The sequence below is a fragment of the Coptis chinensis genome, chromosome 1, assembly GCF_015680905.1.
Source record: "Coptis chinensis isolate HL-2020 chromosome 1, ASM1568090v1, whole genome shotgun sequence".
NCBI lineage: Eukaryota > Viridiplantae > Streptophyta > Magnoliopsida > Ranunculales > Ranunculaceae > Coptis > Coptis chinensis.
In genome coordinates, this window is record NC_141456.1 from 17619373 (window position 1) to 17691461 (window position 72089).

General features: G+C 37.8%; 3 protein-coding genes and 2 long non-coding RNA genes across 46 annotated transcripts; 2 read left to right on the forward strand and 3 right to left on the reverse strand.

Annotated features, from left to right (window-relative positions):
- The first annotated feature begins 7170 nt into the window (after positions 1-7170).
- On the forward strand, positions 7171-7815 carry LOC147522618 (uncharacterized). Its single transcript, XM_086568135.1, has one exon. The coding sequence runs from the start codon at positions 7171-7173 to the stop codon at positions 7813-7815; it is 645 nt and encodes a 214-aa protein (XP_086424261.1).
- A 14964-nt stretch (positions 7816-22779) lies between these two features.
- Positions 22780-27290, reverse strand: LOC147522619 (uncharacterized). 2 transcript variants are annotated; one of them, XR_015195477.1, is made up of 3 exons: positions 27028-27290; positions 26564-26632; positions 22780-24896 (listed from the first exon to the last, which is right to left on the reverse strand). It is a non-coding gene; the product is annotated as an uncharacterized LOC147522619 (long non-coding RNA). The 2 variants fall into 2 exon arrangements; XR_015195478.1 differs by lacking the exon at positions 22780-24896 and adding an exon at positions 25210-25651.
- Positions 27291-36666: 9376 nt separating this feature from the next.
- On the reverse strand, positions 36667-49791 carry LOC147522620 (uncharacterized). Of its 25 annotated transcripts, none has more exons than XM_086594418.1 (13): positions 49701-49791; positions 48385-48504; positions 47647-47692; positions 47387-47462; positions 47119-47305; positions 46966-47017; positions 46783-46862; positions 40453-40556; positions 38694-38892; positions 38375-38427; positions 38020-38153; positions 37846-37949; positions 36667-37173 (listed from the first exon to the last, which is right to left on the reverse strand). In XM_086594418.1, the coding sequence occupies exons 4-8, from the start codon at positions 47426-47428 to the stop codon at positions 40492-40494; spliced, it is 426 nt and encodes a 141-aa protein (XP_086450544.1). In that variant the 5' UTR covers positions 47429-47462; positions 47647-47692; positions 48385-48504; positions 49701-49791; the 3' UTR covers positions 36667-37173; positions 37846-37949; positions 38020-38153; positions 38375-38427; positions 38694-38892; positions 40453-40491. The 25 variants fall into 25 exon arrangements, 22 of the variants coding, with proteins under 22 accessions (XP_086450544.1, XP_086450540.1, XP_086450513.1 ...); XM_086594414.1 differs by having other exon boundaries at positions 36667-37764; XM_086594387.1 differs by having other exon boundaries at positions 36667-37949.
- On the forward strand, positions 44689-46187 carry LOC147522621 (uncharacterized). The gene is made up of 2 exons (XR_015213405.1): positions 44689-46070; positions 46104-46187. It is a non-coding gene; the product is annotated as an uncharacterized LOC147522621 (long non-coding RNA).
- A 106-nt stretch (positions 49792-49897) lies between the features above and the next one.
- Positions 49898-60404, reverse strand: LOC147522622 (putative 3,4-dihydroxy-2-butanone kinase). Of its 17 annotated transcripts, none has more exons than XM_086594490.1 (15): positions 60210-60404; positions 60036-60142; positions 59713-59776; positions 58903-59027; positions 58258-58315; positions 57935-58037; positions 57160-57211; positions 56088-56153; positions 55171-55235; positions 54356-54535; positions 54015-54062; positions 53789-53869; positions 51180-53681; positions 50994-51061; positions 49898-50016 (listed from the first exon to the last, which is right to left on the reverse strand). In XM_086594490.1, exons 8-10 carry the CDS (start codon positions 56149-56151, stop codon positions 54383-54385), a joined length of 282 nt encoding a protein of 93 aa, XP_086450616.1. In that variant the 5' UTR covers positions 56152-56153; positions 57160-57211; positions 57935-58037; positions 58258-58315; positions 58903-59027; positions 59713-59776; positions 60036-60142; positions 60210-60404; the 3' UTR covers positions 49898-50016; positions 50994-51061; positions 51180-53681; positions 53789-53869; positions 54015-54062; positions 54356-54382. The 17 variants fall into 17 exon arrangements, 16 of the variants coding, with proteins under 16 accessions (XP_086450616.1, XP_086450635.1, XP_086450608.1 ...); XM_086594509.1 differs by having other exon boundaries at positions 51180-53447; positions 53627-53681; positions 53789-54062; XM_086594482.1 differs by having other exon boundaries at positions 51180-53869.
- Between the last annotated feature and the right edge of the window lie 11685 nt (positions 60405-72089).

Here is a 72089-nt window from a genome sequence, read left to right on the forward strand (position 1 = left end):
AGGATCGTAGCTATTTCACAATTTATATTTAGAAAACGCAGTTTCGACTTTCAAGCAGTGTTTAGAAAACTGGATCGGACTGGTGGTTGAACCGGGGTCCGACAAGAACCGTAAATTTTCGGTTCGGTTCAATTAAAATTTGAGTTTATGGTTGGACTCTCGGTCTAAGTTTAAACCGTGGTTGAACCGGCAAACCGGTTCAGCTCTAAACCGGATCACCCTTATATTTTTTTTTTTTTTTTTTTTTTTTTTTTTTTGAAAAATTGATAATGTGGGAGTTGAACCTAACACCTAAACAAGATAATCCAAACTCCAAACTAACATACTACTATGTATTTCTTGTATAATAAATTTATTTTGATATATAATACTAATTAATATTGAATTAAAACATGTATTTATTCATTTTATTATTGTAATTATTAAAAAATTTGCTATATAAACATCAATCGGTCCGACCGAGTCGAACCATGATTGAACTTGGTTGAACCATTTTAACAAAAAATCGGTTCGATCACCGGTTTGGTTTTCAAAACATTGCTTTCAAGTACAGAATGGTAATAACAAAAAACAAGGTAATTAGCTAATTGCAACCAGTAAACAGTCATTTTAAGTTTTTAACCACGATCACCCTAGTTAGTATAACTTTAACTTCATTTAGGCTCTTCTTCTGACCTTCTTTCCCTAGCTCCCACTTAGCTAATTTATTGTTTTTTAAATTTCTAGAGAGAGTTTGGCCTGCACCGACACTTCATTGGTGCAATCATCAACTTCCTGCACAAAAACAACTAACTCCGATCTCCACCTTAATTTATCACCTAGTAAACCAACTTTTTGGGGACGGTTTATAATTTTAATCTACCACCCAATCCCCTAGGTCCGACTACTTTTTTTCTTTTGATAGTGTCTAGGTCCGACTACTTGATAAACGACTTCTATTGATTTTGTCTAGATCCCATCTGAGTCTATGAATTAAAAATAATTTGTGTCATTGATTATGAAACAACACTACCATGGCTTATGAGAATGTGTGTTATATTTTAAAATTAGACAAACAAAAAAATTATGTTAGGGCCCAATTCGGAATCTATCATTTTCTATTTTCTATAAAACTTATAAATTTATAATACAGTCCAATGGAGAATGGCTTTTCCTCAAAGGCATATTTGACTTTATCGATCCACGGCATTACAGGGTTATATTCTTAGGAAGCACTTCATCATCTTCCGTTCATATAAATTAAAACGATTTGCGCCACGCCCTAGGTTTTATCTTATTTGCTTATTGAATGAGTTCGTGCTGATTTTTCCAATTATATACAGATAATCAAATAGTTAATATGAGGTTTGATTAGTGATGAACACAGCTTGATAAACTAATGGAAAGAGACGGCAATATTGGCATGTACGTATTTTGATCCAATAAATCGACATGTTTGTCAAACACACCAGTTAAAACCGACAGACATATCAAATCATCAATAAGATATATACATACTAATAAATTCGCAAAAAAGGGCTTAAGCTGAAAATTGTATCAAATCATCAATAAGATATATACATACTAATAAATTCGCAAAAAAGGGCTTAAGCTGAAAATTGTTCTTAGTGAATGATGGGAACTTAAGCCTAAAATACCCAAGGGACCGAAGCAAGAGTTACAATAACTACTGTCGAAGTCAATATATACTCTTTTGTGTGTAATTTGTTATAATGCCACCCTCCCCATATCATTGTTAATTTGTGACATTTCCTAACCTAATTTTTAAAAGCACCGAACTCCCTAAAAGACTGGCACATACAAAAATCACGAAGGATTTTGCTGAGCAAGATCCACATATACAATCTAACCTTTGGTTTGTAGGATTCCTTTTCTTATGAGAAATGCTAGATTAGGTTACCAAATGTGCTTTTGCTATACCCCATGTGCAATTGGGCAAAACACCTACTATTTTGAGATCAAGCAGATGTGATGACTTATTAGAGGGCCACTGCACATGGTAATGGTACCTAATTTTAAGTAATGCCCAAGGGAACATAACCCCTTTGTTTTAAGGTGGGCAAACTGGCAATGCAACTAGTACTATCAGGACCAATGCAAGTACAAGCATCATGTTGTGCCCCAAGACGAGTGAGACCACCAATATCAATGTAATGGAAGCAATAAATCAACAACGAGTGTGGTAAAATCAGTGTTCATCATTCCGAACAGAATGTCGGAATTCTGCAAGATATTTCGGTTTTTCAAAGAAATGGAAAAAACAACGTATGGTTGAAATATTGATGATTCCGAAATGAGCTGAAATTAAAATATGACTTAGGTCGAAATATTGTGAATTTCAATTTTCTAGATTTTCAGAATTCCAATAATTCTAAACTATGGGTAGAAGATTAGAAGTATGTAACCAACAATAGTGGTGTATGAAATTGACAAACAACTAAATTTCTAACCAAAAATAGTAAATAAGATTAAACTACTTACCAATGCAATATCAACAAGAAGTAGATAAGAAAAAACCAAAATTTTTATGTGGTTCCACCAACAAAATAAGCTAGAATCAATTACCAATGGAGAGAATAAATTACAAACACTCACTAATACCCAATAGTCCTAATGAAACTCGCAAATTCACTCTCACCAATTTTCTACTATTTTGGCTCTTCTCTCTTGCGTACCAATTTCCAAGTCCACAATGAATTTCCTAAAAGAATTAGAAAACTATTTCCAAAACAGTATTAGTAATGGCTAGGGTTGGCAATGGGTTTGGATATATGCAAATCCAAAACCGATCCGTTTTTCAATAATACATACCCAGAACCAGACCCGACCTGAACGGATATTTGAGTTAGAGAACCAGAACCGAATCGAAAACTTTTTTTTGATTCCAGATCCGATCCGTTCCGAACCAATTAAGCTCAATTTTAATCCGGTGAACCGAATTTTTTATAATTGGATCCTAATTTTTGTTATATAAATATTAAATAATTTTTTTTTGCTAAACACAAACACAAAGTACACAAATCCAAAAGTCATAATGAATGATTTGAAATCCAAATTTGTAAGGGAGGATTTTCCTTTAGATAGAAACCATCTTTTTATTATGTAAAAAACATATCCTAATATTACATATGTATTTTACATATCTTATTTTGGAACTTTAAATATTGCAATGTTACGGTAATAGAAATATATGGTGGAGGAAAACTAGGAAGAATAAGAATAAAAATTTTAATCGGATCAGGCTCATAACGATTCGGTACATACTTAATTCAGAACCAATCTAAGTCTGGTTCTGATTTTTAAGACCCAGAACCGATTCAATATGCTAACTATCTGTTCTAGACCGTTTTTATTGATTCGGACCGGATCGGGTATCGGTTTTTACCCGACCCATTGCCAGCCCTAGTAATGGCTAATGTTCCAATTTAGATTGAAAACACCCAAATCCAAAACGGTGTGGGGGACCTTTCCAAATAGGCGTTTTCCTATTTGTGCACCTTATGCACCGCCTACTTACAGATCAACACATCAAAGTTCAATTATACATTTCTATAATTTTGTGTCTTAACGACTGAGCATATATGATATCTGACAGTTTTTAGAGAAAATAATTGAGTTTTAGTTGAGATTTAACTGTGGACAGCGTGGGTCATGAACTTGATCTAAACGTGTCTTGAAAGCAAAGTTTAAATATAGTTCTCATTACCATTAGTATGTAACAAATTGTCTAGACTCTAGAACAATTAGATCAATTTGTCTTAAACCAAGGGAACATGAAAATCCAAGGCGTAGGCTGGGGTTGCAAATAAGGTTTGTTAATCCCGCTATACTGCATTTCCGTGGACAAAAACAATTACACTAAATACTCAATACATATGTTCAGCCTATTATTATTAGGCTCTAGCTACTCCGAGGATATTCTCATAGGGATGAGGGTCCCGTAACATTGGATGTTTGATCTAATGGTCTGAAAATCAAAAAAAAAAAAAAAAAAAGGTTATTTAGCTTTTGGCCCCACTTTATATATAGATATTAGCGTTTGGCTCTCTTAAGTTGCTAAATTCATTTTTGGCTCCAGTTCTGTTAGTTGAATCAGTCAACTTTAACTCCACCGTATGTTTTCGAACTCACATTTTCGTAATGGCACAAATACCCCTCACACGTGACACGTACTGATTTGATTGAAAACAAATCAAATTTACACGTGTCGAAATCGTGTGGTTTCCATCCAACGGTTACTAATAATGAGCCGTTGGGCTTTAAATGTTGCTCCCAACGGCTAATGGTTGTTAATCTATAAATACTGGTTTCCATCTTGAGTTTTTTTGTTCATTTCTTACTCCAAAGCAAAGATAGAATGGGTGGCAGTCAAGTTGTTATCGTTGGTGCACCAAAGGTTTGTACTTTCTTCGAGTATTATCCCAAGTAGTATCCCACTGTCCATTAATGGAGGAGGGGCCAAAAGCTTGAAAGTTTTCCACAAAGAGGGGCCAAAAACAAAGGTTTATTTAATTTAATTTAATTTTTGTTTTTGTTTGTTTTGAAGGTTTGTCAATTGTGTTTTGAAGTTGGGCATTATGCTCCTACATGTAAGTATTTTGGGATGCATTGCCCTCGTGCTTGTTGTTGTGGCTTTATGAAAGTGGTTGTCGTGTTAACAATGTGGAATTTTATGAAAGTGGTTTTTAGGTTGTGCAGTGGATCTACTTTAACAATGGTTGAGAACAAAGGAATTCTAGAATACAAGTATTTGAAGTGCTCGTTTGAGCAATGTAGTGTTGTAATAAAAGCGATGGATCTATTTTTGAATATCGAAAGGTTGAGAACAAAGTTTGTAATATGTGCAAAGAAGATCTTGTATTATTTTTTCATGAATAAAATTGTGAACTTATATATCAAAATTTTAAATGTTATGCAAGGGATGTCATCTACCTAATGGTTTATTGCCAATAATATTATTGAAAATTGTGTTAATAAGGGATCAACTTTTGCCGTAAGGAAGATGTAATGAGTAATGAATGCAAGGGGATGTCAGTTATCTATTAGATCAAGTAAAGAAGATGTAATGCTTTGCTATATAATGTAAGTGTGAGGGATTGTTACATAAAACTGAACATCATCCATTACATAAAACTGAACATCATCCATTACATAGGCTGAGTACGCAAATCCAGAGCAAATATACATAGATTCAAAGTGCACAAATATAAAGACTGAAGTAACCAAGTAGACTGCGAATACATAGACTGCCCAAATACATAGATAACAGGTACACCATCAAAAGCTAGCATCCATTAAAGCTAGTCATTACATAACCTAATTAACCAACCAAAAGCTAGCATCCATTAAAGAGCCTAACCATCCAAAAGCTAGTTGTAGTAGCATGATGTGGAAAAGATGACGGGGTCAGTGGTGCAGGGGATAAGGTGCAGAATACTGAAGAGAGAAGGAGAACACGGGATTGTAACTGCGGAACCCTAGACCGCAGGTGTCCCAGGTACGGAGGGGAGTCGAACCGTAAGATACATGGACATATGGACGACCCAGAAAAGAGGGGGTCGATATAAAAGGAACAGTGTGAGTGCGAGAGAGGGGGAGGAAAAAAAGGAGAAAAAGAAGGGGTGAATTGTATCGTGCTCATACATTTGGCGCCGTCTTGTGGGGAACGACAAGAACAAGAGAGTAATGGCACCAAAGCTAAAAGAGTAGGTAGACCTAAAAAGGTGGCGGTGGAGAATGTAACGCCGGATCTAGCGCCGGATGGTGTGATTGACGGGGAAGGAGATCGAAGAGAGGAGCGGGAAACTGAAGAAACGGGGCTGATGAGAGAGGAGATCGCGAGGCTAAGGGAGGAGAATGAAGAACTGAGAAGGGAGAGAGAAAGGGCAGAGGATGAGACCGAGGAAGAAGGGAATGAGGGATCTGACGGAGAGAGAGCTGAGGAAGATATGGCGGGACCAGATCTGGTGGAAAATCCGGTAGCAGGGTTGACTATGGAGCAAGTCCATGAGATGATAGACAACGATAGGGAAGCGAACCGACGACAAGAGAAAAATCAAGGAGGAGTGGCCAGTCAGGTGGTGGCGGGGTTGAACCGCAACCCGTTGGCAGACAAAATATGGGCATCAGAGGTTCCGAAGTGGTTCGCTCAACCTAGATTCAAAAGGTATGACGGTAAGGGAGATCCGGCGGACCACATCCATCATTTTCGGCAATGGATGCCTCTGTGGCAGGAGGCGCGGTATGATGGTCTGCGATGCATGATGTTCCCGGTGAGTCTGAAGGGAGGAGCGTCGGATTGGTATTACAGGTTACCCGTGGGGAGCATAACCAATTTCCAGGAGTTGGAGTTGGAGCAAGCATTCATAGATCACTTCATACACTAGAAGAAGCGGGTGGTAGATATCGCGGCACTATTCAATGTGAGACAACGATCCTCGGAGTCAGTTAGAGAGTTTTTATGTCGATTCAAGGCAGAGACATTGAAAGTTGAAAACCTGGATGAACGGATCGCGGTGATAGCATTTGAGAGAGGGTTGCGCTCGGGAACAGGGGTACATCAATCTGTGGCGAAGAATGAGATCGCGACTTTGCATGAACTTTATCCGAGGGTGGAGAAATACATAAGGTACGAAGATACAATGCAGAAGGATTCCAGAAAGTCGGGAAAAATAGTATTGTCATTGGAAAAGGGGAGTGAGTCTAGGAGAACGGAATCCGCCGGGAAGGAAAGAGTGGGATACCGCGGAGATCGCACATGGGAGGGTGTCCGAAGAGAGTATCGGGAGAGAAAACCATACAGAGAGATAGAGCAGACACCCCTGAACAAACCTTTGAGCGAGATCTTACCCTTAATCAAGAATCTACCGGGGTACGAGGGACTGCGGAGCACATCAATAGAGATACCTGAGAAACCGTTTTGCGATTATCATCAGATGTGGAATCACGAGACTAATGACTGCTACGCATTGAAATGGTTGGTTCAGAGGATGGTGGAAAGAGGGGGTGATGAGAGAGTTTGTAAGAAGAGAGCAGAACGAGGGACACATGCTGCCTCCGGGAAGGATATTGGGAACTATCAATGTGATAAACAACGGTGAAGTCCTAAGTCACAATGCTCATAGAGACAAGATAAGGCGGACGGCGAGCATCCAACAAATCAGTGAGAGGATGGATAGACCGCGACAGAATTCAGGGGCGACACCAGAGAAGGACAGGATAGTGTTCAGCAGCGCAGATCTACGAGCAGTGGACTCGCCGCATGAAGACGCCCTGGTGATTACAGTAGCTATGGGGAACTACATGGTAAAGAGAGTGCTCATCGATTGTGGAAGTGTGGTGGACCTTCTATTCAGAGGGGCGTTGGAAGAGATGGGAGTAGATCCTAAGCAGCTGCGGCCTTCACAGACCAATCTATATGGATTCAATGGAAGTATGACTGAACCCATGGGAGAACTTTTGTTGCCAGTAACAACGGGTCCGGTGACCGTTTTCACGCGATTCATGGTGATAGATTCGATTTCGCAGTACAATGCAATCTTAGGGAGACGATGGATCCATGAGATAAAGGTGGTACCATCCACATACTATCAAGTGATACGGTTTCCAACACCTGTCGGCGTATATGAGGTTTATGGTGACCAAGTGACGGCCAAGAATAGTCGCAGGGGCACCGTGAAGCGATTGATCCGCGGACCGGAGGGAGAAGCTTTGACCCCAGAAAAAGGTGAGCATAGTAATTACAGTGCGCCTCGGTGGAGGGGGAGTTGGAGGCATCAGAGGGACCGAAAACGATTGATGAAATCGAGATGGTAAATATTGGGGAAGGAAAAGAGGAGAAGTTCACAGCGGTAGGATCCAGTTTGCCAAAAGAATGGAAAGATAAGTTGATACAATTTTTATATGAGAATAAAAATGTTTTCGCTTGGACAATAGAGGATGTCACCGGTTAGATCCTGAGTTTGCGTGTCACCGGTTACACATGAAGGAAAATGCCAAACCCGTGAGACAGAAGTTGCGTTGCATCAGACCTAAATATGCGGAGGGAATTCGCGAGGAAGTGGCGAGGTTGAAAAGAGCTGGGATAATCCGAGAAGTGGAGTTCACTGACTGGTTGTCTAACATAGTGGTGGTACCGAAAAAGAATGACAAGGTCCGCATGTGCGTCGATTTCACGGATGTAAATCTGGAATGTCCGAAGGATAGTTACCTGATGCCGCGAGTAGACGAGCTGGTAGATAGGATGGCAGGATTCAAAGTATTTTCCTTTATGGATGCATCGATGGGATATAATCAGGTAGCGATGTATAAACCGAATAAGGAGAAGACGGCCTTTGTGGTGGAGGGGGGGTACCTATTACTATACGAGAATGCCGTTTGGGTTGAAGAATGCGGGAGCTACCTTCCAACGGCTAGGGGAGAGAATGTTCGAAGGCAAGATCCGAAAGGGAATGGAGATTTACATAGATGACATGGTAGAGAAGAGTATGTCGGAAAAAGAACATATAGAAGGGTTGAGAGAGACGTTTGGGATATTGAGAAGATACAATTTGAAGTTGAACCCGGAAAAGTGCACATTCGGGGTGACAACGGGAAAATTCCTAGGATATATCGTTACCCAGCGGGGAATTGAAGCTAATCTCGAGCAGATAAGATCTTTGGTAGAGATGCCGTCACCGTGGAATGTTAAGGAAGTACAACGTCTAGCCGGAAGGGTCGCAACTTTGAATAGATTCATCTCCAAGTCATCCGAGAAGTGTCATCCGTTGTATAGATTGTTAAGGAATACAACTGATTTTGTATGGACCACGGAGTGCGAGGAGGCATTCCAAGAGTTGAAAGTATATCTGGGCAAAGCGCCTCTGTTGTCGTATCCAGAGCAGGGGGAAAAGTTGTATCTATATCTGGGGGCCACAGAGTATGCTGTTAGTTCCGTATTAGTCCGCTTAGTGGACAAGGTGGAGAAGCCAGTATATTTTCAGAGCAAGACTTTGTTGGATGCAGAAACCCGATACAGTAGGATTGAGAGGTATGCCTTGGCATTAATTTTCTCCACCTTGAAGCTGAGACCTTACTTTGAGGCACACGTAGTGGTGGTGGTGACGAATCTGCCACTAAAGCAGGCTTTGAGGACAGAAAAGTCCGGCCGAATGTTGAAATGGGCAGTGATGTTGAGTTCATATGAGATACAGTATCAGGTAAGGACCACCGAAAAGGCACAGGCGGTAGCGGAATTTCTGGCAGAGTTTCCCGTGGAGGATCCTACTTAGGGAGAAGAGATGGTCATGGAACTAGAGAGAGAGGTAGAGCCAGACTTTTTAGACCCATGGGATAAGAGAAATGGATGGAGAGTGTTTGCCGATGGGTCAGCGACGAGCACATGCAGCGGCATAGGGGTTGTGCTGGTTATGCCCGATAATGACAGAATAGAGCAAACTATGAAATTGGGGTTCGTGGCATCTAGTAACGAGGCGGAATATGAAGCAGTAATAGCAGGATTGAGAATGGCCGAGGACTTGGGTGTGAGGGAGCTGACAGTGTACTCCGATTCAAATTTAGTCGTGTGCCAAGTGAATGGAGGATTTGCCGCGCGATGTCCCCGAATGGCAAAATATTTGGAGGTGTTGCGTAAACGGTCTTCCTATTTCACGAGATTCTTTCATTTGGGCCGAGGTGAAAATAGGCATGCCAACGCCTTGGCTTATGTTGCCGCAGCAATCCCAGGTTCAGAAGAAAGGACGATTCAGGTGAGAAGGTTGGCAAAACCAAGCACGGAGGGCACGACGGATATATGCTAGGTCGCAGAGGAACAGGGGAGTTGGATGGATCCTATTATCCACTTTTTGGCGGGAAACGAGCTGTCCGACACAAAGGAGAAGAGAAGGTGGCAACAGACGTCCCAAAGATATGTTCTACTCGCGGGGGAATTGTACTGGAAAAACTTTAACGGGCCGCTGCTAAAATGTTTGAGTCCGCGGCTAGCAAACCGAGGTGCCGGGTCGAATTACACGGCGGGATTGGCGGGAGCCATTCTGCAGCAGAAGAACTACAGCTCACCGATTTCGACACAAAGGGTATTTCTGGCCCCACATGAAGAGGGATGCAGTGGAGTTTGCCAAAAGATGCGACAAGTGTCAGAGGTTCGCGCAATTAATATTCGCCCCAGCAGAACCTTTGCACAACGTTTTCACTCCCTGGCCTTTTGCTATGTGGGCAATGGATATAGTGGGGCCGTTGCCCATGGCTAGCGGGAAGTGAAGATTCATGCTCGCAGCCACCGACTATTTCACAAAATGGATTGAGGCCATACCTTTGCAACAGGTGAAGGAGACACAAGTGATAAAGTTCTTATGAGAGAACGTCATCTGCCGGTTTGGATTACCATATGCCATCATAGTGGACAACGGGACTCAGTTCACCGAAGCAAAAGTGGCTGCCTTCTTGCAAGCGTACGGGGTGAAACAGAGTTTCTCGGCCCCTTAGAACCAGGAGGGTAACAGACAAGCGGAGTCATCCAACAAGACTCTTATGAACAATTTGAAGAAGAAGTTGGAAGACAAAAAGGGAGCTTGGGCAGAGGAGCTGAATCATGCACTCTGGGCCTATCGGACTACACCTCGGTCCTCCACTCAGGCCCATACTCCATGGCTTACGGTGTGGAGGCCGTGATACCTTTAGAGATGGTTGCACCAACAACGCGGACAAAGGCAGTGGAGAAGGGTTCAAATTGGAGAATATTAGCAGCGGATATGAATCTGGCGGAAGAGAAAAGGGATACAGCCTGCATAAAGTTGGAAGAGTACCACAGAAGGTTACAGAGACAATATAACAAGAGGGTCAAGCCGCGACACTTTCAGATAGGCGAGCAGGTCCTACGCCGAGTGACCTCTAGCACCAAGAGAGAGAATGAAGGGAAATTAGGGCCGAACTGGGAAGGGCCATATACTGTGGTAGATGTAAGAGGAGCGGGAACCTACAAATTGCGGACCAAGGAAGGCAAGTTGGTAGAGAAACCATGGAATGTTAGAATGCTCAAAAAATTTCACACTTGAATGTAACGAAAAATCAGAGAAAAGATATGTAGCTGTGTGCAAATATATAATACAACGACGCTTTTGAAATGAAATTGTTCACTGAGATGAGTTCAGAGTCATGTAGGAGGCAAAGCAAGGGGCCCCAAATGGCTTCCCGTGTCTATAACACCGTGAAGTGATACAAAGCACACATGGGGCATTGAGCCCAAGAGTATAGAGAGAGATAGAGTGGGGGAGGAGCCCATACCGACATCTGAAGTCTCGAATAGAGAGTGGGGCAAGATGGGGACGAGCCCGCTACCGACATACTCACATTATTGAGCAGAGGACAAGGGGGGTTGTCCTCATCCGCAGAGTGGGATGAGCCCTTCGTGGACGAGAGAGTTGAACTACACGTGGGGCATTGAAACCAGGAGCAGCAAAAGCCAGCGGAGGGGATGAGCCCTTCGCCGATACAAGCCCGGAGAGGAGCCGGTGGTGAGTGGAGACGTCCCAAGTGAATTAGTTGGTCATGGAATAGAGGTATGAATGCACGTGGATCGTGGAGACAAACCTCTTCTGGCTAAGTAGCTAAGCAGAAGGAGGTCGGCCTGGGAGGAATACTAACTATCTATGTCAATACCCCAAGATCGCAGGAGGGACATATATAGACAATGGAAGATGGGGGATGTATGTACAGTACAGATAAATCAAACATCGGAATCCATAGCTAAAGAGACAACCCACATGAAAAGAAAAACAAGCATTCTTTGAAACAAAACGAATATCAAGTGTTTACAAAACAAAAGGAAAGGTAAACTTGGTAAGAGTTCAATAGTTCAGATATGGCATGGTGCATAGAAAGAAGCTAAAACTATTCATTTGGGGGGTTGTCCTGAGTCCGGATGTCAGAGTTTGTGTCCATGGCCGGGGGTTCGGAGTCATTAGTAACGGCTGCTAGAATGGACGGGTCCTCTTGGCTGGGGGGATCGGGGATGACATCAGTGGGTTGTCCGCCTTCCAGTGTAACATAAGTTCTGTCAAACTCTATGGTGTGGAGCCTTTCGGGGAGGAGTCTCCCTTCTCGAGTGAGTCGTAAGTGCTCTTCTTGAAGTTTACGTACTACTCGCTTGTTGGCTAATAGTTTAAAGTGTTCGCGCAAAGCTGCCATGTCGGCCTGGTGCTGTTGCTGCAAGGCCGTGGAGTCAGCCTGATGTGTTTGCTTAAGGGCATCCATGGATTCTTGGTGTTGGCGAGCAAAAGCGTCCAAGTCGCGCTGGTGTTGTTGAAGAAGTTCTTCCCTCTGTCGTTCTAGGCGTTCATCGGCTTTGTCCATGTCACGCTGGTGGGTCAACTCTGCGAATCCAAGCTTATCTTGGGCCCGGGTCTTCGCAAGGTTGGCGGCCTCCAGATCGGATTGAAGCCCTGCACAGGCGCTTCTTAAGCCTTTAGGCCCACAGAGTTCTTTCTCAAGGGATACTACTTTGTTCTTGGCGTCGAGGAGTCCGCGAACCATATAAGAAATGTCCAAGCTTACCTAGAATCATAAGGCGAGAGATTAAAAAAAAAAAAATACGTATTTTTTCCCAATTGGTATACAATGACATGCGATGTTGATCGAACGAACCCCGATCAGAGTACATGATGTCTTTCGGAAGATGAGCATTGTAAAAAAGTGAGGAGGCGACGTCCGCATTATCCAGGGCAAAGTCGGCGGTGGTCAGCCTGCGGTCGCGTACCTTGAACACGGGACGGAATTCTTCCACAAGGGGCAAATCTAAAGCAGGAGCCTTAGGTGGACAAGGTTCTTTGCCAGGATGGCAAGTGTGCGAGGAAGGGACTGCGGATTGGAGGGGTTGGGAAGGAATGGGCTCATGATCTTCAGAGACAGAGTTCTGCTGGGTAACTTGGTCGGATTCAGTAGAGGAAGAAGTCCGTGGTCTCTTGGTGGGCGGAGCTTGGGCAGATACATTGGTCTCAGGGACAGGGATCTCCATGACATCATCATCCCCGTCGGAGTCGCTGTCAAACAACTTCTATTTGCGGATATCCATATTTTCAGTGGGGAAAGGGGAGAGGTGTATTGATCATCCCAAGTGGATATGGAGCGGAAGGAGGGAATGTCTTCAGGATCATTGTAAGGGCGGGGTTCACAAGATTTGCGTGAGGAATGTCGGGAATGATGACGGTGCGGGCCTGGGTTTTGAGATCTTTTTCTGGGAGGGGGTGAGGCTCGCGGTTTCCTTTCTTTGGGAGGAGGGGGACGATAAAATGGAGCAGAGAAGCCGTGGAAAGTTTGTAGAGCAGGGACTTGCAATAGGGGAGTAGAGGTGGTAGGGTTGATACCTAAGAATTCGGCTTGACCAGCACCAAGATCGCGAAGTTTCTGGAAGATAGGATAGGAGATGCCAGAGTAAATTTGAGATTTAGAATCCTGGCGCCAACCTACAAAATGGGGAAATGCGTCGGTTAGTGGATAACGGTACGGATGTACGAAGAGATAAGAATAGTAAAGATACTCACCACAGGCTATGAAGGCGAGATGGTTAAGTGTCAGTTCTGGAGGCATGTCCGCGGAAAGAAACTGCCCCGATACGTATAAAGGGTAGTGGTGCCACACCTTGTCGGAGGTAGTGACGCGGAGTAGGAGGGGGGACTTCTGAGGGCGCACATAGAAGGACTTGTACCCCACATCGACGTCCTTGGTGCTCTTCTTGAGAAAGTAATGGGAAATGATATCGCGACTGGTGATCTGAGGGTCACCAGCTTTGTTGTACGAGTTCGCGGCAAACATTATCCGCTAGAAGTTCCCAATGCCTTGACATGGGGGGATATTAAAGTGATTACATACTTTGACGTCCAGGCGGGTGAGGGGAAGCCGTAGACCGACAACTATTTGACCCACAGTGATCACGAGACACCCCGGTCTGTGGGGAACCAGGTGGGGGTAATGGGTGGTTGATGGCACATGCTCTAGACCAATACAGGCATGGATGCCATAAGCAACCCTAATTGAGTCTAAATCAGGGCGGCGGCATCGGGACGGTGGAGGTAAAGGGGGACCTTGACGTCCTAAAGTGGATGGTACCGCCACAGACGATGTAGGGAGTGGAGACGATTCCCCAAAGGACGGAGATGAGCCCAATTCATCGGATTCACTGGTCGACATCAGAAAGGAAGAGGAACAGACGCAAGATATGAACCAACCCAAACAACCAGTTCAAACAAAAAGAGAAGAAGGCCAGAAAACGTCATCGGGGAACAAAGCAAAGATGATAGATGATAGGAAAGTGGGGAAGAGGGTGCCGAAGTGGGGTAGAATCGCCAGGAAGAGTCCGGGTCGGAAAGCAAGAATAAAGGCAGAGCAAGAAAGGTAGAAGAAAGAAAGAGAAAAAGGAGGCAAGAAAGAGTTTAAGAAGGGGTAAAAGGAAATGAGAAAGAGGGAGAAGGGGTGGCAATTTAAAAGGACACGAGGGGTAAACACGAGGGCGGCTGGAACATGCGTGATGATGATAGTTTACCTCGCACACAAATCGATGAAAAAGAGATAAGGGCGAGGAACAGAAAGGACAAACGGTGAAGGTTCTCGACCCCGGATCCTTTAACAGGACCGTGGAGTCGAGAAGGGGCATTTGTAGTAGCATGATGTGGAAAAGATGACGGGGTCAGCGGTGCAGGGGATAAGGTGCAGAATAGTGAAGAGAGAAGGAGAGCACGGGATTGTAACCGCGGAACCCTAGACCGCAGGTGTCCCAGGTACGGAGGGGAGTCGGACCGTAAGATACATGGACAGATGGAAGATCCAGAAAAGAGGGGGTCGATATAAAAGGAACAGTGTGAGTGCGAGAGAGGAGGAGGAAAAAAAGGGGAAAAAGAAGGGGTGAGTTGTGTCGTGCTCATACACTAGTCATTCATTACATAACCTAATTAACCAACCAAAAGCTAGCCTCCATAAAGACCCACCAAAAGACAAAATATTTTTGTTGATTTTTGTTGCAAAAACACCTACCACCGCTTCCCCAAAAAAACACCTACCACCGCTTCCCTCAGAAAACAGAGAAGAAAAACAAAAAATAATTTAGAACCAAATCACTGAAAACAGGTAGCATGTAGGGTACCCTAGCATGTATGTACAAAAAATGATTTAGAACCAAAATCACTGACAAAATCACTTCTTCCACTTTTTCCTTGTCGATAGCTTAAACTCTGCTCCAAACTCTGCTGGACACATTAGAGCTTGTACAACCATCTTTGGTTGTGCTTGACTCCCCCCGCAGGTTCTGCTTGTTTTAAACTGCATTCTCCAATACCCTTCTTATTTTTACCAACTTTTGGTTTAGAGATGGTAAAATACTCATCCACATACCCCTCCAACTCCCCCTAACTCCTCCAACTCCTCCAAACACTCCCTCTCCCAATCTTGAAGAACTTCTACAGGCAGTCCAACAACCACCCTTTGCTTTTCTTAATTGTCCAACAACTCCATGATATAAGCCTGTACTTCTTCATATGAGACATCATGACCATGCTCATCTACATATGCTCTGGCAGCCAAAACTACATCTCTAAGATAATTGTTATATCCAAATCTAACTACACTCATGAGATGAGGTGGATATTCATAACCCTTATCCTTATTCTTCCCCTTTTCCTTATTTTTTCCCTTACCTTTCCCCATTTGATATGAGATGTGTGAGAGAGATATTCTAAGTGTGATGTGTGTGTGTTGTTTTTATAGGAAAAAGGTATGGGAACTACCTTTTATGGAAACTAACACCTTCATTCATGACATTTAAGACATTAAATAGTTGGTCAAAAGTAAAACAGTAACAGTTATGCATTAATAGCTAATAGCACAACTGAAAACACATGCAAAATATATATTGAATAATGAAGGGTTAATACCTTCAATGTGACTACTTACTACTGTGTTTCATTTAATGGAGGGGGTGGTGTTGCTTGGCTTGAGCTTGCTGGTGTGTCTTCTCCAAACCAATAAGCCATTCCCCTACCAGTACCCCTACCCCTTCTACCAGCTCTACCCCCTCTACCAGCCCTTGGTACATGTTCCACTTGCACATTTGTCTGAGAATTTACTTGCACATTTTCCTGAGAGTGCACATTTGTCTGAGAGTTCACTTGCACATTTTCCTGATGGGTTTCCTGATATTGCACATTTTCCTGATGGGTTTCCTGATAGTGCACATTTTCTTGAGAGTTCAATTGCACATTTTCTTTTGACATTCCCTTAGTTCCACCTTGTTCTCTCATTGGACATGTCCTCTTGTTATGGCCTGGTACATGACATAACTTGCAGACCCTCTTCTTGGATGGTCTCTCCTCATATGCATCCCTAATTCTTTGTTTTCTAGGCCTTCCTGATTTTCTCTCAAGTGGTGGAGGTAGTACCTCATCACCAATTTCAACCTATTAAATGACATTCATGACAATCACTATTAGCAAAGTACAATGAAGGAAAATGAATTTCAAACATAAATAAGTGCAACATTCACCTTGTCCCAGTCTTCCTCATTATCAAAAGGATATATAAAACCAACATAAGTGGCTTTAAATGATTGGACATTATATAATGGACTACAGTACCTAAATAGAAACAAAAAATGAAATAAACATGTAAATTTGTTGTCAATAAAGGTTAAAATGTAAGCATAGTAGACCATTTTTACTTACTGTGCCCAGCTAGAACCCTGTGTTCTCTTTTTCCTAATAACATATATTGCATGAACACATGGTATTCCAATCATTTGCCATACTACACATGTACATTCCAAACCTGTCATATCTACCACAACCTTTTTTTCAGTCTTGACATTAATGACACAGAATGAGTTGTGTTCAACTCCTTCAACAAATCCTTGTATTTTGTATTTGTTGTACTTGTTTTCTAGCTTATTTATGACTCCCATAACAGCTGGCACCAAATCACCATCAACTAGTTCCTGTGAAGTAATCCTCCTTTCATGGATCAACTTCATTACAGCAAGACTATATTGATCAACAAACTACACTAGGGGATTATCTCTAATTTTAAGTATCCAAGAATTAAATGATTCACTGAAATTATTGGTGATAGCATCACATTTTGTTGAGAGATCAAAATGTGACCTAGCCCAAGTGTGTTTTGCTTCCCCCTCTAACCACTCTTTAGCTTCCTCATCCACATCCAGTAACTATTCCATATATCTATCATGATGGAATTCTTTAAATGCTTCTGCTGCCCTCCAGCTCAAGTCCCTTAGTAACTCACCCTTAAAATTCACCTTAAAGTTTTTGTACATGTGTCTAAAGCAATACCTAAAAAAGAATAGAACCAAAAAAGAATTAAAATACATGTAAATAAGAAAGTGAATACATTATGCAAAGAATTACTTAAGAATTAAAATACATTAGCAACACAGTGTATTACCTGTGCTTAGCTTATGGAAACACAGCATCCACAGCTTCTATGAGACCTTTTTGTCTATCAAAGATAAAGGTAAGTGGCTCCTTGTGTATGATCAAGTAAGACCTCAGCTGACTCAAAATCTTCTTCCATGTATCTCCATTCTCACCCCTACAAATATAGATAGCAATTGGGAAGAGCCCATTTTATGCATTTAAGGCCATTGCACTTAGACAACATCCACCATATTTCCCTTTCAGAAATGAGCCATCTAACTCAATAATAGGTCTACAACCATTGACAAACCCATCCAATGATGCTTTGTAAGCAAACAAGAACCCAACAAATTCCCCTGTTTCACCATGTCTGTACCATTTGACCAGACTTCCCACATTCTTTATCTCTATCTGTTTTTTCAACTCAGATACTATAAGATAACTAGCCTCATAATTCCCATTTATTTTCTCAAACATCTTGACCTTAGCCTTCCAAGTAGTGTAATAAGATAACTCAACTCCAAATCTCCTCCAAACTTCCTTGTGAACATCTAAATGTTTCATGTTTGGGTGATCTCTAAGGAAATCCTCAAGAACTTGTGCAACCCAAGGAGCTTTGGCTTGTTTCACATGATTCTTTCCATTAGCCTCACAAGTATATGTCCCCACAAATTTCCTTAACTTCACAGTATGGTGATCCCTTGTGATACTACATGCTACCTTCCAGGTGCATGGTTTAACTATTTCTTTATCTGCATGGTCTTCACCAATACAATAAATTATGTATCTTTTTGTGTCATTTTGTTTTTGCTTGAAACTGAATATGTCTTGTATTGCCAAACTCTTCAAATAACTCCTACATTCAGGCATTGACTTCCATTGCATGCCTGGTTCTAGCTTCAGTTTGTTATCTTCTTTTATATCTTCATCCTCCACACTTGGGATTGGTTCACCCTGATACAAGTTACTTGTCCCCAACCCAAGACTATCAATCACATCATCTGCTCCTTCTTCAAGATTAGTTGCCTCATTCACCAAATTACATACAACTTCATCTTCTTCAACATCTTGAGGTGTGAAATCATCATCATCATCATATTTAGTTGACTAATTACTAACATACCCACATCTCATGTCCACACATGGACCACCAGTTTGAAGTTTCTCAAAGTATTTTCCATCCTCTTCATCTTCACTATCATCATTCTGTACTTCCCCATTGTTTTCTTCTTGGGCACTTGCTTCTTCTACTGCATCAACAAATGCCTCACCAGTTTCAAACAACTCAGCAAAGTCATTGACAACATCTTCTGCAGTTTGTTGTATCCCTTCATCAACTTGGATCCCCTCATATGCATCTTCATCTTCACATGGAGACAGCTGTATAACTGGAGAAGCTAGGTTTATTGGAGACAGTTGTGAGGAAAATCTAGGTGACCTTCTTACCTCAAAGTTAAGAATAAACTTGGGCTTTGTAGGTGTGCTTGGGATTTGTGTTGAGACCAACTTGGACTTAGAAACAATACTGGGCTTCTTATATGGTTTGGCATTGGGCTTACTATGGAGCTTAGGTTTAAGGACTTTAGTAGGTTGCATCATATCTAGAGTGACCATGGTGACAAACAAATGAAACTTTTGATCCTTTTCTGCCTTAATGGTATCCCACATTTTCAGCACTCCAACATCATTGTAAATGGTAGTCAAGAACCCTCTACAAATGCAATTAACACCATTTATGGGAACATCATCCCCCACAGATCTGTGAATATCTTCAATGAACCCCATATAACTCAATTCATCCCCATCTAACCTAAGATGAAACTAAGACCCACCATGATAATCTAGATATTTCATTCTACCAGGCACTATTTGCATCCAAAACCATCATAGTGTATCATAAACTCTCTCTGACCTCTTAAAGATGACGCCATATCACTGAAAATACATGTTTACAATAATTCCCATAATTCAATTAGGGTATTACATACATTTAATACATACACTAAACATACACACGAGAGGCATATAAACACATAGAACATGCACATAAACAAACAGAACATGCATACAAACACACAGAACATGTATATATAAGAATTAACAATGAAAAGACACTTCACAATATTCAATTTGCACTTTAGATTCTTAACTTGACAAAATCCCCAATTTTTTGCAATTAATTGTCCCAATTTAGGTTCAATTTGCACACTATAAACAAAATTGGACAAAAGGCCTATTTATTTTACATGTAATTGGGCCTAATTGGTGTTCAATTTGCATATTAGAACCCTAATTTGACCAAAGCCCTAATTGTTAACATGTAATTGGGGCAAATTGGTGTTTAGAACCCTAATTTGACAGAAGCCCCAATTTGTATGGTGTAATTTCGTTAAGTTTTTATGTTCAATTTGCATATTAAAACCCCAATTGGACAAAATCCCCAATTTTGAATAAGTAATTGGGGTTAATTACAGTTTAATTATAAATCGTGAACCCTAATTTAAAAAATCCCCAATTTCAATAAGCAATAATTATTTAGTAATTTCTAGGGTTTGGTCCCCACTTTAAAATTACCATTTGGTAATTTCTAGGGTTTGGTCCCCACATTCCTTATTATATTGTTAATCACCCATCGCTTTTCATGCAACCAACAAAGTACATACATACATACTTTTCTGCAAGCTAAATAATCCTTCTAATGAAGTAAAGCCTGAGCTAAGAAACAACAATCAAACCAACTGATCATGACCAAAAATTAGAGTACGTGATGATGGGGAGCATAAATTAGGGTATATGATGATGGGGAGTTGAAATTAGGGTATTCGATGATGGGGAGTATTCCTATCCTTTGTAATTTGATGATTAGAGAGATGAGGGAGAGATGAGAGATCTTGTTTTGTTTTCTCGTGATATAAGACAAATTGTAATGTTGTTGATCGAAATTGTACAAGAGATAATTTCGAAATTGTAATGGAATTTCGAATCGAAATAAAACAAATGAATATTTAGATTCATAGCCACGTGCAAGTCACGAGTCGCTTAGAGGGGTAAAATTGCCATTTTGAAGAATACATACGCGTAGGGCCGGCTCAACCCCATAGCAAAATAGGGTATTTGCTTAGGGCCCCTTGCCCTAAGGGGCCCCAATATAATTCAGCCCAATCTTTTCTTTTCAGCTACAATCGTTTTTCCGCCCTTATTTAAGGGTTAGATAACGATATTGGAATCTATGAAATAACGTTAGATAACCATTTGTTTCCCTCTCCTTCTCCAACGTTTCTCTCGCGTTTTCGACCAAAAAATTCCTCGCATCCATTGACATTTTGCGTTCTCGACCAAAAATTTCTGATCCATTGGCATTTGAACTTTGCCTAGGGCCCCTGATTGTCTTGAGCAGCCCCTGTACATACGGTGGAGTTAAAGTTGACTGATTCAACTAACAGAACTGGGGCCAAAAATGAATTTAGCAACTTAGAAGAGCCAAACGCTAATATCCATATATAAAATGGGGCCAAAAGTTAAATAACCCAAAAGAAAGGAGAGAAGATAAGAGAATGTTGTATTTCCAAACTGTTGGATCACACATCCAACAGTCACAGAACTCATCGGGGTAGACAACCTCTATTATTATTGCTAATATTATTCAGTGCCCTATTATTTTAGTATTTTGCCTAGGATATGGTTCGCCGTTTATTTTTTGCTTCTACGGGTGTAACTTTAAAATGTATTTGATTCGACAGTACAAGGGAATTTTCCCACTCTTTGGTTAAGTTTATAGGGAAGACTGGAAGAGCAAACAATAAGAGTCTTCTCCACCCTCCAGAACAATATATATCTTGATGGAAGACATTATATGCATGCTCTGGGCATTGAAAAACTTTGTATGTGGTGTCCTCGTTGATCAGATCTCTCATCCTAGCCGGATAGTGTCTGACTTAGGACACCACTCACCCAAATCACAGTTGGGCTTCATTAAGGTGTGGTGTTTTAACTGAAAAGTCATAAGTGCCAGTTGAGCCGTTGAGAGCCCACTATTTTAGTTGGAGCGTAGCTTATTTGCTATTTATTCAAAAAAAAAAAAAATCTTCTTCTTCCACACAGGCAAACCTAACAGTCTAACACTTAATTCGGTAATTCTTCATTTCGTAGCGAATTATCAAAATATCAAAAGATATATAATGTCGAAACCTCTTAAAGTGTCGTGGGATGTCGTAGAATTAGTTGTTCACCCATCAAAAGCGTAACTGCCAAAATGTCAGTAAACATATGAAATATAAAAGACAATATGCCAAACAAATCAAGGATTCTTAATTATTGATTCTAGACAGTTTTCCTAGTCAACAAATATAATTATGCCCCCTTAATCGGGTTTACATCATGCAGTGATTTAATATGTTTCAGTGCTTGCTCGCACATAAGCAAAGAATACAGATCTTATCATGTAAGAATCCCTCCTGTTCATGTCAATTCAATTAACTAATGAAACGATCATGATAATTTTTTTTTTTATATTTATTCTTAATTTCCATATCTTTGAAGATTTGGAATGAGTAGAAAGTGATTAAACTAAACACACGAACCACATTCTTAAACCACACCATACATAATCACAGGAAGATAGAGTATGGATGCAACAAGTCCATAACTAACAGATTACGTGGTTTCCAGAGTCATGGGTTCTAAATTAAAGTGCAAAGGTGCACCTAGCTACTTAGAAGTCAATACATTAGTACTCTAACTATAAGCTTTTAAAGATTTAATGTGATGGTGCACAAGGAGACAAATGAGAAGAAATAAAATCCGGCCACTTATTTTTTTTTATTGGTTTTTGTTTTTGGTTTATTTTTTAAGGTGGGCTCAAGGATTTCAATCCAACCAGTTGGGCAATGCACTTTATGCTGTTATGGGCCATCATCATCTCTCTTCCCTTACCATGATGGGCCAGACTCTTACTATTATGCTTTTTGAAAATCTTCTTCTTTTGTTTCTTCTTTTGGTTTCCGAGTTGTTAATAAGGAAAACCAAAAAGGCTAAAAGCTAGCCTAAAGCCTAACCCTTGGTAGTTCAAGTTTTTTCAGGGCAGCTTTATCTCAAAGGTGACATGAAATGAAAGGGATCCAAGTGTTAATCTCCAGTTGGTTTGTTTCTTCAGTGACAACTGGATTTCTTAGGAGGGATTGAAACAAATCTTCCGGAAAATTAAAGGTATAAAAGTTAGTTTCAACCAAAGATGTAGAGAATATAAATATAATAGATTGGGACTTATTGTAATGATGTGAGGGCACATGGGTAGGATATGAATTTTACCTTTAGGGTTTCTCTAATCTAATGTAGCCTATATAAAGCATGTTACAGTTAGGCTCTGTTTGGTAGCACGAATAGTAGACCCTATTCATGGGTTAGGGCACATTATCCATGTTTTTCTGTTTGGTCCATCTGTGGCAAAACTACAAAAAGGTGGATATTGGTATCCATGTGGGAACATGAGATTACGATCTACTTGTTTAGTTAGAAGACTCAAAGACAAAATAATAAAACAAATATCGACGAAAAAAGAAAAAAGAAACAAAAATTTGTTTTCGTTCACAAAAATTACTCTCCTCTTCTCCCAATCTCCCATGATGAGTATCAAGCTTCACTTCGATCTCCATCCCACTACCAAGTAAGCTCTCCTCCCCAACACCTCAACTTCATCTTTTTTTTCCAATCAAAGACAAAATAAAATCAAAATCAAAATGAAGATGCCTCCACCCCAAGTAGTCTGCTCTCCTCTTCAAGCACTTTTCTAATCTATTGGAATCAATCAAAATCATTTTGGGATAATGTAATATTGGGGCTTTTGTGTTTATGGGTTTGAAGAAGCTCTATAAATAAGTTTTATGATGTATTGAGAGAATATTTGAGAAGAGAATGGAGATGTTTACTTTTGTGAGATGATTGATTGTTGAAACATGGGCACAATTTTGAACCTGTATTAAGTTTCCCTCAAAATTTTGGTTTTAATTTTTATTTTATTTTATTGATAACAGAAGTGAGACCAAACAGCTTCCCCACTAATTTTGTGTTGTTTATACATCTAATGAATTAGTTTTCATAAGCGAGGTTATCTACTACATATTTTTCTTATGCCAAACAAAGCCATACTATTATTTATGAAGTTACTAGGGTATGCCCGTGCTTGCGGAGCTACCCTCGAGGACGCGCCTACTCCCCCACCACAACCATTTTTGTTTAAAATGAGCCCATGTGCCTATGCCCGTGAGGTCTCGGCGCGCCGGGTGAGTCGAGAGAGACTTTTTAATTCACCCTAGAAAAAAATTTTAACTCACCTTTCATGATTTTTTAGTGGCTATGGTTAGGAGTGTGCCTACCACGTCTCACCTTATGATGTGGAATTTGTCCCCCCACTCCTTTATGTTTTATTAGATAATAAAGATAGACTAGATATAACCTGCTACGACACCGTTGGTTATTAGGTACTTATTATATTGAAATGGAGGATCTTATTATGCTTTAAAGGAATGTAAATATTGTGATCCAATGTCCAAAAGAAAGTTTTGGAGGTGCATGACTCTCAATTTAGAATCATATTCAATCAATTAAGTATAGGAATCGGTCATAACTTGTACGAAAAAAAAATTCATTTATGTTGTCGTACATACCTAGCTAGGTACTTAGGTAGTCAAGACCAAAATGATATGGCTCCCTAGAAGATCGAAATAACACCAAAAGATCCTTAATAAGAATGGGGTAGTAGGAATTTATATAATATTTTTGGCGGACAACATTTACTACTAATGGTTAGTTAGGTTCAAATTGTGAATTTATTTGAAATATATACCCCTTATAAATCATAAATTAAAAAGATGGGGTTTTTTTTTTCTCCCACAGTGAGTATTTATAACCAATCATAAGATAAATCAAATCAGAAAACAAAATGGAATATAAAAGTAAGTTAGATTATGTGAAGAGATAAAAGCAACTCAAGGACATCCTAATTTTCCAATGGGTCGTATTGGTGATGATATTCACTATCACTTTCAGCATTATTTGTCTTCTCAGTTGTAAGATGCTCTTTCAGAAGATTATTTTCTTCAATGTGTTTATGATAATTTTCCCGAATAGCTTCATGTTCTTCAAGTAGTTTATCAAAAGCATATTCTATTCTTTGGTATGTACCACACACAATATTTTTTTCTTATCCTCGTAGTTGAAGTCGACTATTTCACATATGTAGTCTTATTGTAAAAAACTAATTGCTTTCTTTGCAGTATCTTGTTTCGACATCTTTTTGTCTTACGAACATTTTCCCAAAAATATTTTATTCTTTTTTATTATGGAGATATCAAGTTCTACCCATGCCTCATATAGATCGTTAGTTTGGGTGTATACATACGAACCGGTTCGCGTGTTAAAATGCTTTAGCATATGATGCAGTAAGGCTTTGAAAGAAATGGTGTAAACTGACAATGGTGATTCCATCATCTACAAGACACGTAGATTGTATTAAAAGAGATAAGAAGAGTTTGATTTTTTTATTGACACAACACTGGAAAAGCAAGTGAAGAATGACATAGGAGATAAAAGGAGTTAATATATATAGCATAAGATAATCGAGCATTGTATACTGCTCAATATAAGGGAGATTTATAACACCTAAAAATGCAACCTTGGTATCTAAGGGACCTAGCTTCCTAATATGTTGCGTGCATTATGCTGAAGCTCTAGAGAAATTTCTTGGTTTTTGGATTTTGGAGAAATTTTTTTTTTTTTTGGATGGTTTTTTTTGGATTTTTTTTTTTGGTTTTTTTTTTTTTTTTTTTTTTTTTTTTTTTTTTTTTTTTTTTTAAATTGGTCTAATTAGACTGAAGTATGGTATGTTTACAATCTCTATACAAAACCTGCCACGCCTAGATTGGCATTTGATGGCCCATCTACATTCATTGATTTTGATTATCCTATGTTCTGTTGGTTCCCATTTAATGCATGTCTGCGATGCCATGTCTATCTAGCATCCCAACTTCCTTAACATCATAGCATCAACTATGTTGTTACCATACAACCCTTCAAGAACCAGAAAGATGCACCATTCTTATTGTGTTATGGCCCTCGCACTACTCGAGTGCCTCTTTAGTGGCATTAAGTTACTCTTGAAGCCAAAAGATCTCCAGAAAACCCATTCCCATATCTTATGCGCATTCTTGCATTCTCATAGTAAATGATCAAGTGACTCATCATTCCTGCAACCATATTAATTAGCATTTAGACGTTATTCTAAATCCTCTATTTTCATGCCAAGATCAGTTGATGCACATGGTTTGGACAACTTCGTGCAACCAACCACCTTGGGATGATATCCATTACCACCCACCTTTGCATGTCAAGAGCATAGCCTTTCACGTTTTTGAAGGTGATATGATACTGGCTTGAATTGGTCAGCAAGTAATGAATGCAAGTACTTACTCTTTCACGTCTCAAACTAAAATGTAAAATACTATAAAAAAAAATTTAATAAGCAAGACTTAATAGGTTTCCAAATAATAAATGAAAACGTGAAACTACAAATGGAAATTTCCTTGATACACCCCACCTTGCATATCGAAACACAAAAAGCTCAAATGAAACTCAATAATTCGAATAGGAAACAACTCGACTACGTCCATTCCAGATTGCATACCAACATTGGGATTGCATTCTTATATGTGAAGTTGGGCACCCTATACCTTTTAAGTGTTAGTCCATAGTAGCTAGGGTTGTCAATCAAAACCAATTAGTCATACTGACTACAACTACAATCATATTAGATAAACAATAATAAATTGAAGCGACGGGTAGAAATGACTACCGTCCAAATTTATTCTAGCCATTTGTTTGGTAAGTTTTAGACTCTTATATTCACCAATTCTCATAAATAATTGGAGTACATAACAGTGAATCATTTCAATAATTCCACAAATTGCATCCATATGCATTATAAGTATCAACATTTTATTTCAAGAGGTTTCTTATTGCGAAATGCGAAGTACGATAACATAATAGTCATTGATTAATTAACATAGTAAAAAGATATAATAATAATAGTAAGAATATGAGTAAAAGGACATTAGAATATATGCTAAAAAAGTGTGATAAGATGAGAAGAACTAATGTACCTATATTTCCATATCCAAAATGAACATTGACAGAAGCCAAGCAGAGTACACATCCATTGAAATTGAAACCTAGAGAATGAAATTGGGAAATATTATTAGATTAGACACTCACTTCATTCCAGATAAATTCAAGTGTTTCAGAGAACAATAATTTGTAATAATACACGCATGACGTCATATATAACCAGTGAATGAAAATTTCCCTTGTTGATTTTTCTTTGATGAGGTAAAATATAATTACTTTTTAGATTCTCAAACTTGAAGTTGAACTTGAGTCTAGACTAACAAATAAATTAAATAAAGGAAATAATACACACATGACATCATAAATAACTTGTCAATGGAAATTGCCCTTGTTGATTTTTCTTTGATGATAGGTAAAATATAATTACTTGTTAGATTCTCAAACTTGAATTTGAACTTGAGTCCAGACTAACAAAAAAAGGAAATGAGAATAAATGTACCTCACGGCTTGATCTTATCATGCATCTTGGTTGAACTAAGTTGTCTTTGATTTACATGCCCTCTTTCATTTGCATTTATATTGGGTTCATTTTAGTGAAAAAAATTTAAGTAGTTGCAGTGTATTTATCAAAAACAAAGGAATAAATTGGTAACGATAAGGAAGTATGCTTAAAACCTTTGAGTGAAATAAATAACTGCTAAAAATCCCAATAGAAAATGGAAAGTTGTACTGAAACATAAATAAATTGGTTAAAGAAATGCAATAATAAGAAATCAGATTGCACTCAAAGTAGCAACCCTTTAAAAATCATTAGATGCGTTTGAGAACTTGACAAACAATTCTATAAACAATTAAAGCAACAAAAGTGTTGTGTTTAGAAAAATAGCTCCCACCAACTTAATAAAATGTGGCATTCTAATATAAATTTGGGAAACTACACTCAGAAATCTAATTAAAGACGTTTTCATGGAAGTGGTTCATCACTATTAACAAAAGCAAGAAAGAACCCAAGGAATGGATAATCAGATCAACTGTTGTCAGCAAGTGTTGTCAATTTGAAAACTATTAAGTTCTTGCAAAATAATATTTTTAAACTTGAAAAAAAAAAATGAATAAAGAGAGGAATAAAGCACAAAATAAGAAAATTATAGGAGAAATTGATGAAGGAATAAAGCACAAAATCTATTTCAAGGTATAGAGAACAAAGTTCATTTGTATAAAAAGGAACATGAAAGAAAATTGATTTTAGGTATGAGCTTGTACCAACGGAGTGAAAGAAATTCCAATACCTAAAACCGCCCAACTTTTTCTTCTTTGTTGAGAATTAAGGGGAGGGGGAGAGAGATCGAGAACGAATGGAGAACCAAAAAGTCTTCATTGTTTTTCAAAAAATAAGCTGAGAGAGAACGAAGGGAGAGAGAACCAAAGGGTTTTTGCCATCCAAAGTTTTTTCACAAATAATTAAGACTCATAATCAATTTAATCGCATTGTAACAAAAAATCCACAAAGGTTAGTATAAAAAACTTCATTTCTAAACGAAACCTATTTCTAAAATGATTCAATGTACAAAGGAATGGAAAGCATAAACAAAAAATAAAATTCTATAAAAAGCAATTGATGGTATGAAATGTAGAAAATCTATATAGACTACTACATAAAATTCATTTTTAAATGCTCATTTGCTTGCTAATACCTGCAATATGACCATCTGGAAAACATATATATTAGTAATGTCAAAAAAATCTTCAGAGTTAAATACTTGCTAATTAATTTATCAATGTTCAAATTGTTCTCCGTATAAACAATAACACTTAGTATTTACTACATGCATATTCCTTAACTTTCTAATACGTACACATTTGGATGCGAATACCAACACTTTGAAGGGAGCTCTAACAAAGAAGTGCAACTCTCAAGCAAGCTAAGCCAAATGATGACATAACACATTTGAAATATATGATTGAATGCAACAACAATAGAATGCTAAACTGACAAGAAAAAAAAAAGGTTGTTACTATATTTAATAACTAATAAGCAATTAGATACCTACGTGACGTCGTGACATCAATTAAAAAGTGGCATTAAAGAATTAAAATTGGTTACTTACATGACACGAAATACTTAAAAAAAATGGCCCACTCTGCAATTTGTTCTCTACTTCTTTGTCGATCAAATAGATGTGTTACAAAGATGGAGTTTCAATAAACCAAGCAAAAAAGCTCACTTCCCTGCTAAATTAAACCAATAAACATTTGAGTTCAACAAAATCAGCATTTGGATTGTATCACCTAGAATAGTTCTTTTGTCATTTTTCGTCCTATCAGGGTCTCCAATATGCACGTTAGTCTAGCATACGTAAGCTCCTCATAGTTTCATAAGCACATGACTATCAAAAGCAAGTAACACAGAAGATAAATAAGGACATTTAGTGCATTCCCCAACTCAAGAAACTGCTAATTTAGTCGGTCCCTTCTCAACTTCTCATGGTTTGCCTTATGAATTTATTTATGTCATTTGACTGGAAAAACAAAGCTATTACGAACTGAGCTAATATCCAAAATAATAGAGGATGTTAAACACACTTTAACAGAGAATGTTAAATGAGAAATTACCTAATACAGTCTACATCCAATTTCACAATTTTCCCATGTATATAAGAACATTGTATCTTAAAAGCTCTAATTGCTTGAACAAAAGTCCATGAGAACAAATGATTTTGTAGCCAATTGAATGCAAATATCAAACTATATATGCAAACACTGATTTAGAGAAACACTAATTTGTTAGGTGAAAGATCTAGTCCAAAGCAATATGATTACTGAAGCATTTTAAAAACACTCAATTAGAAAAAAAGAAAAAAGAAAAAAGAAAAAGAAAACTATGAATTTCAACTCAACAACTTTGTAGTTTTGTGATACCCAAATTTCATCCAAATGAAAAGGTCAATAGTTTTATTGAATCAAAACATAAACCATTTAAAATTTGGGGAAAAAACAACCGAAACAAAAGAAGAAAGGCTGATAAAACTTTACCTTGATGTGCATGAGTTGGCTTTTGTGAAGAAGACAACACCTTGGTCATTTAATAGAATCATAGCGTGCGAGAGAGTATACATAGAGATTAGAGTTTGAGATTTGAGAGGGAGAAGGAACGAAAGAAAACCAAAAGGCTTTCGCCCATTAAATCCCAATTAAATTCTAACCCACCTCTATATATAAGCGGCATCCGACACTCAATTTATACCCCCTAAGAGTTTCTTGATTAATTAAATTTGATTTAAACTTCAAAAGAGCCAAATAGGAAAGAAGACCAATTGCAGATTTAATTGTGTTAAGCACATCACGTAATCCCATTTATGGAGGACACTTATTCTCTTGAGAAGAAGAAGTTGAGGGGTTGAGAACAACTGCATTTAATAACATAACTCATAAGTTATTGTTAAATTCTATGTTAGTGGTGATGCTAGGAGAGTTGTGACATTGATATATTAGAGAAACTAAGAAGAAGAACAGAGAAGACTAGAGATTGATTAGGGTTAGAGAGTTCTTGTATTTGAGATAGTGTTCTCTACCCAGAGTTACATACTTATACTAAAACTAAAACATGATAATAGAATTACTAGATATGGATGTCCACACTTATAGAAACATGGAACTTTCCATATTGAACATATTCTAATATTGACATATTCTAACACTCCCCTTTAAGCTATAATTACACAAACTATGCAAATTACAGCTTGGATTACAAAAAACAAAAGATAAGAATACTGCTCCCCCTTTCACATAGAACTGTCTTTAGTTGAAGAATTTGAACAACTGTTGAGACGTTCTGGAGGTGAAACTGTCGGTGTAGGCAATGACCTAACCTGAATACTGAAGGTGTACTACAGCCACAAACTGAAATCATAACACCGGTTTAGTAGCGCTGCTTGGCTACTACTCACTCCATTCGTTGTTATGGCTGTCATAATGGTATTTTGAATTCAATAACACTGATTTGATGTGCGCTTCTTGGATGCTACTATCAATATCACTGTTAATGTTAACAAAATACTATTATGGGTACTCCTGAATACTGAATACTGGTGCAGTTATAACTTGATTGCTATCTGAATCCTGATGAGTGCAGTTTAGGATTGACTACTACTTGAAACATACTTGCAGTTTAGGCTTGACTGCTATCTGAATACTGAAGACTGCAGTTTAGGCTTGATCGCAACCAACGAATCTTGAAGATCTAGCTTTGCGGTTTGGCGCACTTCGTGAAACATACTTGCGGTTTAGGCTTGATCAAGCACTGAATACTAAAGACTGCAGTTTAGGCTTGACTGCTACCTGAAACATACTTGCACTTTAGGCTTGACTACTACCTGAATACTAAAGACTGAATAGTGGATATGGCTTGTCATAAAGAGTTCGTCAAGGCATGTCGGAATATGGAGACATGAGTACTCTTTCTCATATGTCTCTGTACGCACAAAGATGTGTACCTAGGTCTATGCAATTGATTTTAGAGTCGCCACTAACTTTATTAAGGAAAAGTTGAGTAAAACCTATGTGAAGGACTAGCCCTCAAAACTAGATGATTATTGGGTTCGGGAGTCAAGGTACGATGTGGGAAGGTGTTAGACACCCACACTCGCCTGGTAAAAACTAAAAACTAGCCTTACTTCTATTGAGGTGTAATGTATTAAGATAGGTGAATGAAGAAAGCTTGAAATTTTATTACCAAATTGGATGATCTTCACTAAATTATTTAAAAGCAAATGACTATATGCTATAGTAAAACTAAAAAAACAAATAATCCTAATATGCAATACTAATTAAAATAAAAGAGAAAAGAAAGATGTCACCTTGTTTGGAATGTTGCCTCATACTTGATTGTAGATTGATTGATTGATAATAAACTTGATCTTGAAATGACAACTGTGATTTTTGGATTGAAACAGGTGATTTGAGGAAAAAACAACTTTTGGTGAAAAGAAGTTTCTACTCAAGATCGACGAAAAGAAAAGAAGGCTAAAATGAAGAACTAGAAAGAAAAAAATGAAGAACACTGAAGAAAAGAAGGCTATTAGCTCTGAATAACTAGGTCCAGATTATTAACTCCGAATTCCTAGCTCCAGATGATTTTTTGTGGGTGAATGAGACCTATATTTATAAATTTTGGGATGTATTTCAATATGGTAATGAGTTTGATCCAATGGCTGAGTGTTAATGAAGAAAAATCCAATGGCTTGATATCTTTTTGGTTGCACCTCCTAAATCTGGCCCTTGATTCCAGAGGTGGGATAAGGGGTGCGATATTGGCCCTTGGTTTTTGGATCTTTTAGATGGATTAGGGCAAACAAACAAACCCTAGACGTCCTCAATGTGCCCACAATCTAGAGTTTCCAAACTTGGCTCCAAAATGGCATATTCTCTAAAATATTCTTGATTTTAGGGATCAAATCAAATCAAACAATAAAGGAAAGTTCTATAGGGTTTTGGAGGCTTGAGAAATGGGCTAGAAACCCTAATGAAAAGGTCCAACTCGAGCTGGATCCACAGCCCACGAGCACGGGTCCAAAATCTACAAAAAAACCCATTTTGACCATATTTTCAATGCTGCAAATCCCCTTTGACCGGGTCAAAATTAGGCAAACCCTTATTCATAAAAGTTGTTCATGAATTCATTAGGAAGGCCCATGAACTCTTAAAAATACCCTTGGGTCGAAATCTTACTCCAAAAAATTGTTACACTCAACAGTGCGCACAACGGGCTGAAACGGGATAGGGCAAGATTAGGGATTTTGAAATCCAAAAGGAACCTAGGAAATCTTGTACTCATTTAGAAGGATTTTTCAAGGGGAATTCAAATATGAAATAATCTCATCCAAAGAAAGAGTGGAAAAAAATGAGAATTGGGCTCCAAAGGGTTATATGGGCATTTTGGTCATTTTCAACTCAAAACTCAGAAAGCAACGAAACTTCAGTCATAGCTAGAACATGATGAGGAGAGCCTAAAGACGCTAAGAGAAGATGAAAAGAAAGAAGTTTGATGTAGAAAAGAAGACTCTAGAAAGTAAATCACCTTATATGATCAAATTTAATTCAAAACAAAATCGTGAATGAATTATGTGTCTACAGTCTCCATATTCTCCTTCCCTCATATACTATTGAATGTCTTCATATCTCCCTATTCCCCTTCTCAAGTTGGAATATACAAGGCTGAGTAGGAACATACAAAGACTTGTCTATTTCGACTTGAACTTAAAACAGAGAAAACCAAATATTAACTTATACAACCAACTAATGCCCACTTCAAAAAACAATGCTTCATAAAAAAAAAAAAAAAAAAAAATCTAACAGAACATGCATCAAACAATACTCACTATAGAGGGTGGAAGGTGGGTCACGCCTTTTTATGACTGCGAACTTCTGGAACAGTGGAAGATGGAAAGGATAATTCCTCGTGAGATAGAGGTCATGTGCCCCTATAATAGTTCAAACAAACAACTTGATCATGTTCTAGAAACTGAGACAGAAGATGACATCAATACAAACTGCGCGGAAGCTAGAAACCCAAACATCCATAATGGCATACAAACTATACTACCCCTCCAATCCTGGATGAGAGTGTAAACGACCTTCCAAAGGCTTGATACTTCAAAAATCTCGAAAACTGATATGTGGAGGCATGGGCGTGGGGCGCTCTTGGCAAGGCCAATTTTGAGCCCGCGTGCGCCCTCAATATTGTTGTTTCGCGAAAGTTTTTTTTTTTTTTTTTTTTTTTGGCGCGTGCGCCCTTTGGGCCTGGCTATACTTGAGCGCGTGCGCACCCTCTTCACTTCTTTTTCACGGCATGGGCGCGTAGCAGAAGGCTTAGACTTCGCGCGTGCGCATCTCGTCCAATACTAACTTCAGAGACTGCGAGATATAGAGAGGTTGTGCCCCTCTTACAATACTAAGACAGAGAGATTCTGGAAGAAGAAGACTGCGGAAGCAAAACAATACTGAGAAACTTCGGATCTCTCTCCTAGCTTTATTCAAACAAACTTTAAACACCAGCGAAATCTTGAAAACTTACTTCGAACCATAGAGAATAATGAGATGAGAGATTTCGAAACTTAGAATACTTAATTAAACATGTCGATGAACAATACCATGAACAATGTCGGTGAATAGTGCCGATGAACAATAACGGTGAACAGTAAATCCTTCTAGAGAAAGATTGACAAGTTCATGGTATTGTTTATCGACATATAAGAACTTCTTCTTGTGAGAAATCCTTCTTCTTCTTGAAACTCGATTTGAATACTATATTGAAAAACTTAAATAAACTTGATTTTTTCTTGGTGAGGGATTCCTCTCCTAGCATACTACTGAACCTCGCTCCGATATCATGTTGAATTCTATGTTAGTGGTGATGCTAGGAGAGTTGTGACATTAATATATTAGAGAAACCAAGAATAATAATGAAGAAGACTAGAGATTGATTAAGGTTAGAGAGTTCTTGTATTTGAGATAGTGTTCTCTACCTTGAGTTACATACTTATACTAAAACTAAAACATGATAATAGAAACTATTAGATATGGATGTCCACACTTATAGAAACATAAGACTTTCCATATTGGACATATTCTAATACTGACATATTTTAGCAGTCATAACTGTGAAAATTTATATAAAAACATTAACGCTCAAAAATTATGTTTTGGACCCTTTATAATTAATAATAACCAATAAATTCGTTAACCTAAATATGGAAGATGGCATCCAATGTATAATTATAACCCAATTATTTACTTAACTTCTATGGAAACGTCTTAATCTCTATCGATGTTATTTTAAATGTGTATTAAATCCATTTTAAATTACCATTTAAAAAAAAACCATTTCAATGCTCAAAAGAGATCTACGCAAATCATCTAACTCAGATCCCCATGAAATCTCCACCACCCTTTGTCTTTCCCTTGTGTTTTGTTATAATAGAGTAGAGTAATAGACTAGTTAATGCCATGCTTTCGGCACGGATTGAATTCGAAGATTCTTAAATTGCACTGTGCTAGAAAATATATTATAGCACAACAATCTTTAGAATTCATATGTTCTGCATGTATTGATGTTTAGTGTTTACTAATACAATATTAAAATATATGAAATGAAATAAAATTAACATTTCAATAGAAATGAACATAAAACAATGTTGGCTAAAGAACCTGAAACAATATCGTGTATTAATTAATATCATCATAGCATCTATCATGATTGATATATAAAAATACAGAAATATCATTACCTTTAAGATCCTTTCGCTTAACTTTCATCCTTGCAGTACTAAAGGTGTGCCTTTGTACCAATGGCACACATTTGTACAGAGGCCACATGAGATTAGTAAGGCTTTGGAGCCACTCAAGGCTATACAAACTATAGTTGTAATATTAATGGCTTATTGGCTTGTATTTTTCACTTAACTCCTCTTCCTTTTTAGCGAACTCTTAACCCTCACGTTATCTTATCAGTCTCAATCACATTGGCTTAAAACCTTTTCTTCTTTCAACATTACATAAGCTTACATTGATCAATTCAAACTATCCATGATCAATTAACATTGTCATGCAAGAAAGAACCCTTAATTTCTAGAGCTAAAGGAAAGTCTAAAAATTGGTGTTTGTTGTTAGGGTCCTATTATAGTAGCCAAAATTGAGCTACCCCTCCTGCAACGATAAAACACAATTAATTATAGAAAGTGCCTCACCAACAACTTTTTTTTTACCTTATTTTAAACACTCAAGCATGGCAGAACGAACTTTATTTTAAGAGAGAAGTCTGTCGTGGTAGGGAATATAATTGAAGAAGAGAAAAGTGCCCTATGATTGTTATAAATCAATTAGTGAAAAAAAGTTGCGTACAATAGTGAGCAAGAAGAGCGACCAACAAAGAAAGTGTAGAAAGATATCTAACGATTATTTTGCCAAAAAAAAAAGTGACGGAAAGAATTATATAGGTGCCTGAATTTTGAAACCATAGACAGATCTTAAAATAATGCCAAAATCAAAATTTCAATATCCCTATTCTTGGGGTACCAAGAGATAAGACAAATTACTAAAATATTTCTTTGCATAACACTATAAGAAACCAAAGAAATAGACAACGACAAAAAACTATTATAAAGAATACATTAAGCCACGACACAAAACCGATTACCTGCAGAAAATCCTTTCACAACATTGAAAATTTGAAACCAAAAAACAACTGAGGTGGATATCTAAACTGCATGTGCTTTTCTTGCTCCTGAATTTTTCTTGCCCTTTTTGATAATGCTTTAATTTGGTTTTCTTTCTGGATTGAGAGTCCTCTTGATGAGTAGATAAAAACTTAGCATGCAGTAGGCGTCTTTTACATAGTAAAAAGTATAACCCAAAAACTAACTAATAACACAAATAGAAAACCGCCATCCAGGGGTACTTAATGAAACTGTTTGTTGCAAGTTGACCTAACGAAATATAGATAATTGGTAAAACTCTAGTCGCTTAACCTCAATTTCTAGCATACTAATCGTCTAGAACCTATCCATTGTGAAAGCACACCAAGCTTGCATACATGCCATATGTATTTATACTAGTTAATGGCTGTGCTTTCAGCACGGAATATTTTTGATTATACACCCATGGCAAATTTATGCCAAGTTTTTTTGAACAAAAATATGTATACGCTCTACTTGGGCCTAATTTGATAATTGGAACTAATTTGGGCATTTTTTTAATCAACTGATCGAATATAGTTGTTCAGCAAAATGATGCAAGATTTTTTATCGAAAAAAAATGCAAGATTGAAGTCCATGTATTCATTTGGTAATATGTAAATGCTTTGAAAGCATGTAGTCTTCGAATTATTATGTATACAACCGAAAATAGATGATTGTAAAGTTTAGAATAGATAGAAACTAAAATATAGGGATTGAAGGAAAATAGTTACAAAAAAAAAAAAAAAAATAGTTCTTTTATATAATCTAAATTTGCCATATTTTATTGGATATAAGGATTTAGGTGTTTAATGGATCCTTTCTCAAAAGGACACAAAATCTGTGAAGTCTGGGAATTGGCTTTGTAAAACATAACATCTCATGTTATTGCAAGTCACTAAACTATATTGTTATGAAAGACAGTCATTAAATTTTCTTTCTTAATGAGCAAAAAATAATTTGTAAACGAATCTAAGGAGTGACTTAGAAAGGGTAAAAGTGAATTACATGGACTTCACTATGAATTCAACTCTAAGATAGTTTGCTCCTGGGACCTCCCATCCCAATATCCATAGAGGCTTCCCAACAAAGTCTTCCTTCATTTGGCGGGTTAATGCAGTTGCCAGTCTAATTGCTTGGTCTGCAGCAAAGTTTGCTTCAATTTGTATTTGAGATAAATCAAGAGTGCAACTCCTTGCATTGTATTATTTCCATATTTGTTCGAAAGTGCTATTGTAGTTGAGCAGTCCCCTACTCCCCTGAGAAGTACAACAACTGAGACAGACTCCACCAATACTCTCCTCCACACTTGTGCTTCTCCAATATTTACCGAGATCCCAAAACATTCAACCATGTAACTAGTGTTAACGTCATTGAACGTGCAGATAACACATTCTCAACCATGAACTCACATCCTCAGTTTTTGAAAACAGCACCATGAATTCACCATCAACAAAAAAGAAATGAGATGTTTAAGAATATATACATCAAATACATAAACTCACAAACTCAAAACCACTTCTAGTTAAAAAATAAAAAAAAAAAAAATAAATTATGAGTATCATCAATTGTCAATCCATGAACTGCACTTAGAATTGTTAACATGGGCAAATACATGTGAATACACCAATTAAAATGCTAAAACATGTACATTGCAATTAATGATCGAGTCTCAACGTTAAGCACCTGGAAAATGAACTTTGGTAGGCTTCATCCACAAAGTACGTACAACAATGAAGGATTGTTACAAAAGGCTATTATTTTGATGAACCCCATTCAATTTTTTTTTAAAGAGCTACATAATTACATGCAATCAGAAAGAGCAAAACAATAACGAAACTGAATTAGTGAGGACCAAACTGCATAAAGAAACATTAACATTGGTTGCTTTCGCTATTCATGCACCCATAAACATAAGCTACAATGCTATGTACATTTCTTTGGTAACTATGTGTAAGTCCCTCTTGTTTCTCTTTCAGAGCAAAATCCCATACCAGCATAGATGTCTATTTAAGAAGTTAGATAAAGTAAAAAAAATATGTAAAGAAAATATGTAAACAATACTTTGTTTCTCAAGATATTACTACCTTCATGCAAAAGTTGCAAACAGTTTCAAACTACTACGTGAGCTTCTCATCAATCAACCATAATCAGATCCATATCTCTCTCATTCTTCAGCAATCGCTAATAGCTAAATTCAAGTTGACAATCGTTAATAGCTAAATTCAAAAAGAAAAGATATTTTTTTACCGCAATCTTACTCGGTGTCTTCCTCCATTCTTCATTACTTGCCTCAGGTTGGCCATTGAGGAGATGTTCACTTTCTGCTTCATTTCCAATTCCAAGTTCATCGCATATGTTTTGGTGAACGCAGCTTAACCTTTTTCTTCTCAAACTGCAAATAACTTGACATTATTTCACTAACTTGTTTGCCTTTTTTGTATTGTTTAATACAACTTTATTGCTGAATTGCTTATTATCGTCCATATTTAAACCATGAGGCACACCACTGCGACCGCTGACTTCCCATGACATAATTATGTGATTTATTAGAAAGAATGAAGAATCAAAAAGATAAAGCAGCAAACTCGAATAAGCATTAGATAGTAGCATTACCTCATAGGTGCAACTAGAAGATGACATACTTGGCCCCACTACAAAAACCACAACTGGAAAAAAGAAATGAATACAAAAGGAAATATGCCATAAACAACAACAGTAAAACATAGAGCCCTAAAGTATCACTAAACTCAACAATAACAGTGGTAGCGATAAACATACACGCTATTTTATTTATTTATTTATTTATTTTTTGCAATATTGTCTTAAATTCCAGTTTCTAGTAACTTCAATTTTAGAAAAAATAAAAAATAAGACAAAAAGATAAAGAAATTAAAGAAATTAAAGAAAGAGCAAGGATCTGTAAAATTATTACCATGTAGTAAAAATGTGTATTTCTATCCTTGATCATCTTCCAACCATAACTCGAAAGCATTAGACCAGCCCTTCTCAATTGCATTTTAATAACGTCCAAAATAGGTGAGCACTCAACCATCTTAATTCCGCATCTCTAAGGTGCATTTACACTCCCAAGCATATCTTCTCCAACTAACCTGAGTACCTCATACACTTTCCTTCATAATTCAGTAAATGCAAATAAGATGGAGATCATTCCTTTTATGCATAGGCATAACACAACCTTCAAAGACACATATCACCCTTAAATCATAAAATCAATAAAATGTATGTATTAAATAAATTTTCAGGAATTATGAAAAGAATATAAGTCTAGGTTATGGCATAATATATAATATATTCTTTGAAGTGTTAGTTTCGTTAGATTAACTTTGATACGTGTTGTAAAAGTTGAAACTCTAATGTTATGGAAATCCAGTTGCAAAGAGAGGATAGTTGACACCTCAACTACTTTAAATTTCCAATACTAATTCAATAGTCCATATACAATTGCACTCAGTGAGTATTTTTAAAAGAAACCCAACTAAATAGTCCAATCTAATCACCAATAAGAAAATATATATATTCCAATCCATTCAGATAATGAACTCATCTAAAGCAAGCTAAATGAGAAAATCCCAGCCCTCCAAAATGACAATTGCAATAGCTTACGGGTTTATTTATTAACTAATATGAATAATTCAATGGTTTCTTACGAAGGAAAATGTGTCACAAACGGCAAGATTTCACATACTGTTACGTTTTCCCATTAGTTGATTGGTACTCAGATAAACTTATGAATTTGTACTACTGTCATCGTTCTACAAGAGAGGTAAATAAAATGTCTAAAAATCTATGACGGCTCAGGGTGATAAAGTGCCACATAAATCTATGTTCAAGGGTACATAACAGTGAAGGCTTTTGGTTCCATATCGCCATCCAATGGCACTGGAAATTCTATGTGGTCATTAGTCATTATATATAAATGTCATAACAGAAATCTAACTGAAATCGTACTCAGTTATTGGGAGAGGATATTGAGAGCAATGGAATCTTTGTTTATTTCAATTGACGTTTCTAAAAACACTCTCAACTATATCAACAATTGACATTTTCGCAAACAAAGGGGGAGCACTTAAATTCTTAAAGCTTAAAAACACATAAGAATTTATTTTTACAGAAAAATATTACCCATGTTTCTATGAGATAAACAAAGTTGGTAATTTTCTAAAATTTATACAAATGCTTACTATCACTCCAACTGCTTTGGACTGAAGGGTACAGTTAGACCCACTCGATCAAAGACAGCATACCATATATCTATCTGCAAAGGGTACAGTTAAATGAAGTATAATTATATAAATTGTAGGTAGACAAACATAATCTTTCGAAGTAAACCCCTCTGCTCTTATAAAACCTTTGAGATAGTACGTATGCTCGTGTTATTCATCGAATTGTAGACCATGGCCATTGAGACAACAAACATGTCTTAGTCTAGGGCCTGAAATATATACTACAAAGAATAGAAGTTCGGACATTGTATTTGCGAAAAGAAACAGAGAAAATAAAATCAATTTCAAGCAAGAGACAGGTGAGCACACGAAATCATGTAAATTGTAAATGGATTTCAAGTATTTACTTTTTATGAGATTATAAAGAGTTAACAAACCAATCAGATAGTGCACCATTGTAAATGGATCAAAACGATCCAAATGTTGAAGAAAGCGAGAGTGAGGTACCTAGTAGAAATGTCGTGCTGCCCTGGAAAATGAACGACCCTAATAGTGCAGAGCTAGAAGAGGCGTTTCATGTGAGTTCTTTAGGCTATTTAACGTAATCATACCTACGCATTGAGAAACTGGGCTTTAGCAATGTAAGATGAGTTCAAAATCGAAACCAATATAATAATTCAAAATAGTACCAAAAAGCATGAAAATTCTAAAACAAAAAGGGAATTGAAACAACTTCGTCACAACTCACAATCAACATATTTAAAAATAATCAACATATAGAAAATCACTGCTGAAATGCTCGGATTCTTAAAGAGAGAAAAATATGAACAAACTGCATGTGGATAAGTAATAACAACTGAGAAGACAAGAAATAGATTGGCAAACCAAGATCAAGGAGGCTTTGCTCTTCTGTCAAGAATATTGCCGAAACTGTTGGGAAGGGGTGTGTTCGAGGAAGAAGAACTGAAGAAGAGGGTTGGTTTTATAGAATTAATTAATTTCTCCACGCGTTTAATTTTCATGTGCTATTCCTAATTTTTATAGGGTAAATGGAACGTCCAAGCCTCATTCTAGGCGAGATTAAATGGAACCCTTGTTTAATTAACATTTATGAGAGCTTGGGGAAACAGCTTGTTTTAACTGGGAAGTCCGCGGGTCTTTTGGAAGTTGAGGGCCTAGGATGTTAACTTTGAAGTATACATTCGTGGTGATGTGCATATAGGATGTTAACTTTGAAGTGTTAGAGTGTGTGGACCGAAAAAAGAAATAGTCCCACATTGAACAAGAAAGGAGTTCATCATGGGTTGATAAAGTGGGAAGCTCACTAACTAGTACCGAAGCCTTTTAAGATAAAACCCCACACCCACGGCCAAGTGCCCAAGCCCATGGGTGGTTAAGTGGGGGACAATATCGGTAGACTAGTTATATCCCAATGGCGGAGGAGGCCCGGGCGAGCAGTGTGCTCAGGTCCTAACACAACAAACCTTTATGGTGATCGAACAGTGTTTGACATAATAACATCTACTCTATGAAGAACATTATCGAACAGTGTTTGACATAATAACATCTACTCTATGAAGAACATTTTGTCGCATATGATTGATGATTCTGTCACCACCGTGTTTCCTAGCTTTCTCCTATTTTTGAAATATTAGTTGCATTGCAACCTGTGGTAAAGCAACTTTCACCTGTGCACATTTGCTCTTCATGTTGGGTTTGTGGAACCGTCGAGCTTTGCTCCGGTGATGGTAGCGAGGAACTAACAATTGTGGAAACATAGATGCATCGGATTAAGCCGGTTTTTCACTCTTGGGCTGACCCGCTTAGACCGGCCCCACTTTTGTGTAGTTTTTTCACTCTGTTTTGAAGTAAACTGATGTGACCAACCTTGAGAAGTTTGGATGGCCTGGTGAAGCCGATAGAAAAGTTTGGACGGCCAAGAGAACCAACCGAGATCCATGCACATTTCTTCCTTCTCGTTTGAAGTCGGCTACCGATGTGACCAACCGACCGAGAAGTTTGGATGGCCCGTGTGAACAAACCGAAAAGAAGTTTGGATGGCCCGTGTGAACCGACCAAAATTGCCTTGACGAAATATTATGAAATTTTGACGGTTTGTCGAAATTTCAATAACCAAACCCATTTTCTCACGAAATTTTCTCCCACCTATATAAAGAAACTTATGGTTAGGGTTGAGATAACTTTTGAGAGATTCATTTCTTAGGTATTGTGGGGAGCTCTATTGAGTTAGGGTTTGAGTGAGGCCTTTTGTTCTTGATTCTTGATATCTCTTGTAAACTCTCCAATCTTTTGCTATAAAGGAAACTTCGGCTCTTGTGTGGATGTAGGTAACATTTACCGAACCACCTAAATCTTTGTGTCTCTTTGCATATTTACTTCCTTATTTATTGTTTACTTGTTATGGGTGATGATAAATTAGTGGCTTTGCTTGTTTGAGTTTGTTGTGATAACTACCAAAGTCTTGGGTGGAGGTGATTTCCTTGGTGTGATCTCCAAGTTGAAATCATTTGGGATAGAAAGTAGCTAGATTGAGGTGTGACTTTCTAGTGAAATCTCCCAACAAGTGGTATCGAGCACGGTTTTGAATCATTTGAACAAGGTGTGTGAGGAAAGACTCCACCTTTAGCATTGAGAGCTAGGTGTTTGAAGAAATTCCCTCGAGAGTCTCCACCGTTGTATTGGTTCAAGTGGAAGTCATGACGAATAGAAAAGGAAAGCTAAAGAAGATAGAGAAGTTTGTGGAACAAACTTCGCTATTGGAAGATGCAAATTAAGGACATACTCTATCAAAAGGATTTGTATGAACCTTTGATGGGAGAGAAGCCAGCGAGTTGCGAGCAAAGTGAATGGGATTTGCTAGATAGAAAAGCATTGGCGACAATCCGATTGAGTCTCTCGAAGTCAGTGGCCTTCAATATCAAAAATGAGAAGACGGCGGCGTCTCTCATGAAGGCACTAACGTGCATGTATGAGCAACCTTCGGCCATGAACAAAGTCTATTTGATTACCAAGCTCTTCTCCATGAGAATGTCGGAGAATGATTCCTTCAAGGACCACTTAAATGAATTCAACCAAACGAAAGAACAATTGGAGTCGGTTGAGATTACATTTAGTGATGAAGTGAGAGCGTTGGCGATAATAGGACAAATGCCTCCAAGTTGGAAGGCTACGGTTGTGGCTATTAGTGGCTCGGCGGGAATGAATAAGTTGAAATTTGACGATGTGGTTAGTATGATACTAGCGGAGGAAATTCGAAGGAGTTGGATGGGGCCTCGACATCGGGTTCGGCTTTGAGCACCGAAGGCGAAAGGATGCACATGCACAAGGGTCGGTGGTAGGCGAAAGAAATAGAAGGGGAGAATGAACTCTCATGCCCCTAGTGATGAACCTAGAGATGATAGTATCATTATATGTTACAATTGTGGTTTGCCTGGCCACTATAGTAACCGATGTCAAACACCAAGGAATAACAACTACAAGAAGAATCAAGAAGCTAATGTAGTTGAAGTGGAAGATGATGCTTTGATATGTTCGATGGAGAAGAATAAGGAGTCTTGGGTTTTAGATTCCGGCGCATCATTCCATGTGACCTCAAATCGAGAGTTCTTTGTGAACTACACCAAAGGTGACCTTGGAAAGGTCTTTCTTGGTGATGACCAATCTTGTGCCATTGTTGGCAAAGGTGATGTCCGCGGTGTCATGTTGAAAGATAGGACATGGTTATTAAAGGGATGTTCGACACGTCCCGGATTTGAAGAAGAATTTGATTTCAGTGGGTCAATTGGCTAGTGAAGGATTTGTTACAATCTTCACGAATGATACTTGGAAAATCTCTAAGGGTTCTCTAATAGTCGCTAAAGGCGACAAGGATGGTACTCTCTACATGACCGCACGGGTGCTGGGTCGAATGCCGCGGGCAAATGGCAAAAGAGGATCCAAATGTTTAGCACTGAGACTTGGTCACATGAGTGAGAAAGGAATGCAAGTCCTTCCTCCACCGGTAAACTCCGTTAGAGTCGCCGGACTTTGACTTCCTCGTGAGAATTGCATGTTTGAAAAGCAGAGAAGGGTGAGTTTTCAGGAGATGGGTCGAACTCTGAAAGCTAGGAAGCTTGAGTTGATTCATACAGATGTCTGGGGGCCAGCTAATGTCTCTTCACTTGGCGGAAAGTTATATTTTGTGACTTTCATTAATGACCATACTAGGAAGGTGTGGGTCTATTTCTTGAGACACAAGTCCGAGGTATTGGAAGTGTTCAAGACGTGGAAGGCCATGGTTGAGAATGAGACATGCTTCAAGGTGAAGAATTTGGAGATCCGATAATTATGGAGAGTATGTTGATTCAGGTTTTGAGAAGTATTGTGCTAATAAAGTGGCATCAAGATGGAAAAGACTTTCACTTGAGGGACACTTCAGGAGAATGGGGTCGCAAAGCGGATGATTAGAACACTGACATATAGGGCTAGGTGTATGCGTACACTAGCAAACTTACTGAAAGCAATTCGGGCGAAAGTGTTAGCACAAATGCCAGCCTTACCCGATCAACCGAGGACCATCGGTACCTTTGGATTTCAGAATTCCGAGGAAGTGTGGAGTGGGAAGGATGTGAACCTTTCCCATTTGAGAGTGTTTGGGTGTGAGTCCTATGTGCACACTAGTGACCAAGCTAGGAGTAAGCTTGATGTCAAGTGTACCTTCATTGGATATGGCGATGATGATCTTGGTTATCGTTTTTGGGATGACCAAAACCGAAAATTATTCGAAGTAGAAATGCCTTGTTCAGTGAGATGGTTTTGTACAAGGACAGAAAAGAAGCACAGCTTGTGGAGCCGGTTACAGATAGTGACACTGAGTATGTTGAGTTGGAAGGCTCTTATATGAGTCGTGGTGTTGTGGAAGTTCCACAGTCAGATGATGATAGTAGTGACTCGGGTGAAGAGACTACGCCACCAAGTCCATCTCCACCTCGTGCACTAAGGAGGTTATCCAAGCAAACTGTACCGAGCATGAAGTATCCTCTCTCCACCTATTTATTTACTGATGGTGGTGAACCTCATTGCTATGATGCGGCATTGGAGGTTGGTGATGCTAGCGAGTGGGAGCTTGTTATGCATGATGAGACGAAGTCCCTCGTCTTTAGTGTCACTTGGGAGTTGGCCAAAGTACCCAAGGACATGACTCTACAGAGCAAATGGGTGTATCGAGTCAAGGAGGAACATGATGGTTCCAAGAAATATTTGGCAATGATATTCTCCCCAAATACTTTTCAGTCAGTGTTTAGTATTGTTGTAGCGGAAGGTTTAAATCTTAAGCAGTTAAATGTGAAAACTGCTCACCTCCATTGTGACCATGTTGAGGAGATTTACACGCGACAACTGTTGGGTTTCCTACGGAAGGATATAGAGAATATGGTGTGCAAGCTGAGAAAAAGCTTGCATGGTTCCCGACAAACCCCTAGGCGGTGGTACATGGTTTGCACGCACCCAGATATATCCCATGCAGTGGGAGTTGCTTGGAGGTTTATGGCTAACCTTGGCAAACATCATTGGGAAGCGGTGAAATGGATATTGTATTATTCATGGAGTATCACGGAGACATGTCTATGTCATGGTAGGGGTGTTGTGAAGACGAAGTTGAAGTGTTCAACTTCGGTGGGTTTTCTTGCTTGAAGACCATGTTGGATGAGCCGAGTGTTTCATTAGTAAATTGGATTTGGATGGAGTTGTTACAATTGAGATGTGATGTGCTTGTAGAATCTCGACAGGTTCCAAGTGGGAGATTGTTGGGTTTGTGGAACCGTCGAGCTTTGCTCCGGTGATGGTAGCGAGGAACTAACAATTGTGAAACATAGATGGCTGGATTAAGCCAGTTTTTCACTCTTGGACGGCCCGTTAGCACTGTCCCACTTTTGTGTAGTTTTTTTCACTCCTGTTTCGAAGTCGGCCTGATGTGACCAACCTTGAGAAGTTTGGATGGCCCAGGTGAACCGACCGAAAGAAGTTTGGACGGCCCAAGAGAACCAACTGAGATCCATGCACATTTCTTCCTTCCTGTTTCGAAGTCGGCCTGATGTGACCAACCTTGAGAAGTTTGGATGGCCCAGGTGAACCGACCGAAAGAAGTTTGGATGGCCCAGGTGAACCGACCAAAATTCGTCTTGACGAAATATTATGAAATTTTGACAGTTTGTCGAAATTTCAATAACCAAACCCATTTTCTCACGAAATTTTCTCCCCACCTATATAAAGAAACTTATGGTTAGGGTTGAGATAACTTTTGAGAGATTCATTTGGTATTATTGGGAGCTCTATTGAGCTAGGGTTTGAGTGAGGCCTTTTGTTCTTGATTCTTGATATCTCTTGTAAACTCTCCAATCTTTGCTATAAAGGAAACTCGGCTCTTGTGTGGATGTAGGTAACATTTACCGAACCACCTAAATCTTTGTGTCTCTTTGCATATTTACTTCCTTATTTATTGTTTACTTGTTATGGGTGATGATAAATTAGTGGCTTTGCTTGTTTGAGTTTGTTGTGATAACTACCAAAGTCTTGGGTGGGTGATTTTCTTGGTGTGATCTCCAAGTTGAAATCATTTGGGATAGAAAGTAGCTAGATTGAGGTATGACTTTCTAGTGAAATCTCCCAACATGTTGCAAAAATAAACCCTTTACAAATAGTAACTAAAAGCAACATGGATATCATGTATATCATTCTAGAATTAAAAGCATAATTAGCAAAGCAGGTGTGCATTCAAGAATATATATAACAGATAAGAACGAACACAGTCAAATTAAATAAAATGGAAGTGGGAGCAACCAATTAGATTCAAGAGTGTCGAGAGAGAGAGAGAGATTGGGATATTTTCTTGCGCTCCAATCAAATTTGATAAGAGAATCCTATCATATTAAAGCTTGGTTAAGCAATACGCACTATAAAATATAGAAAAACAATTTCTTACAATTGGACTTTCCATGGAGATGAGAAGTCAACTTATCTAACCATTTTGCAAAATTTAGTTGAGCTTTTGCTTTTCGCTTCTGTCTCCAAACACCTGACGAAATAAAACATATAAAATAAATTTAGAAGTGATGGGTAAGAGAAAATAGAGAAGGCTAACGCCAAGCTTGCCTAAGAATGGCAAGAGTAACGAACCAAGCGAGAAGTGGGGAGCTTGCACTTGAGAGACTGAAACATTCAGGAAAAATAACTTCAATTTCAACTTTGTAGGCCATGTGGCATTTCTGTATTTGAGATTAGAATAGCGCGCAGCCTCAACTTCTTTGACCATGTGAGACCAAACTTTGCCACGAATTGTTGCCCGAAACATTTCAACATTTCTCTGCACAGTTAAATGGAATGACAACCTTTAAAACTCATGAAGGGATAAAGAATGTGGTTACTTTAATAATTTAACGCATACCTTGGCCTCAATCATCATGTCCGCTTCAACTTGCTCCGGCATATTGAGCTCAAAGCGAATTTAAAGGCACCAAAAACTGATAAGAGAAAAATAAGCATGTTTCCCATGACAAACTTTTGAAACAGAACATAAACTCAATGAAAAATCACTTAACGGTCCCCAAAACAACAAAGCACCGATTTACAGCGGGTAGAAACCCGTGGTAGGTTTAACAACACCGAAGTTATAAAGAGAGACAACCAAAGTTTTATAAGAGTTGCCTTGCTTGATTTTCCAGCTTTGTTGTGCAAGAGTTATTATAGCAACCTGCAAAATTGTAATCTACTCAACAAAACCGCAACCGTAATGGAAATTTAAATTCAGGAATTAAATAGCTAGAAAAAAGAAGCTTACATAAACGGAATTCACTGATTTGAATCAAAGTGATGAATGAGTTAAAGATGCAATAGAATGCAAGTGAGAGGGAGAGTGAGGGGTAGATGGAGGGGCCAAAAGAGGGAGATGAGAACGAAGAGTTCAGTCTTAAATTGGTGGGAAGTGGGAAGTTGAAATGAAGGGGTTTGTTTCTAATTAAATAGTCACAATTAAGACATTTAATTAATTCCTAATCCAACGTGGCCACATGGTGGCCTCGATTTATACCCTTGAAATCGAATCCCTAGCCGCGAGTCAGAAAACTGAGTTGTTTTGTTAAGTTGACTAGTTAACTTAACAAAACAACTAGTGTATAGTGATGAGGTGGAGGATTGGCATGATTTTTTTCTTTGACTAATTGTATACAAAAGCAAAGATCCAAATGTTAGATTATGCAGATTTCTTGTCATAAAAGTGGTTTACAAAACAGGGTTGCTTTGTTAACAAATCAGCTTAATAAGAATGTATGTATAGTTATGAAAAAAAAAAAAAAAAATCCATCACTTCATCCTAACACCATTCGAGCAGTTCATAATAGTGTCTACAAACTTTAAAAAAAAAAAGGTTTTAGGCAAGAGTTCTACCAAAGATCCTAGCAAAGAAGCACCCAACAAATGCCTCACACCATATTTCCATGCTTGCAAAGTACTTTTAGCTCTCGTCCATCCACCTCTAGTCCAATCTCCATTGGAAAAGTTTTCCCCCTGAAAAGCATACAGAGTTCCTTAAATATGTTTGCAACATCACCGGAACAAATTAAAAACCAAAAAAGTACATAGTCATTAATTGATCATGGACAACCCAACAATATAATGTCACAACAATAATATAAAACCATGATAAACATTGCTTGAAGGTATTTTAAATGTTCTAAAATATCCACTTTGCGTGATGCTAGTTTCTAGTTTATAAGCTAATTTCCAAAGAAATAGATTTAATATTAAAATATTTGGATTTTCAATAATTTCCAATTTTCATCCGATTTTTCATCCGAATTATCCGATTTCTGAATTTCTCGATTTTTTTTTGAATTCCGATTTTGATCCGATTACCGATTTCCAAAAATTCGAAAAAAATCAGATCGAATCGGATTTGGCACAATATATCAAATTCCAAAAAAATCCGAAACCAAAAACCCATATTCCGATCCGATCCAACCGAAACACACCCCTATTCACAATGCTCCACACTCCCCAGGGGCGATAAAACATCTATATATGCCAAAATGTAATAGAAAACAAATGCACACATAACAATATTCTTTAGCAAGATTTAGAGTAAAACACGTATAATATGTAACTGATCTGTTTTGAGACTTCCAATCATATATTCATCCAACTGAATGGTAAACAGTACTTGGTATAAATCACAACATCCATGCAGATACGATACTCAATAAAGCGATGTAAAAATGATACTAACACTTGAACTAAAGACATGGACTGGGTTACAAAGATGGTGTATAAGCTACGGGTTCAACTTTGGTTGTCAGGTATTGAGTCATTTCTTGCTCTCAATTTGAGATCCACATTTCTAGTAAAAACGAATAATGACTAATGAATAAAATTAGATCCCCATTTCCGAAATGGTACTGGTAAAAACATTCTAATACATAGACGTGAAAATTTTAATTCTTGGTGAAAACATGGTAGTGGTTATTTACAGAGACCGAGTCGGTAACCAACATAAAATACATAAAATGCCTGCTAGAAGTTATGGCCGCACCTAGAAAATAGATAATTGTGATATGCATCATTTTTTTTTATAAAAAAGGAGAAATAATTTCACTCATGCAAGACACTACAACTCCAAGGTTCATTAAGGGTGCCTTATATAACCTTTTTTTTGTCTCAAAGTCAAACATATACTTAAACAACAGAGAAGAGGAGGGGAGCATTACCCTCCAAAACTTGAAACTCTAACAGGTTTAGTTAATATTCTTGAACTTTTCAAGCTAGGATTTGAAACAATCACTGGCGTCGTACCTAGCATCAACAACAACTTGTCACTTGTCATAGCAAAGTAATTAGCATCAACAGCAGCCATAAGTGTCTGCCATAGCAGTACACATATATAGAATAAATGTATGGGGGATTACCCCCGCAAAACCTGAAGCTTCAACAGGTTTAGTTAATATTCTTGAACTTTTCAAGCTAGGATTTGAAACAATCATTGGCGTCTTCCTTATTTCCGTTGTACCTAGCATCAACAACAACCTGTCATAACAGAATATTAGCATCAACAACAACTTGTCACTTATCATAGCAAAGTACTTCGCATCATCAACAGCCATAAGTGTCTGCCATAGTAGAATACACATATAGAATAAACTGTAGGGATCATTCATAAGCATTATGGGATGAAAATAAAATATTAAAATTATGTTGCCTAACCGTGTACAAAAAAAAATCACACATACACAATAATGATCAGTTACTCATGGCTATAAGCAGCCATTGTGCGTGTTCGCTTCTAGGCAACATAATAAATTATTGATGCTGGCCTCGCATTTAGATTTAAAATTTGGGCTACAAAACTGCACTAAATTTTTTTGGCAATTAAAGAAGTTCATAAAATCAGGTTAGAGCTACTAACCAATCCAAACAAAATTGCAAGGGATGATCCTCAATCATCCCAATTAACCACCGTTGCATTAATACAAACCCAAACAAAAAGAGGAATCCATCCCAATTAATCTCACACGATGTACGACTTTTGTCTTAGAACCCAAAACAATTCCATATACATTGAATAAATTACAGCACAGCAGTTCCAACAGAAACTCTAACCCATAAAGATAACTACACAACTCATGTATCACAGTTCTTTCCAAGATATGGCTAGCACTAAGACATGTTAAAAAAAATTTAGTATTTATTAAAAAACAAAGATATTTCTTCTTTAGACATTCTGAGCTCCCGGTTTGACCTCCATTAGCCTCACATTAATCTCGGATCACTTCAACACCTTACAACTATGGTTATGAAATAAATATACCAAGTACATCGGACATCCTTATATCCACCAACTATGAAGTATAACAAAATTGGATAGTATGCTCGACAAATCTAATGGCCATATATTCACGCTACCAGAATCCCAAAATTATCTACTTGTTTTGAGAGTTTAAGAACTTCTTGCTGAATGACCAATGAAATTATTGCCATCTAATTAGGCTCTGAAGATTGCTCACCTAGGACTAACTTTGCCACTTCACTTTGAAGCTTTGTCGTCTTCAACAATTGAAGTCTCCACTGCCATCTATATGATCATTGAAAACCTCATTAAGAGTAACAATTTACTTGCTATGAATAGGTAAATAAACAAACACACACGAAAATCACGATTATGGTTAACTACTATTTCACATATGTTATACCTGCACCATATGTTCCTTTGGTGGAATTGAAGTCATTGTCCGTAGCAAAATCCCCAACTGAAATACCACCAGCTAAAACCAAATAAAATTGCAAGGGATGATCCACAGTCAAAACATATAATTGCTAAAGGTACCAAAATTATTCCATGGTGCAGCTGAGATTGCAGTTTGATTAAATTTATATTAAAAGTGAAAGAAATACCTTGGCTTGACGAAGGTTTCACTGATGCAAACATCGAACTATAAAAATTGCAATTAAAGAAAGACAGACAGAAAAAACACAAAAGAAAATCTGATTTCCAAAATGAAACTTATCATCAATGGAAACATACGAGAAATTTACATTGGATCTGAGAAACACACAATTCATGCAAAAGAATAAAGAATGGAAATAATATAAGGGAATCCATGAATCCAGTAATGAAATCAATTCATACAATAGACTGATGAAAGGAGAAATAGAATTCGGACATAACTCATCATTCAAAAAGAACAATACAATCACTGAAAACGTCAAAAACCAAAAGGCTCTTGGAGAAAGTGTAGAGAGTTACTTACATGAGATTGACGATGACAGTCGAACTGAGGATGAGAGAGAACGCAAGAGAGTTTCAGTACTTGCAAAGTTGGAAGTGATCAGTTTTTTTCTTTTGTTGAGAACTTGGAGAGGTGGAGTGGAAGACCAAAGGGTTTGCCATTTATTCCACAATTAAGAATGTAATTAATTGCTAATCCAACTCACTTAGAATTACAAAGGAGTACATGGACTTCCTTACAGATTAGTTTCCTACATTCTTTACTTCCCCACATTGTAAACCTAAAACACAGAATATCGCTAATTTAATAGCACATGCTAGAAACATGAGATTTCCCTCAATTCATCACATACGATATTTGCCAATCAGATTCTCAACAATTAACTGGTCAGACTTTAGAAGCGGATTTTGCCTGAAGATTTGGTTGTTAAGGTATGTAAGACCTAAGCAAGTCAAAGTAAAGCTAAATAAAACTTAACCAGGTAACGACATTGAAACAAAATAAGAATCAAGTAAGCCCAAAACATCACAAAGTAGCTTGCTAACAGCAAAGTGTCACAGCATCATTAACACCATTTTCAAAGTACAATTGTGATCAGCTTCGACCTTAACCATGTTCTAATAAACTTTAGCCACATCTAGCTTGAGAATTCCAATAACAGTGATAACTCTTTTCATTATGATACTCATTATTGTTTAGGTAGCTCCCCTTCTCCCTTAACATCATTTTCCCTTCAATCCAAAGCGCTTAATTAACCATGACTCCAAACCTAGCACCAATATCAAATTTTAAGAATCAACCAACTACAGAAATGGGTACAACTTTAAACCCTCAAGAATTTGCATTCAAATCCGGCCATCATCATCTAGCGTGTGCATCACAAAAGTTAGCATCACAAATTTTAATCTCTACTCGTACGCTTTGAAGAAATCGGCATGAGTAAATTCAAAATCCAAATTCAATCACAAAGAAGGAAAAATCAACCTATAACACTAAACGTAGAATTGGAAAGACTAAAATTCTTATTAGGTGGCATACAATTAGCATGTGAAACAACTTAAGATTTCAGATGAACACATTCCGGGTGAATAAGATTAATGACTTGCACCAAGTGCTCAAACGAAATATAGTTATGCATACAACCAATCGGCTACAACCTTTGCCACATGCACTAAAATATTGCAGGTTCAAGAAAACACTAAATTAGATTGGATTAATTTCATGTATTAAAGTGTTAAGGTATCACAACATCACCCTTCTTAATCAATTGCAAATTCCAAAATAGCAAAATATATAATCGTTCTTTAAGTAACTTGGACTAAGAAAAAATAAGACAACAGTGAGGTTTTGACTACCCATGCAAGGAAAGTGAGAGAGAGAGGGAGAGTAGACACACTTTTTCTTTTCGTCGAAGGAGACAGTGAGAAACTATAATCATGAACGCAAGAATGTTTCTTTGCCATGCAATGCGCTAATCAACAAGTGCGAATGAAATTAAAGGAGATGAGTTAGAGAAAAGAGTAGAAAGACCCTTGGTGGTTTTTTATCAGTATAATCAAGTAATCTTCAAACTTCCAAAAGAGATAGAAGGAGCAGAAAGAGAACTTACGTGAATTCAAAAAAGACCATCTTTGCGAAGACGCAGAAAGAAAAAGTGCAAAAGGAGAGCATTTAGCAATGATAATTTGGAGAGAGGGGTTGGCTGATGGAGATACTAATCGTTGGGAAGCTCTGTACATTTTTCAGAGTTTGATGCGATTCAAAATCCGCCCCTCTATTACTTGGACACTCACAAAATGAAGCTATAGATAGTATTAAGAAAGAAAAAAAAATTTGTGTATACAATAAATTAGTTGTTCAATGAAAACTCTATAAATAACAATGTTTGTACGTGGCAATGAAGATCTTACAATTTATTCCATTGCTTCCATTGTCAAACCACACCTTTCAATTGACTTGCAGAAACTTGAATCAATGAAGCAGCAAGTTAAAAAATCTTACACGGAAAGGGAATTACTAAGAGAGATGGGAAGACAAATATTAAAATATTTTAAAACCCCCAAAAGAATTACCATTGAATTTATGTTGCTATGAATATCCTACTTTAACACTTCAATTTGATGTGGAATCGCCCACATAGATGAAGCACAAAACTGATAATAAAAAATGAACAAAGAATGAAAATTTCAGTTTGAGAATTTCAGATTTCTCTTTTACCAATATAACATTTAAGATATAATAAAATGAGACAGGAGATACCTGCCTATTGATGCTGGCAAAGAGAGATGGAGCAAGTACCTGGTTCCACAGATGAGAAAGATAATAGAGAAATCGTTTGTTGATTACCTGTTGAACAGTTGAGAAGTGAGAACGCGACTTCAATACAAAACTGAGAAAAATGAATGGTTAATTTGAGAGAGAAGGGGGAATTGGAGAGGCTTTTTAATATGGGGGAGAGCGAAAGGTTTCTATTGCTCGAAGGTTTCACAATTAATTATGACTCCCAATTAATTTCTTTAATTTCTAATCCCAAACGACATTGATTTCTTTTGGTTGGTAAGTTTGGAGAAACGAAGGGGGTTTTTTTTTTTGCCTTAATTTTAGAATTAAGAGTCTAATTAATTTCTAATCCAACTCACCACGCTGTACGGCTGTCATCGTGGCACTCATCCCGACCATCGATTTATACCCTTGAAATCGACTTTGTCATCCCAGTCATTCAAACTATCCTTCAGATTAATAAGTGCACTTACTGCAGCTTCAATAACAACCTCAAGAATATGGCCTTGTTCACTCAGCTCTTGTGGATGAATCGAGACCTAATACACAGCACAAATTAATGACAATATTTGACTCAAGAATCCATTTGCTTCTTTTCTTGGAATAGCTAGAGAAATGGAAGAGTAAATATGAGAGAAAATTTTGATGGTTATCCATTTTTGGGATACCGAGTAGGGTCTTCGTTAAATTTTTAAGACTCCTTATTCACTGAAAATCAGATGAGGCAATTCTAGACCCTTGTGAATCTTAACCATCCTCATAACTGGACCTGTCTTGTAAATGAATCTTGATCGTCACACTGACCACATTTTACAGATCTACAGAATCGAACCAATTGTTTTCTACAGGTAAAAATGGAACATGAACCAAATCATTATTTTATCACAAAAAAATATAAGATTGTGCACCTGTGCTTATATTTATAATCTAGACAGGTCTTTCTAATATTAGCTTTCTCATATAACACAGAACATTCATGGCATTGTATGAGCGTTAACACAAATGAGAAAAGTACATGGTGGATCGGATCGTTACGATACTAAAATAGTTCGCAACAATTTCTTTCAGCTGCATAAAATAGGAGATTGTAAAATGAAAACTTTAACATGTGAATGTGTTTTACCAAGAGATAGTTAATGCCACTTCTCTTAACAAAAAAATTATCCTAAGTTACCTCATCATTCTTTGTGGAATGTGAGATTGGAATAGGAACATGAAGCTTAGTAGGTGGACGATCTCCTGCAGTCACAATTGGAAAGAATATAAAAGTGAGGAATGAGTGCAATTGATCTATAAATTAAAGCAGAAGTAAGACTTGATGGGGATGGTAATATATTGGAGCTGATAGAACATAGTTTATTTCCAACCTCCTACCCTCAACAGAAATAGGCTAATACGGAGCCCTAGTAGGGGCATCTAGACGCTGTAAAATGGCTTCATCTGCCCTCATGATAAACTCAATTTGACAATTTCGAGTACCTCATTTAGCAATATAACGCTTAAAAAAGAGAATGGAGAAAGAAGGTACCTGGTGCTTTGATGAGAATGAAAATGAACAATTGAGGAGTGAGAACACTCATTTATGGGGGAAACGATGGGTTAAAAAACTGCGTTGAAAACGAAAGGTTTTTACAGGCCTCAAAGAATTTAATTCGTAATCTCACTCACACCATTAGATTTATCCACCCTTAAATTGAATCCCACCCTTAAATTAGATTTAGGTAGTCTTGCCATTTTTTTGGGGAATGAGATTTGCAAATTCATGAAAGAGAAGAGTGGATAAGAAGAGTTCTTTACAACACATACCGATAGAGGAAAGAGAGAAGACTTACCTGAGTCAAGCTTCCAATAAGAACTGATTAGGAGAGATGCTTTCCATTTCTTGGAGAGATGGGAGACCGAAGGATTTTGGAAAGAAAAATTCTAGAGTGAATGACCCAGTACAACGGTGTGAGGAAGGAGAAGAGGTAAGAGGCAAAGGGTTTTTTTTGTTTAATTTCACAATTAAAACTCCTAATTAATTCCTAATCCACTTAAGACCTTTAATTAATTCAAAAAAAAACTAAATAAGATGCGGGCCTTAGAAATCACCATCACCCATGCATGAGCAATATCGATTGTCTGAGCTTTTGGTGTAACAAAAACAGCGTCGCATCCCTGCATATTTCAATAGGAACATAAAAAATAGGAAGAAGAAGAAGTAGGAGGCGAAAGAAGAATATATTCTTCTTCACTTCGTTTCGATGAGAACTAATGGGTTGGGAGAGTGAACGAAAGGCTTATAATAAAGATTTTCACGATTAATATTCTATGATTAATATCCCATTTAATTTCTAATCCAACTCACACGCTTTGGTGGCACTATAGTAACATTAGTACTTCTTTATGGGAGTTATGCAAGAGACTTGGAGAGTTGACTCTTTTTAAGCGGTATGGGTTTCAAAGCATAATTCATTCAATTCATTTTAAAAATATTTAATTGAATTGGCATATATTCATTACACACAAAATATGACGAAGCAACTAAAACTTAAAAAACCAATTAAGACCAAATGTGTGTTAAAGGCTTAAAGCATGTGTCATTATTTAGTGAAAAACATAATCCATAACTTTATAAGTCAAATACTATATGAAACGAAACTTAAGTGCCAATATATATCATTTCTCCAAAGCCCCTTCAACGTCCAATGCTAAGCTAACTATTAATGGATGTAAACACTCAAGTGTCGAGATCATTTGAAGTTTCCCCAGTATGATCTTCTAATTAAGCTACTCGGTCATCAGTGAATTTTCTTTAGCCAACACAGGAAAAAAACAGTAACATGATGTATCGATATAAGTGTCCATACACCTTGACATCAAAAGGTGATTATATGCCTATGGTTTGCATATTAGGCGGGGCAAAAATGAATTAGCAATTAGACTATTCAAAAAAGTAGAATGCTACCTTTTGATTTTGAGTTATCAAACCACGTAATCAACTAAGTTGTCAAATATGAAAAATATTCCAAAACCTGACACTATAATAACACTGCAATTCCACATTAAGTGCAAGTGGGAGTGAAAATGAAAAAATCAAACAGATAAATATAGAAAAGCATGAAAGCTCACAATGATGATAGATTCTACTATGAAGGTGGGAATCGAACGCAAGATGTTTCACCTTATCTGGAGTTCATATCTTTGGAAAAGGAACCTTCGCGCTAGGAAAAAGTCTTGCAAAAGATAATCACAAAAGGAGAAGTAAAGTCAATATAGAAATGAAAAATGAAAGTCTTGAACGAATGTGAAAATACCCAAATCTCATGCACACATCGGGTTCCCAAAAAACGATTATAAACATAATGTATTTTCAGTTTCTTCCAAAACATCACTATATATACAGACCAAAAATCAATGGACAGAGGTGACAAATTGCTTTAGTAATTGAGTCACGGATTTACAATCAAAGGACTTCCTTTGTGTAACTCCATTCCTTGGTTTTTTTTCTCTTTTACTCTTGAACATTGATTTACCATTGAGCAAAAAATTAAAATTCAAAAACGACCACACAAAAATGGATTGACAAACTCAAACTCAACATAGAATGCTTAGCTCAGTTACGTAGAACCCCCATAGCTCATTTATGCATTCTCTTCGACCTTTACGCAAACAACTATTTGACAGTTCACTAAACACCAAATCCAACCATTTATAGTTATGCATTACACCCAACCAAAATTGAAACAAAAGTTGAACCAACAAAAATTATATGAAGAACCAATCATAGAAACACATTCAAATGTAGAGTTCACATTTTTAGCGATGTACTGTGTCGAAGGAGCTATGTAACAAATAAAGTTTAAAATTTGGATGAAATGAAACAAAAGTAGAACAATTAAATAAAACCCATAAAAATCAATTACTGAATTTAGGGAAAAAAAAATCTCAAGTTGTACCTTATGAAGACCCTTCCTGACATCGTTACTAATTGAACGAAAGTCGAATCAATTTTCGTTCTCTTCTCCATGGAGACATCAAAATTTTTGCGTTTCCCAAAGACTACAAATATTTATCAAACCCATAAATTTATCAAATTCTAAAGTAAGTACACAAAAGAGATCAGTAGACCTGCAAGAAAAGAAATACTTTGATGAAGTAGCGATGAAGAACAAAAGAAAGAACGCCCTAAAAACTTTAATTGTTCCGATGTAAGATTACTGATCAACAAAATATTCCGATGTAAGATCAAATACTTGAGGAGAAGAGAACGAAAACGTACCTTATGGATGGAGGACCCGATCTGCAAAAGCGTTCAACCAAATTTGAACATTACAATTCTAAAGAGAGACAAAAAGAAAAAGAGTTGATCAGAGAAAAAAAAATAGTAACTGATGCTCGGGTTTAATTTCTGATTACCATTATCCTACGCCTTTTTATTAGCAACTGATTCACTGCCGTTAGGGCATGAGTCAGATAGTGAGAGAGGCCGGTTTGGAGAAGTTTCTTCCACTATGTGCATCTGTGTGTGCGTGTAGGGGGTGGGGAAGAGGAAGTGAACAATTATTGTGGAGCTCGATCAAGAGGAAAAGGAAAGGTTTTCTATTCGTGTTGTTACCATAATTAAGAGGAAGTGATCCAAGGTTTGCATACGAAGGGTTTTTAACCTCTATAATTAATTCCTAATTTGCATGGCGGAACGGTGGCCCTCGATTTATACCCCTGAAACTCAATCCCAGCCGCGAGTCAGAAAACAGCTTTGTTTTGCTAAGTTGATAGTTATATGCATTAGCTAAATTAAAGATATATATTTAAAGTAGGAAGTGTTTTGAATGGTCCAATATATTGTTTTTCACTTTGTTCGTATATGAATTTACTAGGCAAAAGGCACAAAGGGAGCATGTCACTTCCATTAAAGAAAACTTACATTTTCATTTTGCACTTTAGACTTTGATTCTTCAGAAAGATGCAAGGTCTTTTTCTTTGTCTACTCTGCACCCACACCATGCTTGTTAGTTGTTCTTCATGTGTTTGCACTGGCTCTAACGTTCCCTATATTCCGAACAGATACAGATTGTTAAGTAAGTCACAAAGATATGTAATTACTTCACAGGTGAAAAATACAAATAGTAATGACAAATTCAAAAGAGCAAGCCAATGAGACTTGCAACGTTACTAATAGACTACGTTACCAATAGACTTGAGCATAATTGGATAATAGAGTTGATATTCATGGTACCATTGTTTATAAACCAGGACAAACCAATGAATTTATAGCAACTGAAATCTGAAATAGCAAACAGGTGAGTAACACATGCAGCTAACGTTGCAATTTTCCAATGTGATAGTGATCTTTCTAAACTACAATGGTATCGACAAAAACCGCCATTATAGGCATATAATAATATAATAGGCAATCAAGGCAAAATATGCGAAACTTCGACTATATGCAACACCAAAATCAATCTTGTCTTTCATACTTCAGAATTTAGGCACTAAAATCAATCATGTACTTCAAAGTAATACCATATAACCCTTTTCCCACAATAGCACAAACACTTTGTACAGCTATAATCAAGATTTGAGGCAGTGAAAATTAGTTCAATGGATGCATCTACCACATACAATCCTATAACGTTGTATAAATATTGGATTCATGCTACATGATTGCTAATATGAACTAACTGCACGAAAAAAATGAAGCATTCTCAAAATGAAAGCATGGAATAAAAGTTACCTTTGACAATTGGCTTAAAATATTGCTCCAACCGTGCTTATTCTCCAAACGATGCAATGGTGAACTGACAACACGAAAAGATTAATTAAAATGATTAAAAAAGAGGAATATAGTTTGAAGCGATAGAATTCATAACACTTGTAGCTTGGCTGCGAGAATTTTGTTAGAAATTATATTTCCTTCAAGTTGTCCATAAGAAAGGTGGGATATCTAATAAAATAGTTTACAATTTGTTATTCCAAAATATAGATTACTTTGATTTGATCCTAATGGATAAAAATGGATAAATACGATAACCCAACCAAAAGAAAGTCTCAATATACCTCCGAAAATTGCACAGTTTTAGTAGCATTGCGACAATTAGATCCATACTCAAAGCATAGCCGAGTCATCTATTACAACAATACAGGGATCCATATTCTTTGGTTCTCTGCAAAGAAAACCAAAGTTTGGTCAATCCGGAAATATATAATTTTAATTTTTTAAAGAGAGATTACCTGAGAAGAATCATGACTTAAAGGTTTAGGCTTTGAGACCAATTTCAATTAGGAGATTAACCCATTTCCAAAAATAAACATATTGTAGAATCTCTTCAATTGCGGACGATGAAAGAGAGACAAAGGAGGTGCACACTATTTGGGAGGGGAAAAGAGAACAAAAGGATAAGCTAAGCATAGTACACGAAGGGTTTCTGCCGTTTATTACCACAGTTAAGTTTCTAATTAATATCCAAATTAATTTATAATGGGCTCTCTCTCTCATATTGTGGCGCATTGGGGACCCTAGATTTATACCCTCTTATATTGAATCCCAGCCGTAGGCTATCAAGACCGCCCTGTTTTGTTAAGTAGATAATTCTCCTTCTTATTCTACAAGCAAGTCTTCCATAGTGTAGTCTCTAGTATTTCTTCGCTTAATGTATATTACAATAAGGATCATTGAATCCACATAATTCTAGTTGGTATAGGAGCTAGGTTCGATGAGCTAACCATGATCCATGATTTGACATGTAACCCATCAATTATGCAACTTATGCCGAGTGCTTGGGTCTATCAAGTTAAGTTGAAGGCCTTAATTATGCAACTACATATGGGCATTATGGGATCATATCTACTTTGTTTGGAGTGAAGGAGCATATGAGAAGCAGAGCCAAGAAGCTAACTAGCTAGGAGTCTCATTGTACTAGAGTATGAGTAATGTTAAAGGGTGATGATATCCATACTCACCTTATTACTTACTAAACCAATTTATGCACTAAATCCACCAGCCAAAGAATTTGCACCCACTTTACCAATAAACCCACCATATTTTCAAAAGGTACTTGCTATGGGCACCTTCCATTTTGTGTTGGGCGGACCAAAAAAAAATAGTAATTCTCTAAAAAGTAGCTATTTAAGTTAACTTAAAAAAAATACGTACGTAAAACTTCACCTAAAAAATGAATTCAAAGTTAATATTTTGTGGTTATGAAGCACTCACCATAATAATTATCTTCCCAAAATTTCATCTCATTTGGAAACCTTTAATATAGATAAAAATTGTTGTCATCTTTAAAAAGAAATCTAACGGTCCAGAAATATTGAATTTTTGTAATCGTTTTTTACCAATGTTAGATATTTCCAAATGAGCTGAAATTTTGTAGAGATGATCTTAATATTGAGTATATCATATCCACAAAAAAATAGGTTTAAATTCATTTGGTAGGTGAAGTTTTATTTACGTACTTATTTTAAAGTTAACTTATATAAGGATATATATATATATATATATATATATATATATATATATATATATATATATATATATATATATATATATCGACATCGACATCTGGAATTGACATACGCAGTCCGACCTATTTACATAATGAACTAAACACTCATTTCTGGAGATGTGATCTCCACAACATAGAGATCATCTCCACAAAAAAACAGCTCATTTGAACATGTCTAACCCTACCAAAAATTGAGTTCAAATTATAAATTTATCTGATGGTCCAGAATTTTAACACTCTTTTGACAAGACTAGACACATCCGATTGAGCTGATTTTTTGTAGAGATACTATCCATGGTAGGGAGATAATATCTACTAAAAATCAGCCCTTAGAGTAATGTGCAAGTCCGCTTTTGGATTATGTATGTTAATTCCATATGTTATTTCTGTATGTCTAATGTCCCCTCACTACATCAAGTTAACCTGTTGCCAACCTATTTAGCCTTTCTCTATCAATAACATGACCCAAGATAAAAATGCGACAATGGTTTAAACGATGACAAACAAGATTTCAGTTACTTATTTATTATTTTATAATAAAGAAAGAGATGGAGAAATCAGTTTTTTTGATTTATTTTTGTTCGGGATTTGGTAATAGGGGTGTGTCCACTCTATGTTGTGCCCAACATAATTACAGACCCCAAATTTGGTCGGGATATGCCCAACACAAAATGAGGTCTGTTAATAACATGACCTTTTTCAAAAACCAGCGCCCCCACAAGTCTTCTCAATTAACAATTATATTCTTTCTCCAATTTTGTTAAATTAAGGTATGTAAACTAAGAAAGGCAAATCAAAAATATTCTTTCTCCAATTTTGTTAAATTAAGGTATGTAATAGTTGTTTCACTTTTCATTATCAAGAATAGTTGGCCAGAGTGGTGTTCCATCATTTGTTTTAATTCTTCAACAACAAGCTAAGAAGAACTCATACGTTGTTTGGTTGATATAGAACATAATTAACTACTAATCTTAATGGAAATCACCAAGAAGACAATTGCTTGCTCAACGACTTCCAAGAATTCAATTTATCCAACAAAACAAGAACGCATTTAAACAAAATTAACTAATTACATGATTCATTAATTATAAAATTCATATTATGATGAATATTTGCTCAGATTGAAAGTTAGATCAAATTCTAATCATATTTAGTTGTTATCTTTGTTAGCATAAAAAATTAAAACATGAGATGAGGTGAGTGAATAGACGTGGGTGTGATCAACAATATACAGGGGCAATCTTGTCCAAATAAAACAAACACTTTAAGTGGGTGTTGTGCGTAAAATTTATAACCCCACCCATGTTAAAATGTCACAACTAGATTAGGTGAAGCATGACTAGCCCACTGCCGCAGTGCACAAGGCTCTTGCCAAAGCGGACTCTAGTGCGGCTCAAATGTAACGATGTCTTCTTCCAGTGGTACACTACTCACTGCTCACCCTTACGTGGAGAGACACTTTTGACAGGGATGCCTTATCGATGGGAAAAGGCCTGGATTTGGGCCTATTAAGTAGATAAGGTTTGAAAGGACTCGCGTATAGGCATATTAGCAATTAGCCCAACATTTACTACACTGGATCACGACATATATACATGCAATGCCATAAGCGTCACCCACCATGCAGAATAAATGTATAGTTGTTTTGTGCACATATTGGATTCATTTCTTGCCACCATTACACTGTATTTAGACATATAGATCGTTCCAACAAGAAGAAAATATATGAAAGTGTTAGAAAAATGGATTTGCACAAATCCATTAAGATATGAATGAGTAATTTGTCTCCCAAGTTACCCCACATTGAGATGAAATGGGTTTCTCTTGAAACAGTACGTAAAGTGAGAAAACTTTTTTGAAAGGGTGCACTGGTTTGAAATAGTGCATTATGCCGAAAAGGTGTGACCTTTCAAAATGTGCACTGGTTCTAAACAGTGCATCATGCCGAAAAGGTGTGACCTTTCGAAATAGGCACTGGTTCAAAATAGTATTTTATGTCGAAATGGTGTGTCCTTTCAAAACATGTGACTTTTCAAAGAGTTGCTTACTTTTTCCCAAGAGTCATTGTGTTGTTTCGAAGAGGCACTACTCACCTATAAATAGTGGATGAATTTGGAGAGAAAAACACACTAGATCACACAGAGTTATGATCTTTCTCTTCTCCCTCTATTCTTAGTTAAATATTATGTTGTGTTCGCTGATTCTATAGAATTAAAGTGCTAGCTTTCTATAGAAGAAAATTCATTCTATCTTGGGAGACAATTTCCCATCAACCTTCAAGTATCGTGAGAGGGAAAATCTGTCTTAAGGATATAGTGTATCTACACTAGGCTCGAATTTAACTAAAAAGTACAAGACACGTACAAAACACATACAAGACAAAAGGTTTATATAGTTTGGTAATTGGTAAAGAGTAAGTACAATTAAGTTGTATATTCATAACAAAACATAATAGAAAATGAAAAAGTGATTGCATATCAACAGGTATGTAAATTAACTAGCATTGTCTTATATTTGCTAGTACACACCCCCACTCATTGGCTATTTGGCTCACAAGGGATGGATTCGAGTATCAACATCCCACTATCGGGAGATAGAGGTCGTTTTAATAGACACATCTGGAAAGGCCTGTTGCATGCCGATCATCTTATCTACTTTCTTTCCCTTAGATTTTTCTGAGGTTAAACATCTCTCTCTTTAATTAAGACAGGTGATATTTTAAATATAAGTTTATGTATCTCTCTCTCTCTAAATAACTAAATCAGTGGTGTCCGATAACTCGCAATATGATGGAGTATTTGGATTTGAAGAAAAATATGCAGAAAGAGCTTTGTAGCCAGATACGCGATGAAAGATTGTGTTTCAACACAAGGCCGGGTCCATACTTGCGTTCTATTGAGTTACTTTCAACTTTGTAGAGGTTTGTGTTTTGGGATCAACGACCTGATGTTATGTTTGATAAGGAATGGTTGCACTCATATTTGGGACAAGTGTTGCCTACATATCAAGTTTCTTGGGGTAAACTTGAATCAAACCTTACGGAGTTCATCTATCTCTACTTATAGATGTTTGAGTTGACTTTCTTTATTTGCTTCAGACCGTTATTAAGTGTAGATCCATATTGTGTGCTATCTTGATAATTCGCAATTACTCTTGATGTTACAAAGTAAATGCCTCATTGATTGGTGCGTTTGACTGAGCTCCAGGATTGCGCTAAATGATTTCCTTCCATATATGGCTGTAACTGAGATTTGGAACGACCTGAGTCTGGGTCATTATGACGTACTCGGATCATGTGGTATGAGCTGATGGAGATACGGCCTGGGTTGTGGACACGTATGTTGTAGTTATATGAATGTAGAACGGAGGGTACTTACACAACCCCTTTGTTTTATTTATTGTTTGGACAGCTGTGGTATGGAAATAAAAGATAAAACAAAGCTTTTTAACACGTGTCTGTCAGCTGGGTTTTTTATTTTTTGAATGGTTTTTGGAAAAATGTGCGAGAATAGTTGGATCTGACCCATTGCCAAAAAATCACGGCGGTTTGTGGGTGAGTTATGATTGAGTTATGTGGGAAAACCCAAACGTTTTGTCTTTTTCGAGGTTTGTGCAGCTGAAGGGTTTAGGGTCTTGCGGTGGCTTCTCATTTCTCATTATATCAACACGAGTCAAGAAAAAGCAGAGAAAAAAAAGAAATAAAAAACTTTTTGAGTTTTCGTCTTCAGGTGCGTCTTTTTGAACTTTAAAATTTGATCTCTTTGCTTCTTTTGTTTTTGCAATGTCAATTACTAGTGATAGTTTGAGTGGGGAAGTGGAGAGAGAGAACTGTAAGTGATGGGGATGATGGTGTTAGGGCACGTAGTGGAGGTAAGGTGTCATCGTCTTCTTCATTGGAGACTATGACTGACATGGCGGTGCCTAGGTTAGTGTGGGATAACTTTTGGGACTTGAGAAGGGAGTTTTGGATTGATAGCCCCGACCTGATGATATACAATCTGAGTGGTGAGAAGAATATGTTTGGCTGGGATTATGTGCCTCGAGATGGTGGGGTTGTAATTACGTATGACCAACTAAAGGTGGGGTTGAGGTTGCCTTTTCTCACATTTGACTTTCGATGTTCTGAATTTTTGTGGTAAGGCACCCGTGCAATTTGTGGGTAATAGTTGGAGGGTGTTTCACGTGCTGGATTTGTTGAGACTCAGAGGTTATAATATCTGTTTGTCTGACATTCTGGAACATTTCTCTATGAAAATCTCCACTGCTATGAACTTTGGTTTTCAAGTGATGAAAGATAAATCACCGGTGATTATTGGTGTGAGTAAGGAGGAGTGGTGGCGTAGGCCTCTGTTGGTTGTGGGGAATTATTGTCCTCCTCGATGTGAGGTGGAGAATCATAGTGTGATGACTGATGGTAGGTCATTTATTTGATGTGGGTTGTTTTTATGTTGTAGGTTGTAGGTCGTTTGTTTTGGTTATAAGTTATTATGATGACGTTTTGATATTTGTTTGTTTTGCAGAGGTCGTAATTTGGGATCGTTCGTCTACGGGGGCGATTAAAGAGTTTGCGAGGCTGACATTGGAAGAGAAGGCGCCCTTGTTGGGGGAGGTTGCGCACTACTTCAAGAGACGAGGTGGTGCGAAAATTAATAAGAAGAAAGCTGAGTAGAAGAAGAGGGCACGTAAGCTTGTTCTTGACATCTTTGATTCTAGCTCGGATACAAAGATGGAGAGGGAGAGCCACAAGAGGGCACCTGTTTATGGAGTGAGAACATCTCGAGGAGCTGCTGATAGCTGTTCTGCTTCTAGATGTTCTGAGGGGGGTGATGGTGACCGAGCTGGTCGTAGTGTAGGTGGAAGTGGTGATTCTCTTGCTCCTTCTAGAGGCTTCAGCTGAAGAGGCGCTCTGAGGTGGTTAAGACTAAGGGGGCGAAGAGGACCTGAACTGAGTCTAAGAAACGACTTGATGTGGAGGAAGGTCGTTCTTTTTCAAGTCGGGCTCATTTGAAGAGGATGAATATGAAGGAGTTGGCTGTTGATGTGGGGCTGGCTGATGGCCAGGGCAAGAAGAAAGCTAGTGAGACTGAGCCAGCTACCCAGAAGTGTAAGGGGTCGGGGAGTGCGGCTCCAGGTGACAAGGCTGGTGAGTCTAAAGTTCTGGACAGGTTTGTCACCAACTATGACCCAGTGAGTAGATTGACCAAGCAAGTGAAGAACATGGACTGTAGTTTCAAGTCATCACTAGTTGCTAGGGGGGTACTGGAGAGTATTGCCCTGGATAGAGATAGGCACTAGTTGGAGACTGGGAAGGATTTGGGGGTGAACCTGAGAGATATGGATCACTCCCCTGTGCTTCGTAAGTATCCTTCTGATATGAGTTTCTATTTTGTGTTTTGCAAGTTTCCTTCCGATCTGACTTATTTTGTTGGTTTTGTCAGGTTCTAGCCATGTACAGGAAGCTGAACAAGATGGCCACTATCTCCAACCTGTGCAAAGAGCTGGATGCTACCAAGGAGGCCTATGACAAGCTGCTGGCTGTTCAAGAGGTGGAGTGGGCTGAGGTCATAGGTAGGGGGTTTGGTTGGGAGGGTGGCTTTGCTACAACTATCGCTTGATGCTTCAAAGGTGGAGGTTCAGCACTGGATTACTGAGTGCAAGAATGCGCAGGCCGTTGTTGGGCGAGCTCAGAATAAATATAATGACATGGTTGACTTGGTAGAGAGCGGTGATACTTATGTTCTGGTAGATGATTTCATGGAGCTAGAAAGTAAGTACAAAACCCTCAAGAGGTCGATTAAAAGTGGGGCTGCAACAGTAGCTATGGAAAGTACTGTTGCATATGATAGTAGACGACCTGACCTGCTAACCGACCAGGGTGCTGCTCTAACTGCTCAGGAAACTGAAGATGTTGCCACCGGACATGTTGAATAGGAGTGGTGATCCAGCTTGTGGCTTTGTTAGTGAAGAGGGCTGTCAACTGGACCCCTTGAATATGGAGTATCTTTCCCATGTTGATTGATGTTGATCTTCTTGTATTTGATTTGATGTTTGGATGAAATTTTTTTGAACAATATTTAAATATTTTTGTTTTTGATACTGATACTTCTATTTTTGATGGGGATGCTGAGGTCGTTTTCCTAGGATAACCTGAGGGCCTCTAGTATCTAACCAAATTTGTATTCAAGTAAAAAAAAGTATTTAAATTACTTACTTGTTTTGAATTGAAATTGCGTTTGAATCTTGTATGAATGTGATTGTTTTTCCTATGTTTTGACTTGTTGTTTGATGATCTGTGCTGCATAGTAGTAGATGCTTGCAGGTCGGTGACGTTTTGCTAGATCGTACGATGTTTGTAGGTTGTAAGTGTTTGTTTACGACCTAATAAATCGATGTGCGTAGTTGGTACCTAGGTTTCTTTGTGTCCTTAAGTTTGTTATTGATTGAGACGTTGCCTTTGGAAAAACTCCTTTTTGGTTTTGACCGATAATTAGCCTTTGAGTGGCCATTATGGTTTAGCCCAACTTAACCTTTTCGAAGGCCTTAAGTTGACTTTGGGGTCCTTTTGGGGGTCCCTGGGATTGTATTTGACTGATAATTGGCCTTTGTGCGGCTATTACAGTTGAATCATGTTTAATCCTGGCGTTGGTGTTAAGTTGATTGTGGTCTTTTTGGGGGACCATAGATTGAATTTGACTGATAATTAACCACTGCGTGATAATTATAGTTGAGTTTCGCTTAACCTTAGCGTTGCTACTAGGTCGGCTAGTTTGATACCCTAGATCGGCAGCGCGTGCAAGATGCTTGGTATTCACGTAATGCAAGGATGACATATATACGCATAATGCTGATGAAATTTTATTCATTTGATTGATACATCTGGAGATAAATTACTAGAAAAAATGCTTGAGTAGAGTTGTGCTCCAAGGTCGTGGAAGCACATCACCAAGCTGAGTTTTGATCTAGTATGCTCTATTTCCAACGACTTTGTAAATTATGTATGGGCCTTCCCATGTTGGGTCAAGCTTGGCTAGTGCTAACGTCTTTTTGAGGACTAGGTCGCCAATTTGGAAAGATCTTGGGACGACCTTCTTGTTGTAAGATCGTTGGATTGTTTGGTGGTATCGAGCTAGGGATATAGCAGTTGTTTCCTTTCGTTCTTCTAGGAGATCGACTTCTTTGGCTAAGATGTTATCATTTTCTCCTGATCCGACGATATCGGATTGTGTGGTTGTGATTGTGAGCTCTAATGGTATGACTGCTTCTGTTCTGAAACAAAGTGTGAAAGGAAACTTGTTGGTACTGGCTCTGGCTGTTGTTCTGTATGCCCATAAAATGTTCTCGAGTTGCTCTGGCCATTTGCTTTTCTTGCTCTCCAACTTCTTTTGGAGATTTTTTTTGATTGATTTATTTGTGGCCATTGCTTTGCGTATATCTAGGTGTAGAAAATGCTTGAGTGATGCGCCATTTTTGTAGAAATGCCTTGACTTGTGTGCCATCAAATTGGGTTCCATTGTCCATGACAAGGGTGTGGGGTAGACCAAATCTGGTGATAATATTGGTCCATATGAAGTTGATGACGTTGACTTCCTTGACTTGAACTAGTGGGATGGCTTCCACCCATTTGGTGAACTAATCTATGGCTGCTAGGACGTATTTGAGTCATGTTTTCTTTTGTGGGATGAATGGTCCCATGATGTCTAACCCTACATATGAAAAGGCCATGGGCTGGCTATGTTGATCAACTCTCGTGCTGGACTGAGATAGTTGTGGCCAAATGTTTGACATTGGTGGAATTTGAGAACATATGTCTTTGCCTCGATGTGTATGCCTGGCCAATAATACCCTTGGGCGATTTCTTTGTGAGCCAGAGATCTTGCTCCTGCATGGTTGCCACATTCACTTTTGTGAATCTCGTTAAAGATAAGTTGGCCTTCGCGTGGATTTATGCATTTTAGGTGGGGTCCTCCTGCAGATTTACGGAAAAATTATCCATTTGATTACTGTGTATCTAGGAGCTCAAAATTGTATTGCACGAGCATTCTTTGCCTCTACTGAGAACTCACCATGTAAAATATACTTTAGGAATGGGCCTATCCAAGATTGAGTGATTTCTTTATCAGATGAGGGTTGAAAGTTTATGAGGTTGTTGACACTTTCTTGCTAGTAAGCGGGCCTCTCCAGGATGTCGATGTAGACTGTGTTGGGACATGCCTCTTGGGTTTTCGAGACTAAGAAAGCCAGGCTGTCGGCATGTATGTTATCTTCCCGGGGAATGTGTCCCAAGGAAAATGTTTTGAACGAACTGATGATGTCATTGATGACCTGAGCATACTTGGCTAGGTTTGCTCCGTTTGTCACATACTCTTTGGTGATCTGTTTGACGATTAGTTGCGAGTCACTGTAAGCCTTGAGCTTTTGGACTTGTAGTTGTTGTGTCATGCGGAGGCCTGTGATCAATGATTCATATTTCGCTTCATTGTTTGTTGTTGCAAAATCGATATTGATTGACTTCTATAGCTGTGTTCATTCTAGTGAAATTAACACATCCCCCAGTCCACTACCGCTGTTGTTGCATGCTCCATCTACATAAAGGTGTCATGTGTCTGGGGTGGTTGGTTGATGGAATGTAATGATGGGCTCAGGTTCCCAGTTGACGTCTTCGACGGGAAGTCAGCAATGACTTGGCCTTTGCGAGACGTTCTGGGAACGAATTCGATGTGATGCTCTCCAAGTTCTTCAGCCCATTTAGCCATGCGGGTTGTTTTGTTGTTAGAACTCAAGACTTGCTTTATTGGTACATCTGTTATGACCTTGATGCTATGTGATCCTGAAAGTAAGGTCGGAACTTCCGAGTAGAGTATAACAAAGACAACATTATTTTCTCTATTGCTGAGTAATGCTTTTCTGCATCTGCCAATATCTTGTTGGTGAAGTAGATTGGCTTTTCGATTCCCTCACTTTCACAAAAGAGGACTGAGCTGATGGCAAAGTTGGTAGTTGCAAGGTAAAGCCCCAGTGTTTCTCCTTCATTTGGTTTGGACAGGACGGGCGGGGGTGCCTTTCTTGAGTATTTGCAGGAATGGTCTGCATTTGTCTGATACGCGTGAAATGAACTAGTTGATGGCTAAAACCATGCCAAATAGCTTGTGGAATTGTTGTTTGGAGGTTGGCTCTGGCATCTCTAAGAGAGCTCATATTTGTTCTGGGTTAGATTCAATGCGTCTTTGTGAGACGAGATATCCTAAGAATTTTCCTAAAGCTACTCCAAATACGCACTTTGCTGGGTTGAGCTTCATCTTGTTTTGGCGCAACCTTTCAAAGGCTTCTTGTAGGTGAGAAATGTGATCTCCAGCATTTTCACTTTTTACTACCATGTCGTCTATGTAGACTTTCATAGTGTCTCCCAGCAAGTCTTTGAACATTTTTGTGACAAGTCTCTGGTAGGTTACACCGGCGTTCTTCAAGCCGAATGGTAGGACGTTGTAGCAGAACGTTCCTTGTTCGGTTATGAAGGACGTCTTCTCCTGGTCTTCCTCTGCAAGTGGTATCTGATTGTACCCACTGTATCTGTCCATGAACGATAGGAGTTCATGTCCGTAAGTTTGATCTACCAGTATGTCAATCCTTGGTAGGGGGAAGTTGTCCTTGGGGAAATGTTTGTTGACGTTGGTGAAGTTTATGCAGAGTCGTACCTGGTCGTTTTTCTTAGGAACGGTTACGATGTTAGCTAGCCAGGTCGGGTACTTGATTTCTCTTATGAATCCAACATTTTTGAGCTTTTCTATCTCTTCGTTGATGGCTTTTTGAAATTTGAGTGCAAGTTTCCTAGGTCATTGTTTGATAGACTTGACATTTGGATTTACATTTAATTTGTGGCCCCAATTCCTGGCATATCAATATACGACCAAGCAAAAACATCTTTATTGAAAGATAGAAATTTGACAATTTACTCCTTGAGCTTGGGGTCTAAATCAGCCCTTACATAAACAAATTTTAGGTCATATTCTGTCCCCAGATTGACTTTTTCTCCTGGTTCAATTTGCGTTTGCTTCCCCTTAAGCTCTTTTGATGTTGATACTGGAGGGCTAGAAGCTTGAGGATCTTGCTGCTTTGGGACATCTTTATCTTGGACGACCTAAGTTTTGGCTGTGGTTGTGGCGTTGACTTGATTGCATCTATGAGCTTCTAGTTGGTTGCTCCTGAGCTCCATGATGCCTTAGGGTCCGGGGAACCGCAGGACTTGGTGTAAGGTGGATGGAACTGCTTGGATCTTGTGGATCCACCTGCGTCCTAAGATGGCAGTGTAGGACGACTTGACATCAATTACAATAAAGCGTGTTGAAGTTTTGACCATGTCCTATTTTTCTCCAATGGAGACTGGTATGATTACGTCTCCAATGGCATCTGTGCGGTCTCCGTTGAATCCATAGAGTGGTGCATTTCATTTTATCATCACCGAGTTTGGCAGGTGCATATCCTTGTATGTTTGGTAGAAAAGGATGTCGCAGGAGCTTCCTGGGTTGATTAAGACCCTTTTCATTGTCCATCCGTTGATTTTGACGTGCACTACCAGGGCATCATTGTGGGGTAGGCATACCTTGTT

What these genes read in the sequence shown, in the direction of transcription:
- LOC147522620 (XM_086594405.1), bottom strand. Translation starts at nt 47,428, where the DNA reads ATGCCGGAGCAAGTTGAAGCGGACATGATGATTGAGGCCAAG. An exon ending in ACATGATGATTGAGGCCAAG is followed by an intron (nt 47,306 to 47,386) that starts GTATGCGTTAAA and finishes TTAACTGTGCAG; the next exon opens with AGAAATGTTGAAATGTTTCG. An exon ending in GACACTCTTGAATCTAATTG is followed by an intron (nt 40,557 to 46,782) that starts GTTGCTCCCACT and finishes CTCAATGCGTAG; the next exon opens with GTATGATTACGTTAAATAGC.
- LOC147522618 (XM_086568135.1), top strand. Translation starts at nt 7,171, where the DNA reads ATGGATAGACCGCGACAGAATTCAGGGGCGACACCAGAGAAGGACAGG.
- LOC147522622 (XM_086594472.1), bottom strand. Translation starts at nt 60,082, where the DNA reads ATGGATCTAATTGTCGCAATGCTACTAAAACTGTGCAATTTTCGGAG. An exon ending in TTTTAAGCCAATTGTCAAAG is followed by an intron (nt 59,028 to 59,712) that starts GTAACTTTTATT and finishes TTCGGAATATAG; the next exon opens with GGAACGTTAGAGCCAGTGCA. An exon ending in CTAAAGTGCAAAATGAAAAT is followed by an intron (nt 58,279 to 58,902) that starts GTAAGTTTTCTT and finishes ACGCTTTTGCAG; the next exon opens with ATCGGGTCCTCCATCCATAA.